Source organism: Vicugna pacos, chromosome 2, assembly GCF_048564905.1.
Source record: "Vicugna pacos chromosome 2, VicPac4, whole genome shotgun sequence".
In the NCBI taxonomy this organism is placed as follows: domain Eukaryota; kingdom Metazoa; phylum Chordata; class Mammalia; order Artiodactyla; family Camelidae; genus Vicugna; species Vicugna pacos.
In genome coordinates this window covers 19,761,675-19,833,763 of record NC_132988.1, presented here as the reverse complement: position 1 = coordinate 19,833,763, position 72,089 = coordinate 19,761,675, and the positions used below count along the sequence as shown (strand labels likewise).

At 36.1% G+C, this 72,089-nt stretch overlaps 1 protein-coding gene across 1 annotated transcript; it reads left to right on the top strand.

Moving 5' to 3' along the window:
* Nucleotides 1–22,295: 22,295 nt before the first annotated feature.
* Nucleotides 22,296–53,377, top strand: USP38 (ubiquitin specific peptidase 38). Its single transcript, XM_006209915.4, has 10 exons — nt 22,296–23,570; nt 25,154–25,289; nt 31,469–31,598; nt 33,744–33,845; nt 37,951–38,109; nt 39,280–39,473; nt 41,992–42,085; nt 44,716–44,822; nt 46,206–47,565; nt 52,150–53,377. The coding sequence occupies exons 1-10, from the start codon at nt 22,889–22,891 to the stop codon at nt 52,309–52,311; spliced, it is 3,126 nt and encodes a 1,041-aa protein (XP_006209977.1). The 5' UTR covers nt 22,296–22,888; the 3' UTR covers nt 52,312–53,377.
* The last annotated feature ends 18,712 nt before the right edge of the window (nt 53,378–72,089 follow it).

The following is a 72,089-nucleotide window of genomic DNA, read 5'->3' as shown; positions in this document are numbered from 1 at the left end:
TTTCATGACAGCTCTTTAACCCCAAATTTGACAGTCTGTCTGGGCTGCATGTCAGTCTCATGTTTTCACATTTCAGATGCCAAGTCCTTCTTGTAAGCCCAATAATCTAGTACTCCAGCGTAAGCAAATGGTAGGCTTCTCCTTAAATGCAGTTTACTTTCTGTAGACTTAAGCCCCTTTCAGAAAGATTGCTGCAGAGAACCATCCAAGACCAATAAGATGAACTGGTCTGAAAGTTGGCTTTTGCCAAATTTGTTTTTAGCAAATTGGTCACTCATGGAACCAACTCTATCTAAGTCAACTGTTTTTCAGTGAAATTACCTAAAGTCCATGCTTTGGAATGGGGAACTTGGCCTTGTCAAACAGGTGAGAGGTGGCTTTATGGAGAAAAAAAATAACTAAACTAAGGTCAGTAGGATAAATTAAAAAAAAAAAAAGCAAAAGGGAAAAGCATATGTAAAAACTATTTGGAAGGAGGAAGCACTGAAATTACAAGAGTTTGCAAAATGGCCAGTGTGGCTGAACTACAGAGAACACGGGGGGAGCACAGTGTGAATTGAGGCTAGAAATATAGTTGGGAGCTAAGCCATGTTGTGCCTCATAGACCATAACAGAGAATTCTGTTCTTTTTTTAAGAATGAGGATCCTTAATATATTTAAGTACAGGAATGACATGATCAGATTTGCAACTTGAAAGATCATTTTGCAAGTGGTATGGAGACCATATTTTAAGAGGGTACTTGTATAGGTTACTTTCTTATCTGGAAATGTATTATTGCAGTAGTTCAGAAGACAGAAGATTGTACTTAAGACTAGGGAATACAGAAAAGTGAAGCAAATTGAATTACTTACCAAGTTATGTAGGAGGTAGAAACAACAGAATCTGTTATGGGGTGTTGAATATGGGGGTGAAGAAAAGGAAAGTAGGCAAGTGTCTTGGACAACTCCTAGACATCTGGTTTGCTAGATGGTGGTGCCATTCCTGAGAAAGGGAAACTGGAAAACCAGGTTTGTATAATACTCTCTCTCAATGTGTTGCTAAATATTTTGTGTATTTTATGTATCTATCAGAATATCTTCTTTTAAATTTTAAGTTATTGAGAATATTAAATGTGAGTTTGATTGAGCTTGGTTTAAATGTGAGTTTGGTTGTATGCAATTTAGTGCCTCATGTGTGGGTATTCCATAAGCCATCATCTTTTTGATCCAGGCTCCATCATCACTAGCTGGTTGACTTTATGCAACTAATTTAGCCTCTCTGTGCCCCAATGTCTTTAATTTTTAAGTGGAAATAATAACAGTGCCTGACTGGGAAGAAACTTGCTAACAGTATCCTGCAATCCATTCTCTCCCTTCACAAAAGTAAGGCTTCTAGAAAAGAAGGAAGTTGACCTAGCTAAGTCTCCTTATGAACATATTAATGACAAACCTCCTGGCAAACTTAGAGCATAGTTAAGTATGCCAAATCATCATTTCACCCAACAGTGCTAGTGAGATCTCTGATTCTTGTCTGATTTGTTAACCCAATCCTTTGTGTTAAGATTACTACCTCAGAGGACACTGGTGAGGATTAAACGAGCCAATGCTTATGAAAATGCAGTGCCAAGCTCATAACAAGCATTCATTAAGTTCACTATTATCAATATATTATAATAATGCCAAGAAATAGTAAGAGCTATCACTTACAGAGTGAATATGATGTGACAGGCACTTAAGGTAAGTGTCTTCCATGGATTATCTCATTTAATCATCTGAAAGCCCTATGTTCTATGTTAATTACCATTATATAAGAAGCTTGAAGACTGGAGATTACTTTTCCCAAAGTCATATAGCTAGTAAATCATGGCACTAGGTTTTAAACCCAGGCAGTCTAACTCTCCAGCTGAGCTCTTGTTCCTATCTGTAAATAACACTGCCTTGCTACACTACTCTGTTTCTGAAAGTCCATTGGAATGTCCATCCAGGTGCTATTTTAGTACAATGAAGGTATAATTTATTAACTAGCACCAAAATGGCCTTAAAATGTTAATGCAGTTTCTAAATATATGTGACTTCCACCCAGGGAGTTACTAATGTCAGGAGAAGTAAAAATAAAGAAAACTATTATTTTTACTCCATGTCCCAAAATGTAATGACCCTTTGATATTCCACTGAGCATAACCCCTCTGTGCTGCCCCCAAAAGAGGCACAGGCTGGTCAATTGTGAAACAATAAAATATGACTGGAGGTTTATGAAAATTAGCAAGAGGTTTGATGAGTTTCTTTTTCTCTCTCTGCTCAGATTATGCAAGCTATTTTATCTCCTTATTGCTAAGTTACAAACAATGGGGATAAGCAAAGAAAGAGATATAAGGTAACTCTATCAACTTCAGTAATAGCAATAATTAGCATACGTGACTAAAGTATTATTTGGAGGATAAAAGAGTATTGACTTGATTTGAAATTAAATGGCATAGGCATTCCACAGCCTTTATTACACAAATGATAGTTATAAACTATGGGCACTCCATTTAGTCTTATCCATTTTATTCATTAAGGACATTCATTTTTTATATATTTTTAGGTGGATATTAAATCATATTTTCATGGATTTTTACAACCCACACAATACTGAGAATAAAATAATTAAACAACAATGTTCCTGGCACAGATGCAGAAAAGTGGAAGATTATCTAATAATGTTACCCAGGAAGCATTATGGTGGCCATGTTTCTGCCCATTGTGATTTTGTTTTCAGTCTTGATATCAAACAGGGAGCAATTTTTCCTGCCAAAGGGAGTAGACCATAGCCTTGTAGAAAATAGGGCAAGGCAAAGAGAACAAGGTTCACTGCAGTCTTACAAGGAAAAGACCGTATTTAAAGTAAGCTCTAGAAACTGCCCACGCATATATAAATTTCTGCAAACAGTATTAAGAGCTTTGGAAGTCACCATTCCATGGCAGATTTGCATGGAACCCTCCAAAGGAAGATCAGGAAGACTTGGAAGAATATAAATCTAGATCGCACCAGAACAAAGAAGAATGTTTATTAAAAAGGAAATGGAAATTGACATCAGGGCTCCATTTGTGAAAACTCCATATTTAACTTTATATACCTATATGTAAGTCAACTGTACATGAAAATGTGTATTTGTTGTTTTTAGAAATCCTAATATGAAGCATTTTTTTCTCTAAGTACTCTTAGAAAGAGATACCAGAACTAAAGGGACTCATTGGGAGAGGAGATCTGCACACTTTCGCAGGGTGTGCCAAGAACACAAAGTCCTGACCATTGTCTGCCCAGGCCATTTCTCAAAGTTGTGTTTGCAGAGGGCAACCTTGAGAAATAAGGTAATTCACGCATCCCAAATAAAGAGCAGGCTTGCTTACTGCTTGCTATAAAAACAGTGGATTCCCAAGTTCAGTTATAATATAACCAATAGCATGTGCAGGCTCCCAACTAGGACCTCTGGTCACTCCCATGTGAATGAGGGCCAATGCAAACATACTGATGCTCATGCACTGATGTAACAAGCTAACTTATTAACTTGCAAGCATGGCAAAATCAAATCCCAGAACTGCCAAACCCTACTTGACCCTACAATAAAGGTTCCTGGACCCAGAACAGATGGAGTAAATAAAATCTTTCATAATGTGTCTGAAGACTTTTTTTAATAGGTTTTATTTTTTAGAGTAGTTCTAGGTTTAGAGAAAAATTTCCCAGGTTTAAAGGATTTTCATATTCCTTCATTCCCAATTTTATCCTATTACTAACAACTTGTATTAGTGTGGTACATTTATTACAACTGATGAAACAATATTGATACATTAGCATTTACTCTGTGTCCTACATCCTGTGGGTTTAATAAATGCTTGTCGTGTGTCCATCATTACATATAGTTTCACTGCCATAAAAATTCCCTGTGCTCTACCTATTCATCCCCTCTTCCTCCTAATCCCTGAAAACCACCAATATAAATATATACATATGTATACACATACACACATATATATTTTATAAATACTTTATATATATTTATATAACATTTATTATATATGTATGTATTTTTTTTAACTCTCTCCTTAATTTTGCCTTTTCCAGACTGTCATACAGTGGGGATCATGAAATATGTAGCCTTTTCAGATTGGCTTCTTTTACTTAGCAATATGCATTTAAGGTTTCTCCATGTCTTTCCGCGGCTTGATGGCTCATTTCTTTTTAACTTAATGTTGCTGTTAGGGTGAGTACGGTAAAACTCTAGTCTCATAGCAACTTCCCAGTATACAATACAATAATGTTAACTATGGTCACCATGGAGTACCTTAGATTCCCAGAATTTATTAATCTTCTAACTTAAAATTTGTAGTTTGACCAACATCTCCCCATTTCCCAGATCCCTTGGGCCCTGGCAACTGCCATTCTACTCTGTTCCCATGAGTCTGATGTTTTTAGAATCCATATGTGAGATCATAAAGCATTTGTCTTTGTCTGGCTTATTTTACTTAGCAAAATGCCTTCAAGGCCCATCCATGCTGTCACAAATGGCAGGATTTCCTTCTTTTATATGGATAAATAATGTTTCATTCTATAAATATACTTCATTTTCTCTATCCATTCATCTGTTAGTGGACATTTAGGTTATTTCCATCCTTGACTGTTGTGAAGAATGCTATGGTGAACATGGGACTGCAGATGTCTCTTTGACATAGTGATTTTCTTTCCTTTCAATATATACCTATATGTAGGATTGCTGAATCCCAGTTGTATTTTTAATTTTTTGAGAAACCTCTATACTTTTCCCATAGTGGCTATACGAATTTACCTTCCCATCAGCAGTGCACCAAGACTTCCTGTTCTACACATCCTTGCCAGCTTTTATCTTTTGTCTTTTTGAAAATAGTCATCCTAACAGATGAGATGATATCTCATTGTGGTTTTAATTTTCATTTCCCTGATGGTTAGTGATGTAGAGTTCCTTTCATGTACTTGTTGACCATTTTTATGTCTTCTTTGGAAAAATTGTGTATTCAACTTCTCTGCCCATTTTTAAATTGGATTATTTGTTTTTTCACTGTTGAGTTCTTTACATATTTTGGATATTAACCACTTATCAAATACATGGTTTGGAAATATTTTCACCCATTCCACAGCCTGCCTTTTCATTTTATTGTTTCTTCTGCTGTGCAGAAAATTTTCAGTTTGTTATAGTAATGCTTGTTGATTTTTGCTTTTGTTACTTCAGTTTGGGGGTTCACATCTAAAAAATCATTGCCAAAACCTATGTCAAGGAGCTTTTTCTTTTTTTTTTTTTTTTAAGTTTTACAATTTCAGGTCTTATGCTGAAGTCCTTAATTTCATTTTGAGATACTTTAGTGAGCAATGTAAGATGTGGGTCTGGTTTCATTCTTTTATGTGTGAATATCGTTTTCCCAACATCATTTACTGAAAAACCTATTCTTTCCCCATTGAGTATTCTTGGCTCCCTTGTCATATGTGAGCTGGCCATATATGCACAAGTTTATTTCTGGACTCTTGATTCTGTTCTATTGGTCTATGTGTCCATTTTATGTCAGTACTATACTGTTTTTATTACTATAATTTTGTAATATAATTTAAAGTCAGCAAGTGTGATGCTTCTAGCTTTCTAAGATTGCTTTCATTATCTGAGGTCTTTGTGATTCCATTAAAAATTTAGAATGGTTTCTTCTATTTCTCTGAAAAATGCCATTGGAATTTTGATAGAGATTGCATTGGATCTATAGATGGTTTGTATAATATGGCCATTTAGATAATATTAACTCTTCAGATCCATGAGCATGGGATCTCTTTCCATTTATTTGTGTCTTCAATTTCTTTGATCGATGTCTTATAGTTTTTGGTGTATAGATCTTTCACTTTCCTGGTTAAATTTATTCCTAAGTATTTTGTTTTTGATGCTATTATAAATAGCACTGTTTTCCTTTCTAAGACAGCTCATTGTTAGTGTACAGAATCAGAACTCATTTTTGTATGTGGATTTTGTGTTCTGAAACTTTACTGAATTCATTTATTAGTTCTAACAGTTTTTTGGTGGGGTCTTTAGAATTTTCTATATACAAGATCATGTAACCAGCAAAACAGATAATTTTACTTCTTCCTTCTCAATATGGACGTCTTTTCTTTCTTTTTCTTCTCGAATTGCTCTGGCTAGGACTTCTGGCACTATGTTGAATAGGAATGGTGACAGTAGGCATCTTTGTTTTGTTCCTAATTTTAGAGAAATTTTTCAGTCTTTTCACCATTGAGTATGATGTTAGCCATGAGTTTGTCATGTATGGCCTTTATTAGGCTGAGCTTTGTTCCTTCTATACTCAATTTATTAAGAATTTTTATCATGAAAAAATAAATTATGTCAAATACTCTTTCTGCATCTATTGAGATGATCATATGAATTTTCTCTCAATCTATTAGTGTGATGTACATTTACTAATTTGTGTATATTGAGCCATACTTTCATCCCAGGGATAAAAGCCATCTGATCACAGGGTATGATCCTTTTAATGTACTGTTGAACTTGGTTTACTAGTATTTTGTTGGGAATTTTTGAATCTATATTCACTAGAGATATTGGCCTGTAGTTTTGTTTTCTTGGCTTTGGCATCAGCCTTGTAATGATAGCCTCAAAAAATGAGTTTGGGAGAGTTTGGATTGGCATTTGCTCTTTAAATGTTTGGTAGAATTCACTGGTGAAGCCATCTGGTCCTGGGCTTTGATTGGGAAGTATTTGATTACTGATTCAAGCTCCTTACTTGTCTGTTCAAATTTTCTATTTCTTCATGATTCAGACTTAGTAGGTTGTAGTACTTCTGTCATTTTGCTATTTTTTCTGTATCTCTTATATATTTTTTTTTGCTCATTTCCTGTATTACTGTGTTCTTTTGTGTTTAGTTTTTTTCTTTTTTTTTTTTTTTGGTTGTAAAATGCTTAAATTCCTTTCTCATTTCCTTTTGTGTTATTCTGTACCTAGGCTTACCATAGGGATTATATTTAACATCCTGAAGTTATAACATTCTAATTTGAATTTTTACTAATTTCAGTAACATGTAAAACTCTTCTCCTTTTCAGATCCATCCTCACTTTGGGTTGTTGGTGACACATAATTACTTCTTCATACAACATACTTCTTCCCAAACATAAATTAATAATTATTTTAAATGCATGAGTCTTTGAAATTATGCAGAAAACAGTATGCAGAATTACAAACCAAAGTTACAATAATACTAGCTTTTAGACTAATAATCTTTTAATGTATTAATCTTTTAAATCATGTAAAAAACAAAAAGGGGATTTACAAACTGTTGTTACAATAATACTAAGTTTTATAACTGCTCCTGTATTTACCTTCACTGAGATCATTATTTCTTCATATGGCTTTGAGTTACTGTCTAGCATCCTTTTATTTCACCCTGCAGGACTCCCTTGAGCCTTTCTTGCAGGGCAGGTCCGGTAGTAATAAACCCCCTCAGTGTTTGTTTTTATTTATCTGAGAATGTCTTAATTTATCCTTCACTTTTTCTTGTTTTTATTTTTTAATGGAGGTACTGGGGATTGAACCTAAGACCTTGTGCAAGCTAAGCATGCACTCTACCACTGAGATATACCCACACCCTTCTCCTTCACTTCTGATGAACATTTTTGCCAGATACAAGATTCTTGGTTGACAGGTATATTTTTCTTTTAGCACTCTGGATGTATCAGTCCACTGCCTTCTGTTCCTCAAAGTTTCTGATGAAAAATAATCTTATTGTGGATCCTTGTATGTGACAAGTTGCTTCTCTCTTGCTGCTTTCAAGATTCTCTCACTGTCTTTGGCTTTTGAAAGTTTGATTATAATATGTCTCAGTGTAGGTGTCTTGAGTTCACCTTACTTTGAGTTCACTGAGATTCCTGGATGTTTATATTCATTTCTTTCATCAAATTTGGGATGTTTTCAGATATTATTTCTTCAAATATTCCCTCTGCTGCTTTCTCTTCTCTCCAACTGGGATTCCTACAATGCATGTTGACCCAACTGATTATGTCCTACAGGTCCCTTAGGTTCTGCTCACTTTTCTTTAATCTTTATCCTTCTGTTCCTCAGTCTCGATAATTTATATTGTCCTGTCTTCAAGTTGACTGACTATTCTGCCTACTCAATTCTGCCTTTGAATCCCTCTAGCGAATTTTTCATCTCAGTAATTGTACTTTTCAGGTCCAGAATTTTTCTTTACGTTTTCTATATTTTCATTGATTTTGTACATATGTTATTTTCTTGACTTTCTCCACATCTTAGTTATTTAAGCATCTTTAAGGCAGTTTTTTTAAGTCTTTAATAGATTTGCCACCAGATGTTTTACAGGGACAGTTTCTGTTGATTTATTTGTTCCTTTGAATGAGCCATATTTTCCTGTTTCTTTGTATGCCTTGTTTTTTTTTTTTATTGCTGTTGTTATTGTTGAAAACTAGATATTTTAATCTAATAATGTGGTAACTGAAAATCCAATTCTCCCCATTCCTCAGGGTTTGCTCTTTTGTTCTTGTTGTTTTTGTTCATTGTCTTTGTTTTCTTGATTGTTGTAGGTTGTCTCTGTGCCAAGAATCAATCTGAGGTATAAATTTAAGGTCTTCCCAAGTCTTTTCAGAGACTGTCCCTGAGTATGCATAGTCATTTTCTAATTTTCCCTATATATGCTATTGTATTTGAATGCCCTAGTCTTTAATGTTTCGCTTACAAAAGGGTAAAAAGAGGGAAATGAGGGGGAGGGTATAGCTCAAGTGGTAGAACACATGCTTAGCATACACATGGTCCTGGGTTCAATCCCTAGTATCTCCTCTAAAAATAAGTAAATAATTAAACCTAACTTCTCCCCCCCAAAAATTTTTTTTTAAAAAAAGAGGTAAATAGAGGGGAGAGGAAACGGGCATCGGTCCTTTAAATCCTCTGGAAGTCACTTTAGCTGAAGGGGGTGTAGCTTACAACAATGGGAAGAGGTGTAACAACAATGACGACCCACCTCTTTTTCTGCACTTCTGCAATCAGACCTCAATATTTAAAGGACACAGTCTTTTATTAACCCACTTTGGTTCCCACAAGCTATGTGCAAGGTTCTCCAGGAACGTGTACACCACTGCCTGCCATATGGCTAGGGTGGGGAACAGGTAGTTGTTAATATGCTAAGAGCTTGAATTGACCAAAATTAACCACAATTTACCATCCAATATTTCCCCTGGAAATTGCAATGCTTCAATAGACTCCAGAGTTCCAAAATAGTTACATCAGACAAATTCTGCCAGGGCAATTTTTGTCTAGTTGGAAGGACAGATTCTTGGTACTTCCTACTTTAGTATCTTCCCGGAATCCTCTATAGTGTTTTCATTATATAATATTTAATACTTTTATAGATTTTTCCCCACAAAAATGACTCAAATATATAAATTATATTAAAAACATAACATTTTTGTATTTCATTTAAATTGTATTACTATATATCTTTTGTACATTTATTTCTCTAAGTCTTGAAAGTACACATTTAGGTACAAATAACTATCTTGTTCTATATAATGATGCTGTTTTCATATATCAACAGATGGCCCTTGGTAATAATGCTTTGTTGATTGTGTTAATGATATATTTTAATCATAACAGTTCCATTAAACAAACATAATCCCATGAGACAGATACTTTTGCCATGTAATAAAAACATAGTTATTTGGCTATTTCATTGTGGCACAGTGGTATTTTAAAGTGATGTGAGCAATTTAAGGTTTTTTTTTAAAAACTGGTTTTCATAAGGTTATATTGCTTTTCTCTCTAGATTTGGTATGGTAGGGTTGGCCTTGATTAGTTCCTGGGACAGCCAAGTATTTCAGTAGATGCAAAGCTGAAAAATAGTCACTGAAATAATGAGAGTGATTTTCTGGGTAGAAAATTATAAAACAGAAAGATACAAAAGGAAGTACCCAAGAGGAGGTATTTCTCCCAACAAGAATAATGATACCCAGTTTTTTCCTGGTAAATGTTATCAATAGTTGTAAAATCTGAATAAAAGGTGAATATAGGAAAATAATTTTGATGTTCAGTTACTAAAATTAGATTATACTTGTGGTCATTATAAATAATAAATAAAACCTTTTTGTAATAATTTAAAAGTGTATATGCCAAAGTGAACCATACGGTTAAGGCTAGTTTCACTGGTAATCCTCACTGATGCTCACTAAGGCAAGATTTCTGAGCTATGAAAGTCAAATGAACATTCTTTTACATATAATTTAAATAGCATAGGACATCTTTTTTTAAAAAAGTGTTATTAAAATACTGTGAGTTACTAATGGGCAAATAGATCAGATGACTGAGGAAAGTAACATATCTATCTTTTGAGGGAAAGCAATTGATGGATGATATACAGAAATAATTGATGAAGCAAAATATCACAAAGAAGTGAGAAAGGATGGACAGTATGAGCATCAAAATTAAAAAGGAGAAAGTATTTTATGCTCTGAGATTAGAAGGAAGATGGGAAATATGTGCTAAAATACAAAAAAAAAATTTTCCATTGAAGAGGGAAATTAAGGGAGTTGATGTGATAGTCCTCAATATTTCCAGTGGAGTTAGAATGAAACACACTACCAAAAAAGGCAAGGATAGGAAGCTTGGGTTCTTGGGGGATATGAAATATTTAGAGATGAATAGAAAACTTGCTTAACAGCAATGAGGGCGCCACTGAGGGTGGATAACAAGATTTAGTAGTATTATCAATCAGTCTGGTTTCCTGACTTACTCTTAATAATATTTTAGCAATGGGGGAACTGGAGTACGAGAACTGAATTATAGGGTTGACTCAGCATTTGAATCCAACTATAAAAATTTAATTGAATTAAGTAATATCTGTGGCCTGTGACTACTGATCAGTTGAAATTCTTTCCTTTCTGTAAGAAAGATCTTTTATTAATTTTATAAAAATCTATATAGAGTTAAAGCTATTGTGGTACACATCATTGGTAAGAAACCTTGGAGTAGAAGAGATGAATCATTTAAATAACTAGAATTTGTGTCTGCTATAAGCTAAATTAGATAGATTGGTTAATTCATCCTTGTGATCCATCATTGCCAAACGATTTAACCAGAATTATAATATGGGATCTAATTATGAGATACATTAAGACAGAAACAATTTTGGTTAGATAAATACAGTAGCACTAACTTTACCCTATAAATGCCATTAAAAGGGAACAGGCTTTCTTTAGCTTTGGGACACTATACTTGTGGATTACATTCAAAGTCATTAAAAGCTAAGAAAAAAAATGCCTTGTTATCTTTCCATTTCAAACAAACCAATAAAGAGCCAAAAAACAATTTCTAGCTTTTCCACCAATCCAACCTTCTCTTTTCATGGGCCTCTTTGTAATATAGAAACTCTGTAAATAGTATTTACATCTATATTATGAAGAATAAGAAATATATTCCATAATCTTTTAGCTGTTTTCTTCAATGCTTTTACTAGACATTCTCTTCTCAATAACCTTACTACAACTCCTCAGTTTTCTGAACTTTCTAACATCCAGATATGGACAGTTGAGAAGGTATGTACCCTCCATTCTCTTCATCCCCTAAAGACTTTCACTGTAATTACAAATGACAGTCTAAACTACAAACTTTACCTTTTCAGATAGAAAGAAAAATAAATAAAGAAAGAAGGAAGGAAGATACGAAGGGAGGGAAGGAGGGGCCTGGTTTGAAGTGTCAAATGATATGAACCATAGTTCAATAAAATCCTACAATGCTATTTTCTCTCAGCCTGTTAAAAAAACAAAAATTCAACCAAATAAATCTGAAGATCTAATTGGCTTTATTAGGCAAGTCATGAATCAGGTGGCAACCCATCTAACAACTAGAAGGGTTATACAAAATGAAGTTTTTATAGGAAGAAGGGTGGGGCAAGGGAGCTATTAGCAAAAGAAAGAAAAGGATTATTTTTAGGACATGATGACCTCTTTCGTGGGGGGAAGGGAACTGCAAGGGATTTATCATGCAGATTGCCTCTTCTTCCTCTGAAGCTTGGAGAAGACCCAAGTGGCAGATTACCTCGTTGGTGCTGACCAGAAAATTCCAGACTGGTTGATTAAGGTTACATTTCTGGTGAAAGGCTGAAACTGCTATTAGGTTAGATATTAAATCTAAGTTTGGTGTCATGGACTTTAACACAAGTGATGCCATTTTACACCTGTGATTTTTCTCTTTAACGTCACCAACCTGATCATAAAGGGGCAAGAAGCATTTTTGTGTGCCATCATATATAAAACACTTGATGTACACTAGATAATTTAATCCATAGAACATCCTTGTCAACAAAGGTGATGTCCTCATTTTGCAGATGGGGAAGCTGAGGTCTGTGTGTGTAACATACCCAAGGTCATAACATAAAAGAGGGGTATAGTGAACCTACTTAGGTCTGTTTTGAAAAACAGTAATATTCCTTCTTCACTAATTTGCAACTGAAAATAAAAAGTATGCAACATATCAAAAAACAGAAAGAATTTTTGACCTGCTTTGTCACCAATGCTTTGGTTCTTTGTTTGCCAACACGTCTACTTTTTAGAGCTAAAAGGGATACTTTAAATAAACACTCCGGATTGCTCTTCACATGAAGGTGCTTTAAGCACCATCTTGCTAAAATACAAATAATGAAAGCTGACTTAAGCACCATCTTGCTAAAATACAAATAATTTCTTCTACACTGAAGCCTATAACAAACTATCACATCTTGTTTCATCTAAGAAATAAAGATCCCTGGTAATATATCTTTGAGAAAGAGTATGTACAAAGCCTCAGAAGAAAGGTTAAAAAAAATTATTTGAAACATTTAATAACCTATATGTTGGGAATGTCCACATCATCTTAAGAAAACCCTTCAATAGATGTATCTATAGATATAGAAAAGGGAGCTAACATGCATAATCCCTAAAGATTTACAATACCACTAAGAACTTATTTCCTGTCAAATCTTCCTTTAAAAACATTGATATATGCCAAATGAGCATATCCCCAAAACGATTCTTATTAAAACCAAGATTCATGATTTAATAATTATTGAGTGCTAAGTACTGGGAGATACCGTACTGGGTGCTAAGTAAGGAACAGGAAGAAAGATAAGCATGATCTCTGTCCTCAGAGAACTTAACCTCCTAGGGTAGAAGAAAGAGATTCAAAAATTACAGAAAAAAATAATCATCATTGTGATACATGCTAGAGAGGAATACATGGTGCTCTGAGGATATTTTGTAGAATACTTGATCTATTTTGTGAAGTTAGGTAAGACTTCCTCTAAGATGGGATATTTAAATTGAGATCTGAAAGAATGAGTTAATGATACTTGAGAAAAGGGACCATTTCAGGGAAAATCTACTATGATTAAACACTCCCACATCCACACACACACACACATGTATAGCTAGCACAATATTAAAGAGCTGATCTAAATAACTATGGAGGTTTTTTGCAACCAGAAATAATTATTTTATTTCTATAAAACATTTCAAAACTAATAATTTCCAGAAAATTTTTAAGAAAGGAAATGCAACTTAAGCCAAGTATTGGGCTCTGTACCTTGCATATTTCATTTTATTTACCATTACAACAAAACTCTAAGGTAGCTGTTTGCAGACCCTGGTTTTATTTTCTCTGTAATTTGCCATGCCGCAGTGTGTCTTGCACACTAATTGTCATCGCAGAAACTTAAAAAAGAACTTAAACAGTAAACGATAACACTTTCAGTCCTGCTTTCCATCTAAATCTTCAAAACCTATGTGCAAATACCACATGATTTTCCATTCCAGTACTTTCCTCATTTAGCAAACTTGAGTTTTTGGACTATGCGAACACCCTAATCACAAAACAAGTGAAACTGTAACCAGGCCATAGTCACCTGCTTTCTTGCTGTCCACCTCATTCCTACTCACATCATCCTATGATTACACAGCCCTCTCTGAAACTATCAAAGCCTTGGTTGCCCCTGACCAGAAATTTTTTCACCTCTCAAAATTCAAAAGTAGCCATGATAGTTCTGAGTTCCTGTTATAAGTAAGTGAAGAAGAGACACACAGATCTAGACTTAGGGAGAAGATGAGTGAGTTGATGAAACCAAGAATTAGACCAAAATTAATATTCCCACCCACTGTTTTCTCCTGTATCATATGTTGATTATTTTAGTCAGAATAGGGAGAACTGTTTTAATTTTTTATGTGCCTATAAATATTTATGTCTTATGTCCATTTTTTTAAGTTTAGAGTTCCTCTACCATTTCTTTATTTTGAATTCACATTCAGCCAGTTATGACTGCCTTGAACTTTTGGAATTTTTTAAAAAATCAAATTTCAAGTTTCAAATTTTGTTTGACTGTAACAATAGATAAAATGTCTATAAATCAATACGATGCTACTGCTATTCAAACTTTTCTCAGGAAAGAAGGCAGAACTTACTGCCTAGCTTTTGAGAAGGATCCTCTTAAGGTAATGAAAGTCTCTGAGACAGCAGCTATAATTGCTGTATAATGTAAATTGAAAGTAATGAATAATATACCTTGATTATCTCCAAGGTCTTCAGATTCGTTCATAACCCTGCACCCTTTACAAGGCAGACATTTTGCCAAAAGGTATTTCACTCATGAGTAATCTAAGCCCAGCCTTGTCCTTGAATAGGCACTGAGGCTGCACATTTGTTTCATTACAGTCTCCATTCTAAACTTAAAGCTTTCATCAAAGACTTTCATCAAGATGAATCGCATTATCCCCTTTATGCCTGTTGATTTTAGTTGCCACAAAAAGCCAAAGTCAACTCTCATCTTCAGGATTCTAATTCCTATAAGGCTCGGAACATCTCCTTTTCTGACCCATTTCTCATCCCTGTCTGACACCTGATGTCTTTCCACTGGGCCCTCTGAGACTCAGTCATTAGCAAATTCGCTCTCTCTAAATATTTCTTTCACTTCTTGCTTTAAAACCTGATCAACTCTGCAGCCCTCTTCTCTCCAGTCCAAACTCCCAAACTCCACCACTACTAGGCCTGGAGTTGGAGAAGACAACTTTTCTGCTCCTTGGTGCTCCTTCCAGACCACTCTTCCTCCCTCCTCCATAAACAGGCCCATTTAAATTTTATGACATCAAAATACAGGACCAACTCCCTTTCCCTGCTGCAGCACCCAAACAATCCCCAGGCCACTCTGCCTCCACCCTACTCCTCAGAGACTTTAGTTCCTAACTCCCTGACACGGTCTCAAACCCTATTCCTATCATAATTGTCAGTTGACTTCAATGTCCACATAGACGATCTATTCAATACACTGTCACTCAGTGCCTTGACCTCCTCTCCTCCACACTACTCCAGCTACTTACTTGAATAGCAATACCTCAATCCTGTCTTTCCCAGTAACTACAGTTGGCCCTTCTTATCTATGAGTTCTGTATCCTCTAATACAATGAGTCATGGATAGAAAATATTCCAAAAAAAATTCTGTAAAATTTCATAAAGAAAAACTTGAATTTGCTGCACACTGGCAACAATTTACATAGCATCTACAGCTGACCCTTGAACAACATGGATCTGAATTGTGCAGGTCCACTTACATGTGGGTTTTTTTCCACTAAATACTATAGTATGACACAATCCCTCGTTGGTTGGACCTGTGGATGTGAAACTGAGAATACAGAGCGCTGAGTGTAAAGTTATACATGGATTTTCTACCACACAAAGGGTCAATGCCCCTAACCACCACAATGTTCAAGGGTCAACTGTACATTTTATTAGGTGTTATAATTAATCTGGAGACAAGGTATATAGGAGGATATGTGTAGGACATATGAAAATCCTATGTTATTTTATAGAGAGGACTTGAACATCCATAGATTTTGGTACCCATGGGGCGTCTTGAAACCAATCTTCTGCAGATACTAAAGGATGACTGTATTGCCTCTCGGTCTTCTCAATTTGAGGCATCTCACTTTCTGACCACTATCTCCTATTTTTCCAGCTCACCACCTCTACTTGGAACCTGGAAATTTCCAACAATCCTCTGACCCCACCAGAACCACATTTCATTGATCCTAACATCTTTTTCATGCTTCTCACCCCCATATCGTAACTTCTATCCTTACCCAGCTTAATTGCATGGTCAGTCACAACCACTCCTTTGCATACACTCAACTCTCCTGCCCTTCTCTTAACTCCTGCGCTTGGCTAAACCACAACCCTGGTAATGTCCAACTCTGCCTATTCCATACTTGCACTTGTGCATGTGAACATGGAGGAAACAAACAAATTGACTGGTCTCATTTACATTCATGATCTCCAACTTCAGTGGGCCCTTAATGCTGCCTGGAATCATGCTATATTTCCAGTCTCCTAAACAACTGTTACATAGCTTCATCTCTCTCCTAAAATCTCCGATTCTTCTTGCAGTCTCACTTTTAACTGATGACCTTGCTTTCTATGTTACTGAATAAAACAGAAGCAATCAGATGAGAACTTATGTAAACTCCCACAACCACATTCACCCACCTACCTACAGCTGCTGTCTCTCCTGTTACTGAGTGAACTTGTTCATGCTCCTAGCAAAGGGCAACCCCTCCATTTGTGTACTAGGTCTTTTCTCATCTACTCAAGGGCATTGGCTCAGAAATTCTTCCTTCTCTCTCAGGTATCAATAATTTCTCCTTTTCCTAGATTTGTTTCCATTCACCAACAAACATGCTTAAAAAAAAAAAAAACTTTTGCTTGATCCTGCTTCGCATTATAGCTACCACTCCATAATTTCCCCTTCTTGTTGGCAAATCTCCTTGAAAGAGTTGTTTATTCTTGCTGTCATCAATTTATTTCCCATTTTCTCGAGTCAACTATAGGCTTTAACATTCACCACATCACTCTATCCAACCACTTATCTTTATGTTGTTAAAACCAGTACTCAGTTTTCAGTCCTCATCTTATTAGACCATTTAACAATATATAATGTATTTAATTGTTTTCTTCATGTGGCTTCCAAGATACCACACTCTCTTGGTTTTCTTCCTACCACACTAATAGCTTCTTCATAGCTCCTTTTGTTGTTTCCTCCTAGTTTTCCAAATATCTTAATGTTGGAGTTCCCAACTTACAGCTATTTCTCTTCTCCTATCAAAATTAATTCCCTCAGTGATATCAGTCACCCTGCAGTGGGCAAACTAGAAATGCCAGACCTGCCTTGGTTTAATGTAGAGGAAAGGTTTCACAGGCTTAGGGAGATTGAAAAGGTACGGTGAATTTGTCATTTTAGACCTACTTTATCCATACTGGGAAGGTCCAGAAAACATACCTTTCACCACTACTGGGGGAAATAAATTTATGAGGGTAGCCCCTACATCTTTGAAGAACTCTGTGATCACTCTTCTCTACAGACCTTACAGCGGGGACTACAGTCACTAAATTGAAAAACCTAAATGCAATGGGAGTAACTGATCTCCAGGTGGCAGGAGTCAAAGTAGTAGCCCTTAACTGCTAAAGGCAAGGGGGGGTGGGGTGGTACAGTTACCATAATGGACAGCAGAGAAGTAGCAATCAGAATAGTCTGACTTAGACAGAGAAAGACAAGTATCATATGATATCACTTATATGTGAATCTAAAAAAAGATGCAAATTTTACTTACAAACCAGAAATAGACTCACAGACATAGAAAACAAACTATGGTTACCAAATGAGAAAGGCTGGGAGAAGGATAAATTAGGAGTTCGGGATTAACAGATACACACTACTATATATAAAACAAATAAACAACAAGGACCTACTACATAGCACAGGGAACTATATTCAATTTCTTGTAATAAGCTATTGTGGAAAAGAATCTGAAAATATTTGTGTATATATGTATGTATGTATAACTGAATTATTGACTGAATTAACTGAATTGCTTTGCTGTATACCTGAAACTAACATTGTAAATCAACTATGCTTCAATAAAAAAATAAAATTAAAGGGGGAAAAAAAAGAATAGTCTGACTTGCATAGACCTGGCTAACTGATCATGGTGTTGCTAGAAATGAAATGATCTGTACAAACAGAAAAGTCCTAGGTCAAGTGAACAAAAGTCTAACCTGAATCATAAAAAAAAAAGTCACGGCACCTCATTCAGTTCCCAGACTAGAGCCAGCTGATAGACCCAGAACCATCTGAATGAACTGCCAAAAATTTATACTGCTAATTTTTCTCCCAGCCTTCCCCAAAGTGACCTACAACCTTTTGCAAAGGTAACTGTGATTGGTAAAAAGGAAATAATTAGAGCTTTGAGGGACTACTGGACCCTAACTCAGAACTGACACTAATTCCAGGAGATCCAAAACACCACTGTGATCTACCAGTCAGAGTAGGAACTTACGGAGGTCAAGTAATCAATGGAATTTTAGCTAAAGTCTGTCTCATAGTGAATGGGCCCAGTGGGTCCCCTAACCCACTCTGTGGTTATTTCCCCAATCCCAGAATTAATTATTGGAACAAATATACTCAACAACTAGCAGAATCTCCACACTGATTCCCTGACCTAAGGAGTGAGGGCTATTCAAGTGAGAAAGACCAAGTGGAATCCAGTAGAACTGCCTCCACCTAGGAAAACAGGAAACCAAAAGCAATACCATATTTCTGGAAAGACTGCAGAGATTAGTGCCATAATCACGGACCTGAAAGATGCAGGAGCAGTGATTCCCACCGCATCCCTATTCAACTCACCTATCTAAACTGTGCAGAAGACAGGTGGATCTTAGAGAATGACAGTGGGTTATTATGAGTTTAACCAGGTGGAGACTCCAATTGCAGTGCTCTACCAGAGGTGGTTTCATTGCTTAAGCAAATTAACACAACCCCTGGTACCTGGTACACAGCTACTGCTCTGGCAAATGTTTTGTTTTGTTTTGTTTTCCTTTATACCTATTAGTAGAGACCACTAGAAGCAGTTTGTTTGCAGTTAGCAAGGCCAGCAGCAATACACCTTGACTCTCCTGCTTCAGGGGACTAGTTAAGTCTCCAGTCCTAAGTTAGGGGTCATAATTTAATTCACAGGTATCTTGACTGCCTTTCTCTTCTACAAGATCTCACACTGCTCCATTACATTGATAACATTACGCTGAGTGGACCTGGTGAGCAAAAGATGGACCTAGAGGAGGAACTACTCTAGACTTAATAGTAAGACATTTCCATGCCAGAGTGAGGAATTCTCTCTACAATCAGTAGACAGAGGAAGAGAAGATTGTAGCCTGGTATACAGATGATTTTGGACAATATGCAAGCTCCACCCAAAAGTGGATGGCTACAGCACTACAGCCCCTCGTTTTGGGACATTCCTGAAGGACAAAGGTAAAGGAAATCCTCCCAATGGGCAGACTTCGAGCGGTGAACCTGCTTGGTTCTTGGTCTGTAGCCAATCAGTTTTTCCCCAGCCACCCAGGTCATTCACTACCCAGTGGGCTCATGGACAAAATGGCCATGGTAACAGGGATAGAGATTTTGCATGAGCTCAACAACATAGATTTCCACTCACCAAGTCCAACCCGGCTTGGCCCCTGCTGGGTGCCAAACTGCCAACAACAGAGACCAACACTGAGTCCCTGATGTGGCACCATTCCCCGGGTGGTAACCAGCCACATGGTAACAGGTTGATTAAAATGGGTTGCTTCCATCATGGAAGGGGAAATGTTTTATTCTTACTTGAATACACATTGACTGTATATAAATTTGCCTTCCCTGCACACAACACTTCTGCCAAAACTACCATGCATAGTTACAGAATACCTTATCCACCAACACAGTATTCTACACAGCTACTGCTTCTGATCAAGGAATTCACTTCACAGCAAATGAGGTAACAGACCCACACTCATGGAATTCACTTGGTCTTACCATGTTTCCCACCATCCTGAAGCAGATGGCTTGACAGAATGGTGGAATAGGTTTTTGAAGTTTCAATTACAATGAGTATCCAATATATGCTGCTGCCTCTCTCATACCCAGAATTCACAGGTCCAGAAACCAAGGGGTAGAAATGGGAGTGGCACCACTCACTATTTCTGTTAGTGACCTATTAGCAAAACATTTGCTCCCTGTTCCTATGACATTATGCCCTGCTGGCTTAGGTCTTAGTTCCAAAGGGAAGAATGCTTCCACCAGGAAACAAACCAATGAGTTCACGGAACTGGGAGTTAAGAATGCCATCAGGCCACTTTGGACTCCTCATATCTATGGTCAAATATACAAAGAAGGGAGTTACTGTGCTGGCTGAAGTGATTGATCCTAACTATCATGGGGAAATTGAACTGCAACTCTACAATGAAAGTAAGGAAGGTATCCTGTCTGGAATACCAGAGTTTCCTTAGGGCATCTCTTACTATTACCACGTTCTGTGATTAAAGTCAATTGAAATCGACAACAATCCAACCCAGGCAGGACTACTAGTGGCCCAGACTCTTCAGGAATGAAGGTTTGAGTCACCCCATCAGGCAAAGAACCACAACCAGCTGAAGTATTTGCTGAAGGCAAAGGGAATGCAGAATAGATAGTGGGAAAAGGTTGTTATAAATACCAACTATAACCACATGACCAGTTTCAGAAGCTGGACTGTAATTGTCAAAAACATTTCCTCCTTATTTCCTTATGAATTTTTGTGTAATATATTTGCTTATTATATACAACAAAAATACATGCTTATATACTGATACATATATATATAACAAATATTTTGTTTTCTTTCCTCTCTTGTTCCTTTATCATATAACATATGATGTAACCTATAGTGTTTAAGTATTGTTAATTTTACATCTTAGTATTTAAGTTACAGGATATCAGCACATTCACAAGCCTACCATTCATTCCTCTTAATGCTTTACTTTCTACATTATTTTTGTCTTCCAATGTGGCAACATTCCCAGCAAAGTCAAACTTTCTCTGCAGTTTTACCTTCCATCTATTGGAAAAGGAAAAGTTTCAAAGCTATTCCTGTGTTCTGCCATGACTGTCTTTTAGATCTATCAGTTACCTGATTTCTGTTTCATCTTCAATCTCTTCCTACAAAGTAACTCAGTCTCAAGTTTCCTCTATCCAGCTCCTATCTTCTTTAAACTGCTGCTATTTTTAAGATTATCCTAATGGATGTGTTAAGTATATTGGTGTAGCCATTTTGGAAATTGATAAAAATCAAAATACTAGCAGAGTAAACAACTTACAATCTTGTTCGTTTTTTCTATTGGACCCTTAACATGAGTCATTTCTTTGAAGTTTGTCTGTATAAGCCACTAATGTCTGATTTCACAGTTATATTAGTCAAGCCTTGACGGGACTATAATTAGGCAGTTTTACAATTTAAAGGCCTCTGATTAAAGGCTAAACTCTGTGAATCACTGGAAGTTAACTTGAAAGAGTGCAAGCATGATGATTGCACCTGTTCTTCTTTATTGTAAAGCCATCTTCAGTGTCTGCATACACGGAAATAATTGTGAAAATTTCACCTGGTTTTCTATTTTCAAAGCACTCTTTAATATGACACAGGCATATATATATAGAGAGAGAGAGAGAGAGACATAGATATATATCTATATCTATGTATAATATTTCATTCTTTTTCACCTGTCATTTTCCTTACTCTCCTCCCATCTTTTGGGACAACTTAAATGTTTCAATATGTCACATAATTTCACTAAAATGGTATTTGCTACAGGCTTCCTGAAACAAACTCCTACTGATACCAGTCGTCTCTAAAAGTATACCGCCGCCAGTACACTCTACTTTAATAACCGCAACGTAGGAAAAAGGCACTCACATTTAGGAACCCTAGCTCATTTCTTGAAAAATGAGCCAAGACCTTAAACGATTTCTCTTCAATCCGAATTCTGAGTTCTTTTCCTTACTTTCTCCCTAAATGCTATTCTGCTCGCCTTTCCAAAACATTCCCATTCACAAGTTTTACAATAAATAAAACTTTCTCGGCCTTTCATAAGTACCCTGACTCGGACAGAACCGACAGAGATCGGAAGGTGGGAATCTAGAGTCACAGCCACCTGCACCGCGTCCGCTTCGGGCCACTCCTCCTGGAAAGCCACCTGTGACTCGACACACGATCCCCCCATGACGCGGCCGTCGCCGCGCGACTCGGAGGAGACAGCCGCGCATGCGCAGCAGCGAAGGGGCGGGGCAGGGAGCGGGGTCCGAGGGCACCGGGAAGGGAGTTGGCGAGTGGTGGTGGAGGAAGAGGGGAGGAAGAAAAGGAGGGCGGCGGGGCGGCGGGGCGGCGGGGCGGCGGGGCGGCGGGGCGGGCCTTTCAGGGGATCCGGCATCTTTCACTTCCGGTTCGGTGGACCTTCTGAATCCGGGTCAAGGGTGTTCGCCTTCACTTCTCCCGGGTTAATTCGGCACGCTGGGTGACAGCGGCTCCTGACTCAACTCAGGACCGGTTTCATCCCACGACCTGCCGGAGCCCGGACGCCCACACCTGCCGCGGGTCGCGGAGGCGCGCTTCCTCACCGACTGGCTCTCAGCCCCGGGCCTTGAGTGCCCGCCGCCGCCGGGGGGCCTCGCTAGCCCTTCCGCGCCGATGCTGAGAGAGACCGCGGGCCCCGGGCGGCGGCGGCGGAGTGTGGGCCTCTTGCTCCTTAGGCCCGCCGCAGGCGGTGCCGGTTCTTACGCGCCCGAGGCTTGCTAACTCCTGCCTGGGCTTGGATGGGCCCTCCTGCCCGATAAATGTGGCTACTGAGGCGGCGGTGGCGGTGGTCGGTCCTGCTACTGCTGCCGCGTTCGAAGTTCACCTCCGCCCCGGGGTTCTCCTGCCCCACGCCCGGGCTGTGGCCGCCCGCTCTTAACCCCTTGGCCCTGGCCTTGCAGCTTGGCGACCATGGACAAGATCCTGGAGGGCCTGGTGAGTTCTTCGCACCCGCTGCCGCTAAAGCGGGTAATTGTGCGGAAGGTGGTGGAGTCGGCGGAGAATTGGCTGGACGAGGCGCAGTGCGAGGCCATGTTTGACCTGACGACCCGGCTCATCCTGGAGGGCCAGGACCCCTTTCAGCGGCAGGTGGGGCACCAAGTGCTGGAGGCCTACGCACGGTACCACCGGCCGGAGTTCGAGTCCTTCTTCAACAAGACGTTCGTGTTGGGCCTCCTGCAGCAAGGCTACCACTCGCTAGACAGGAAGGACGTAGCCATCCTGGACTACATTCACAATGGCCTGAGGCTGATCATGAGCTGCCCGTCGGTGCTGGACCTCTTCAGCCTACTGCAGGTGGAGGTGCTGCGGATGGTGTGTGAGCGGCCGGAGCCGCAGCTGTGCGCCCGACTGAGCGACCTCCTGACCGACTTCGTGCAGTGCATCCCCAAAGGGAAACTGTCCATCACCTTCTGTCAACAGCTGGTTCGAACGATAGGCCACTTCCAGTGCGTCTCCACCCAGGAGAAAGAGCTGCGGGAGTATGTCTCGCAGGTGACAAAAGTGAGTAACTTGCTGCAGAACATCTGGAAGGCCGAGCCCTCCACCCTGCTGCCTTCCCTGCAAGAAGTTTTTGCAAGCATTTCTTCCACAGGTAAGGGTCATTATATTACGAGAAAATCTCCCTTGGAAATTTCAATATTCCGCTCTCATGTGTACACCATGTTTGCTTCCCTGTCCTGAAAACGTCTTAATGGGAGATCAAATCTTAACACCCTCATCCAAATTCCCGTCCACTACCCTACTCAGGCTGGCATTTGGACCTTAGAAAACAGGCAGTGTTTTTTATTTTAAGTGTTGAGAACGTTGAGGTCTAAGACCTTTGGCAGTAAACAAGTTGCTTAATTATCTAGCCTCTTGCTCAAGTTAGGGAATGCTTTGAAGATGACAGCTACTATATAAACTTCTATTCATTGGTGACTAATGGCAGCATAATGTTTACCATATTATTATTGTGCTGTGACTCTATCATCTTGTTGAAATGAGTTTTTCCTTAGTGTTTGAATTTCCCCATTTTTTAATTGATGGACTGTGCAGTTTTATTACTCGATTTTCCTAGTTAACTACATATTTCTTGAATATTGATATTTTCTCTGCAGTAAAGTTAGAGTGGATACAGGTGGAATGAGTGAAGGGAAAGAGTATGAAGACTTAAACAGGTGTTTTTGCATGCCAGGTGTATATACAGCCCACGGACTGTGTCCTTAGAAGTCAGGAATGGATCAAGTGGTACTTGGGAAAATGCTTTCTCACCCAGGAATTTTACGTGTGCTTTTACATTCCTTGTTGGGATACGGAGTGTTCAGCTCTGTTAAGTTGTGAAACAGTAGATCCAAAACTGTATTCACTCCCTCTCTGCTTGGTACAGCCATTCTCTGGCTGTTGTTCGAAATTGAACTTGTGAAGAAGGTGTACTCCTTTTTTCTTGAGAACCAGGAATAAGAGTAGAGTTTTAACAGGCTCCATGCTTTCTGATGAATTAAATACATTTATGAAAGAATTACCAACTATATATTGGCAGTGTCTGAGTTGGGGTTTTTTTTTTAATTGTAATTGTTCTTGTATTGTTTGTGTGGCTAGACCTACTAGATTTCCCCAGAAATTTTTCAGCTATGGTTGTAAAGGTACTCACCTTGGATTTGCTTAATTTTTATGTAGTTTAAGCAAAGTCCCCCTAAAATTCACCTTAATTTCTATTTCTTTAAGAGATTTTAAAAAATTTTCCTTAAAGCAATGTAATGACTACTGTAATTTAGTAGTTGTAAGTTACTCTGGAGGATCTAAAATGGGAATTTAAGTTATACCTTACATTTTTTTTCTGACTGCTGCTTTACAAATGAATATTTTGCCGCAACAACAATATTAAAGAATGCAAGAAAATAAAGTAATTTATGGACTAAATATGGGGATAGCCAAGAACAGATTTTATATTGCAGTAGTTCTGCTTATAGGATGAGCGATCATTGCCACTGACTCTTTCTCTCTCATTTCTGCAATTTAACATTGCTCATACGCTAGAGTCCATAAGGTGGAACCTAACAACTGCTTCCTGATTAACACTTTTGCTGCAGTTACATTTTGGGGTGGGAGGGGAGGGGGTGTAAACTGTTGTTCTCTCTAAATACTTCACTTGAACCTTCTTGCCATATTCCTTTTTCTTTTTAATTAAAAAAATAGATGCATCATTTGAACCTTCTGTAGCATTGGCAAGTCTTGTGCAGCACATTCCTCTTCAGATGATTACAGTTCTCATCAGGAGCCTTACTACGGATCCAAATGTAAAAGATGCAAGTATGACCCAAGCTCTTTGCAGGTACTTCTTCATAACACCAAAGATGGTAATTGCAGATTTGGGAGGAGGAGATATTTTGTTGTATTTTGTAGGTAATGAAAAACTTAGTGTTTAAAACTGAAATCATGCAATCAAATATATAAAGATTCTCCAAACTAATTGGAATGAATACCTTATTATAGGCTTGACAGGCATCCCAATAATTCACAAATCTATTTTCAATTAAGCTTTTTTAAATTCCAGAAACAAAACATATATGCACTTACTGTACAGTCAAGAGTTGGTTAAATTACCAATATATTTCACTAATTTCTTTGCCCAGTATTGTTTCCTACAGCCTATTTCCTCCCTAAAAAGGGATCTGTTTTTTTCTGGCTAAGTGTATACTTTTACTTAGTACATACTTTTACTTTCTCTTTCAACTAGGATCTCTGGGTAATACTCTCTTAGCCTTTGTTTGAAATGCATTTTTTCTTGCTTATTCTCAAATAGATGATTTGTCAATATACAGAATTCTAATTTGATAGTTAGTTTCTCTTAGCATTTTGTAAATAGTACTGCATTGTCTTCTGACATCTATTGTTGCTGCCTTGGAGTCTGCAGTCAATCCGAGTATCATTCGTTTGTGAGTTGTTAGGCTCCTCTGGTAATGTTTATGCTTTTCTCTTTATCCTTGATGTTTTGCAGTTTTATTCTTCTATTTCTAGGTGTAAACTTAAAGTTATTTGCATTTGTCAGAACTGTTGTGCTTTTATTAATTCAATCATTCATTCAGCTATTCATATCACATTTATTGGGCACGTACCATGAATGCTAAGCAATGTTTAAAAACCTTGAACGAATGGTCAAAATATCTGTCTTCATGGACTTGCCTTCAAGTTGGGGAGGTATACAGTACCTGATAACATATTTCCTCAATTCCAAGATGCATCCTGATTTCTGAGATGTTAAAATGTGGACAAGCACATCATTGGTGTTGTAGTTTAAACGGCAGGACTTTTCTTGGCTTAGTGGTATGTAAACTATACTTTCTAAAATTGATTTTGTTTTAGATTTGATTAAATATGATAAGTAAAATAATTTAGTATGTTGAATAGTGGTCCGTGTTTTGGGAAAAAAAAGTAGACAGGAAGGGGATAAAATGTGGGGGAATGGTTTGCAATTTTAAGTAAGATGGATGAGGAAAGCCTCACTGAGAAGGTGACCGTGAAGTAAGACATGAAGGAAATGAGGATGCAAAGCTGTGGAGATCTAAGGGGAAGAACATCAATACTGTCTTACAGTTCACTAATTTTTCCTTCAAAGGTACCCATTTATAGAGATTATCCCAGAATTTGAGTTTCTTTAGTTCAATAACTATTTTTCTAATGAAGCTTTTCCTGTCTACCTTTTCTTTTTTCATATCTGTTCTTGTTTTGTAATTTTTTCGTATTTTTTTCCTGTGTGTATATGTGTGTATGTATGGATAGCACATTTAAATAAAGTATAAGGATTTGGAACAAGATGGTTTTTGTGAGCCTTTTATAAATTACAGTCATAAGGTAACATTTATGTTGGGTTCTCAGAAAGCTACATGTATATAATCTCACTCTCTGTTAACATAAACTTTGGGAATTTTGATTTTCTCCACCTTCTCCCCCTTTTTGTCCAGTATTTAAAAAAGCCTTTGTCTTCTAGCTTTTCTTGTTTCTTCCTTGTTGTCTTATACTTAAGTCAATTTGTCTGTAACTTTTAAACTTTTACTTCCAGTTTCTTACTGCTTATTTTCTCTTTAAATTCCATAGATTTGTGAAAGTGCTTTCTATACAGGAGAAAAGTCTATGTACACATTGTTCCTGCCATGTGGCCTCGATCCCCACTGCTTTCAGCTTATGGTGATCTCCTTGCCATTTTGGTGGTCTATACATTATTCTCATCTTCTTGATATCTTTGTATTCATAGTTCTTGAAATTCCAAAAGTCCTGTAATACAGTGCTGTTAGGGTTTTCTTCCTATTATCTGTTCTTTTTATTTTCCTTTTCCCTGTATCAATCTTTATCTACATGTGATGATTTGCAAGTCTTTATGTAAAGTTCTCATTGTTCATTTGCTTTTAAGAAACACTCTTACTTCATCCATCTCTCCATAATCAGACTCCTGTGTCCTGTTAGCAGCACTCCTTTGTCAGTATGACTGTAGTAGCACTGAAGTCTCCCTTTGAGATGAATATATCATAAACTATGTTGTCCTCTAAGTAAAACAGAAAGATTCAGAGAATTAGATTTCACAGCTGAAAGTGAAATTAGAAGTCGGTTGGTCCATCACCTTCATTGCCTGGGTAATAATAGCTCACATTTTTCATTACATGCCAAAAGTCATTGCAGCAGAGACTTCTAGTTGGCCTTTTTGCCAGCAGTGACTTGTCTCTCTTCTCTAGGTCATCCTGGCTGCTCATTTCTCCCTTCTGATCGAGAAACTACAATGACTTCCAGCACTTACTAAGTCAGGTGCAAATTCCACTTCTTGGCATCCGGCACTCTTAGTCTTAATTTTTGAACCTTTCAAAATAATCATAGTATCCAACTTAGGAATTTATTTTATTTTTAAGATATATTTGGAAATTAATTTTTACCTATTTGTTTCTATGGGAAGTTGTGATCCAGTTTTTGTATTGCATTTCCAGTTTATCCTACATGATCGTGTTTTAGCTCATAATGTACCTGGAGTAACTATTCTCACATTGCAAGTGTAAATGAGAAGGATGCTTACTTTTACCACACTCCCACCTTATACTCCCCCATACACTATACTTCCCCACACATAGCACTTACCATGCTTTACTGTCATTCTCTGTAATCCAAAGAAATGCAAATACAGGTATTGTACCAGAACCAGATAAGTAACATTAAAGTATGAAATAGGCCAGGTGTGACGGAAATAATACGAAATGGGGTGCACAGGCACTTTCTAAAAGAGAAAGCTGATCCTCGGTGAAAGCTATCTTATCATAGGGAAATTTGAGTTCAGTGTTGCTGATCTGACTTTTCAAAAGAAGCCTGAAATCAGTTTTTATGTGAATTTTTTAAATTTTCAAAACATTGCAACACGTCAAACTGAAGGTTGGATCTAGCCCTTAAGATGCCATCTAACAGTGAAAATTAGTTTTATTCTCTACAAATTAAGATTAAATTTATTTTGTGGCCTTTCATAATATTGCCAATTTTGATTTAAGGTTTTCAAGTTGTATGTATTTTTTTTAGCTATAAAGAGAAATGGCTTCTTTTTGCTGTTTGTGTGTGTGTGTGTGTGTGTATGTGTGTGTGTGTGTTTGGAGGGGGATGATTTGGTTTGTTTGTTTCAATGGAGGTATTGGGGATTGAACCCATGACCTCATACACGCTAAGCACGCACTCAACCACTGAGCTATATACCCTCCCACCTTGAGAAATGGTTTCATTTATTCAACAAATTTGAGCTCCATTTCAGTGCCAATCGAAGAATAAAGATTTTAAGAAAACAAGACTGCTGTCTTAAGCTCACAATTTAATGGAAGAAACAAGATTTATTACAACTACATTTAATTTCTTACTATTTAAAGAACATTTAGAACTATCAGCATATCAGGGTTATGTGTCCTTAAAATTCACAATGTAACCAATACATGGTGGATAAGATTACCATAGTTAATCATAAATATAACTCATTCTACAGCGCTTATGCCTGAGAGGTTTTGGGCATATGCAAGTCCAATCAAAGTGAAGCAAAACTGGAATGTAACTCAAGTGTAGCCAAAAGTATTACGTTATACACCAGCAGAGCTTAGTTCAGATACCAGTACTGCTGTTTATTGTGTGACTGTTGATAAATTTCCTAACTTTTCTTATCAATCTGAGGACAGAAACCCTGTATTACTAATATTCTTAGCACTTAACACAGTACCTGTTATATAATAGACACTCAAATATTTTTGAACAAGTGGCTTCTATTCCTGTTACTTTTTTTTTTTTTTGGCTGAGGGGAGGGAGGTAATTAGGTTTATTTATTTTAGAGGATGTACTGGCGATTGAACCCAGAACCTTGTGCATGCTAGGCATGGGCTCTACCACTTGAGCTATTCCCTCCCCCTCATGTTACTTCTGACTTAAAGTATCTTTAGATTGGTCAGAAGATTGAGTATATGTGGGGTAAGGTAAAGAATAAAGGCTTATGAGAGGGGAAGCCAGAAATGGGGAGGAGGAAAAGGCTTTTTGGGTGATGGGGGAAAATTAAAAAGCCATGGCCAAGTGGAATTTTCTGCTCTGCCCCCTCACTCTTTACTAATGCTCCCCTTAGACCTGAGCCAGAGGGAGTCCTGTCCTTGGGCCCTGTGCGCTAGGAAGCCCAGTCTGCTGCTGCTCTGGAACTTTGCTCCCTACGGGCCAGAGTCCAGAGAGCCAAAGAGGTGTGTTCACATACACTCCTCCTGTAAACCACATCTTTTTTCCTGTGAATATTTACACTAAAAAAATGTATAGTATGTACTCACATGTTACAAACAAACAAAAAAACAGTTTTAAAAAGATTTATGGATTTTTTTTCTTTTTTAATTTAAGATTATCTCAGCTCTTTCTGTATTAGATCCCCATGGAGTTATTCATATTGATCTATCTCATTCTTTAAAACTCTACGTCATGTTCCATAATAACAGTACCATAGTATATTTAGCCATTTCCTTATGGGGGACATTTAGATAATTTGTAATTTTTTTCTGTATAATACGCAGTGCTACAGTGAATATACCCTTTGTACACAAATTCAATTATCTCTACTTTCTACTCCATGTATGTAGTGTGGCCACAGACTTATGAAAACCAGACTAACAACAGATGGAAGATGTGGAACAGTTGTCAGGGACTACTGTAATGACTTATAACCATCACTATTGGAAGAAGATGGCCAGAAAGACAAGCAGGGAAAGACAATGTGTGTAAGGAACAGAGGGAACACACTGATAACCTGCAGTTAAAATGTGTTTGGACTTTGGAACCACTCTTAGTATCTAATGGAACATTTTAATCTTAAGAGCAAAAACCTTAATAAAGATAACCCTCCAGTGCTACTGTAGATTGTTTATAACATATCAATAGGAAAGTCAGTCCTTTTAACATGTTAGTTGCTCTTTTGGTCATGTGTTTATGTACTCAGTATTTATATTTGATGTTTCATATGATCAAGGCATTATCTCTTGGTGGAAGAGAGACATTCATTGTGAGTATTTCCAGTGGCATATATTAATGCGTTTAACCTATACATCGGCCCTGTAAAATAAGCATGTTTATCTGTAATCTACAGATAATGAACTGAGATGCAAAGAAGTTAAATAACTTATATAAGTATTTAGGATCCCCCAGCTATTAAATGGTGAATTGAGATTTTTAAACCAGATCGCTCTGACTTTAAAAACTTGAGTTCTTTTTACAAGTTTTTTAAATTATATATTTGCCAAAATTGGATTTCTGGATCAAAGAATAAGAACATTTGGCCCAATTGCTCTCCAGAAGAGTTGTACCAGTCTTCTTCATTGTGGTTGAGGTCTAACCTTTGGGACAGTCTCCATCACACCCCATATTATTTTATCTTTATTTCTATTAAACTGGGTTGGTACTCAAAAAGAAACACACTCATTAATACAAAATGAGGCCGTTTTGATATTTACACATTCAGTGCCCTTTTATCTATTTAAAATTTCTTTTGTCTTTGTGTAGTAGGATTTTGAAAGAGATGAAGAGACCTGTTCCACAATTCAAAATACAGTCTTTTTAAACAGCGCATTTCATATTTAGACTGCAGTTACTAGCAAGGAGAAATTGTGGTTCATATCCATATGTCTTAGTTAAGATAGTTGTATTTAAACTGTTCTTATTAGAGTAAATTTGCCTAATAAATTCTTGATACCATATATAGCATAAATGTTAAACTTTGTGTTTATGCAAAATGATAGCTTATCTGAGAAATTTTTATGCAAATATACTGTATAAGAAACTGTCAGCTTACAAGATTAGAAACTCTGAGTATAAGCACCTATTATTCTCATTTCTACATCTTCAATAGTGCTTTTCACAAGCAAGCTCAGTAAATATTGAGTCACAAAGTGAGTATCTACTGTAATTCTTTTTATTCCTAATTAAATAATGTTGAAGATGTTTTCAATGCTGATGGTTTCGTTTTCCTTCAATTTTCAGAATGATTGACTGGCTGTCTTGGCCATTGGCTCAGCACGTAGACACATGGGTGATTGCACTCCTGAAAGGACTGGCAGCTGTCCAGAAGTTTACTATTTTGATAGATGTTACTTTACTGAAAATAGAACTGGTAAGTGGGAATATATAAATCTATTAGAATGTGTAGGTTAATATAGTCAATCTTTTTATCTTTTTCTTTCAATTGTCCCCTTTAAAGCTTCTAATTTTGAATATGTTCTTGTTTTTGTTCTTTTGAATAATAATTCTGAATGAGCTTTAGAAATTTAGAACGCTGCTTAAGATTAGGTAATTAATTTTGCTGTTTTCAAATATTTAATATGAAAACACATTCCTCCCGTTATCTCTTGAATCTCAGCGAATCAAGCTTTTACCACCATTATTCTGTCAAAACTGTCTTTGACACCAATGCTTTCCAGTGTTGCATAACTCGGGAGCTATTTCTCAGGCCTCCTCTCATTTAACCTTTCAGTCATTTGACATAGTTGATCACTCCCTACTGAAACACTTACCTCACTTAGTTTCCAGGACATTATACTTTCGTAGTTTTTGTCCTAGTTCACTGGATTCTCAGGCTTCTGTAGTGGGTCTTCCTACCTTTAGAGTGCCCTCTGGTTCATTTTCTTCTCAGTCTACTCACAGCCATCCATGGCTTTAAATAACATCTCTAAGATAATGACTGCAAAGTTTATATTTCTCGTCCATTATTATTCCATGGACTCCATATTCATGTATACAACTTTCTATACTTTTAACATTTTTTTATTGAGTTATAGTCATTTTACAATGTTGTGTCAAATTCCAGTGTAGAGCACAATTTTTCAGTTATACATGAACATACTTACATTCATTGTCACATTTTTTTCGCTGTGAACTACCACAAGATCTAGTATATATTTCCCTGTGCTATACAGTATAATCTTGTTTATCTATTCTACATTTTGAAATCCCAGTCTGTCCCTTCTCACCCCTCACCCCCTTGGCAACCACAAGTTTGTATTCTATATCTATGAGTCTGTTTCTGTTTTGTATTTATTTTATTTTATTTTTTTAGATTCCACATATGAGCGATCTCATATGATATTTTTCTTTCTCTTTCTGGCTTACTTCACTTAGAATGACATTCTCCAGGAGCATCCATGTTGCTGCAAATGGCGTTATGTTGTCAGTTTTTATGGCTGAATAGTATTCCTACAACTTTCTGTACTTAGCTTTCAAATTCAACTTATCCATAATCTTAACCCCTGATTTTTCTCTCCAGGACCTGGTCTTCCCCATCATAAATGGATATTCCATCCTTCCTCTTGCTCAGGCCAAAAACCTTGAAGTTTCTTTTCATTCTCTCCCAGCCCATATCTTACACATCTTATTGACTCCACCTTTAAAATATATCCCAAATCTTACCACTTTTAACCAGCTACATCACTACCGCCCTGGTCTAAAGTCATCGTCATCCCTTGCTGTATTGATTGCTGTAGCCTTCCTGCTCTTGGTCCCCTCAGGTGTCCCTCGAGGTCCTGTATGATCTGGCCCACTGCTACTTCTCTCTTCCAGTCTCCCACTATGATTGCCTCAGTCTCTGCGCTTTACTTACCCTGCCCTTGTTGTTATCTCTCTAGTCCACCAGGCTGGAGGCCTCGGCTTCTGCAGTGCTGGGCCTTTTCCTGCTTATCAGCCATCTGTCAGACTTACTCTCATTCCTTTCAGTTTTTTAATAGCCAAATACCACCTTTTTCATGAGGCAGTTTTTAGATTCCCTGTATGAAATAGCAGGCCTTTTTGCCAGTCAGCATTCCCTATGCAACATGCCCTGCTTTCACAGCAGCTCTCTCCCATGTTACTTTTTATTATCTCTACCCACCCTCTAGACTGTAAGCCCTGTAAGATCAGAGATTTCTTTTTTTTAATCTACTGTTGCCTGCCCAGAACAGTGCTGAGCAATAGTGGTGCTCGATAAATATTTGAATGAATTGACTGAATAATGGGCTGTGGAGCTTATTACCTTGTAAACATGATTTGACAGTTTCTTATTTGATCAGGAGGTTTTAAGAGTTGGTTAAGTCACTATATTCCCTTGATCTCTGTCATTATTTCCCAACTGTCTCCCTCTCCCAGAGTTTAATAATATTTGTTATGATAGAACTTTCCAGGAAGGGGGATATTCACATAAATAATTTTTGGCCCTAGGAAAATAACCACCAGTTGGGTAAATGATTCCCTGCTGACTCTTAAAGTGGGTGTCTTGTCTTTCCTGAAGGTTTTCAATCGTCTTTGGTTTCCTCTTGTGAGACCCGGTGCTCTTGCAGTTCTTTCTCACATGCTGCTGAGCTTTCAGCATTCGCCAGAGGCGTTCCATTTGGTAAGTTGTGACACAAATTTTCTATGCTGAAAAACCTTGTCTTAAAATTTCAGTTTACTATTGAGTCACATTTGTTGATTGTGAAAAGACTGTAGGTTAGTCCTAAATATGACTGTTCTCACGTAGCTTTATAGTTGCTGTCAAAATTGAGATTTTGAGATTTCCTTCCAAAGAATATGTTTTCAGAATGTTCTAGGTCTCACCAGAATTGCTCCACTTACAATCAGAATCAGCAATGGAAAGTTGAAAGCCACTCTTCTTAATGAGAGACGTCCCATGTCAGTGTCACAGATGGCATCTGTTGCACATGTGAATAGTGTAGAAATAAAATGGTTGAAAACCACTGACTACTTTAGAACTTCAAAAACATCACTCTTTGTTTTGTTGCCCCAGAATTAGGGCTTTTCTTTCTCTCTCAACCTGTATCCTACAAATCCTGTTGATTCCACCTTTAAAATATATCTAGAATCCTGCCACTTTTAACCATCTACATCACAGGTTTTGATTTGATTTGATATTGATTATTTGATTATCAGATTATTAGGTGAGAAATGACAGAGTGTTATTTTAGGAACTGTCCATTTGTCTATCTAGGGTGTCACAGGAATGCAGTGCTTTATGTGGTTACCCACTTTCTCCAAGGTCTGATCCTCAGTTCTACAGAACAAGAAATTCATTATCAACATACCCACAGAGTTAAAATTTTAGGAATATTGGCCCACCACAAACAAATTCAAAGGAGATTGATGAAGTGCAGAATTCCAAATATTGATTGTTAGCTAGACATATCACTAGCCTCAGAATATTATTCTCACATAGGCTGCTAAGTGCCTTATTTCCACTGAAGGAAGTCTGCAGGCTCAATAGAAGTAAACCTTAATTACATTATATAGTATCACTTAGCATGAGTGATTTCTGCATTTAATTGCCCTAGTTGGTGAGCTTGAACATTAATTAGTAACCTTATATCTGTTACACAAACAAAACTCAAACTTGAGCTAATATAGTATGTATACTAACAAAATCTTTCAAGGAAAAAAAAATCAACTCTTTGTCCCTGTGATGAGGCATGATGATGTGTAGGCTATTTGAGAAAAGGTTTATTTTCAGAATTTCTGGGAAGGAACTCATCCATTCTAACTTTTATTGCTCTCCACACTGAGGACATTCCTTAGTCTCTCTGATTAGTCACTTATGCTATACTCTAAACCTGTTTCTTTGCTCAGTTTTTACAAGATGGAAGATATCTCCTTACCTTGCATTGCTTTTTTTTTCCCCCCTGGAAAAAAAGTAATTGAAATAGCAAATGGTTGACTTGGAAATATTTGGCTACTGAAATAAGCAAATATCAATCATTTATTTAAGGAAGAGTTAGATCTAAAATTGAAAATTGTGATCTGGCTTAGTAAAGTCTAAAAACATAGACCTAATTGCTGTCTACATACTGTGTATAGCCTGACCTGCTACTCAACTAAAATTAACTTGGGCATCCAGTAGTGGGTCATGTGGTAGTTAAATCACCTGTAGCTCTAAATAACTCAGTGAAGGACTTGGGTTTAGGAGCTGCTAAGTATGAGCAATAGTCTGGAATCACCAGCATCATTATTCATTATATTATATATGTAAGAATATTTTAGAGCAAACCAAAATTTGTAATATAGCATGTGTTATTATGGATCAAGTTTCTTTTCATATGCTTTTTATAAGTGGAAAAAAATTTTAAACTGAAGAAAAAATATCAAAGCTTTTAATTAAATAAATCATACACATTTTTGCAAATTGTAACTTAAGTTTAATGAATATCACAATAATGTCTGTAAATATTTAGATTTGTTCCTTCAGAAAAAATTCCACTTTCAGGCATTTAGAAGGTAATAGCCTGCTTGGATGTCTATCAGTGTGCTTATGAAGAACGTAGTCTTATTTCTGCATCAGTGGTAATTTTGACCATTTAAGATGTAGTTATAGACAACTACATGTATTATCTGATCGTAGAGACCCAGTCTACACTAGGAAAGCTTTTAGAAGATTTGGAATTATAAATGAAATAATCATTTAAAAAATTCTTTCCTCTTCCATCTCTGTTTCTCCCATCACCTCTGAGGAAACAATAATTTTGGATTTCTGATTATTTTAGCAACAGAGTATCTGATAGATATGGCTTTATGAAGAAGAATTATAATTCAGGCTTGCTTTGAAATGTAGAGATGAGAGCTACAGAGTGAACCTTCAGGAACTTGTAGTTTTATGGTCAGATTAATACCTTTGATGGGGTAAATTAAAGAAAGTGGTGCAAAAGCTAGAATGTGATATAAGACCTCAAAGCATAAGAGTAAAACCAGACACAGTAGATCGAGAATGGCCATGTTAATTTAAGAATATGATTTTCTTTTTATAGGAAGGAACGGAATTGACTGGGATAGTACTTTAATTGTTGTTGTTGCTGTTTGATAATAAGACCATAGAGCTATCACTTTACTTTTATCACAAGTTAGCAACCAGAAAAAAAAGTTCTACACTGCCTTTTATTTGGTTTATTTGGGTACTTTGAGAATAGTCTGAAGAAGGGCAAGGGTGAAAACAGGGAGACCAGTTGGGAGGTTTTGCATGAATTGATGCAAGAGATGATTGTCAGCTGAAATAAAAATTACAAGCAGTATATATATATGGTATGATTACATTTGTACAAAAAATAACATGTGGTATATAATGTGACATATGAAGTGTGACATATAGCAAGCAATGTCTTTCAGTGGACAACGAGACAGAGACTTTCACTTATTTCAAGTTTGTATTGTTAGGTTTTTTGTTTTTGTTTTTATTTTACAATAACCATATAATTCATTTACAACAAAATTAAACTTTTACAGAAAGATTATTTAACAATACAGGAAGTTAGGCCAATATGTCATGAAATTATCCATAATCTCACTACACTATAGTTTTTATGTTTTCCATTATGATGTTTTTCCCCTAGGTATTTTAACAGGACTGTATTTATATTTGTCATCTATGTGCAGTTTTTGTATCCTTCTTTTAAAATTTAACATTACATATTTTCCCATGTTGCTACACACAAAGTTCTACAAATATAAAATAATAAGATGCTTTATACATGTGAAATATAAATATGAAGTATCAGATTATAATTAATAATTAGTTGAAACAAGTATAGCAGTGTACCAATGGAATGAGCCATTTCTGCAAAATAGAGTTTGTTTTGTTAATAACCTCAAATAAGATTGGCTCTATATTGACTTTTTAGTCTAATTTTATAATGAAAGGACATTGTTATACTTATTATTGGTTTTAATAGTTTTCTACATATTTATGAGCCGTGAGCATTTCATTTAGCCTCATTTTGCTTTCATTTTTAACCCAAATTCCCTAAAAATAATAGAAGTTTCTGATTCACTTTATTTTTAGAACCATCTTTTTTTTTTTTGGAAGTGTAGAATGGGGGTCATTAGTAAGGATAACCATGATAAGACACCGTCCCTAAAATAGAGGTAGTCCCTTAGCTAAAAATAGAGGTAGTGCTGTAGCCTGAGCTGTAATTTTAGTTATGTGTGTGAGTTATTTTGAAGATTTTCTTGAAGTAGACGTTAATGTGCAAAGTATGTATGACTCTTTAAAGTGAAAAATCTAAAATTCACACTAGATGGAGCTCTTGAGCTAATTCTAGGTTTAGCTTTTAAAAGTTTGTCCCTTTTGAACAACGTGGTAAATATAACAGCCCTAGCATCATTAGAACGGCAGTAGTAACGAAGGCTCCTATTTTCTGCTTTAGTTAGTTTGAACCTAGCTTTAGATGGAGTGTAAGGATGAGGAGAGGGGTCCTAGGTAGAATTACATTTGACTTAAAAACTAGATGTACCTTGATATTCTAGAAATTTTTAACTTCATAACTTTTTAGAAAAAGGCAATGACTGAACACACCAAAAAGCACTTGCTGATCATGTAACATTTGCATTCCATTTGTAGGCTAAAAAAAAAGCACTATTTTTTAAAAATATGTTTATAAAGAATCTTATTTATATATTCTTTTCCAGAACTTGTTGCCATTTTTGTAAACTGAGAAATGTTTGTCTTTTTTTCTGTTCAGATTGTTCCTCATGTGGTTAACTTGGTTCACTCCTTCAAAAGTGATGGTCTGCCCTCCAGTACAGCCTTCCTAGTGCAGTTAACAGAATTGATACACTGTATGATGTATCACTATTCTGGATTTCCAGATCTCTATGAACCTATCCTGGAAGCAGTAAAGGTACGATGACAGTTGCACCGGGGTCTGCGGAGCTGCAGCCCGTGATGTGATAGATGAACACCGTGAAACATTCCTATGACCAGCTCTTCAATTGACTGTTTAATGGAAATATGTTTTTTGTTTGAAAAATGCAATTGGAATCAGGGTTCATTAATTTTTAGGGAGTAATCTCATTCTTACTTTCTGTAACTAATTTAAATTAATAACCATATTTCTTCAGTTCTACAAAGCCAATAATTATAAGGCATATCTTTAAATTTGTAACAGTTTAAAAAATGCTACATTAAGTGAATACATACATCAGAGTTGTTTCCCAATATCAGAAGTGTTAAAATATGTAAGATACATCTTAGAATTAAGGAAAGGCAGTTTAATAAAATATTTGACTTCTCTGTTTTTTCATTTTTGCTATGGATTATTCATGAGTGTCCATATTTTGTAGAATCTTTACTTGAATTATTTGCAAACTTACTGTTTTTCAGCTTTGTATAGATATTGGATCTAAATCATTTACACTTAAAATTTTATCTCATATGTCACGAAGCGGGGAAGAAACTGTATCTTGTAATAATTTTCTGTATGGTTAAACATGAGATTGAGTTTTATTTTTTAAAGTCAGAGGTCATTGTGCATAGATAACTTTCATTTTTCATCCCCTTATTACTTTGAGCTTTTATTTCTAAGGCGTAAGAGCAGGTAAACAGTAGTAAATGAAAAGGGGATATTTCTTATCCTCATTACAAAATTTGAAAGCAAATTGTTTACCTTGTTCAATTGTGTGCTAATTTTAAGTCCTCATTCTGCTGCCTTTGAATAGCACTACATATCTCAGAGTTCTGATCTATTGATCTCAGAGTTCTATTTTGAAAACATTTTGATGGCAAATATGAAACATAAATAGTTCAAAGGAGACTTGAATTCCTGGTTCTTGAGTATTCCTCAGCTTGATAAACTCTACTGTTAAGAGATATTTAATGCATTCTAAGAGATAATTATTTTTGCCATGTAGTATGGTTCAGTTTTTGATAACTGGTCAAGTATTACCAGTGATTTCAAAACTGAGTGGGAGAAAATAAAAAGTTAAATATCAGTGGAAGAGTCTACTTTATGGTGTTAATAACAAAAAATAGTTTATATTTTTACACTATTTTTCCTCTTTATGATCTATAGGATTTTCCTAAGCCCAGTGAAGAGAAGATTAAATTGATTCTCAGTCAAAGTGCCTGGACTTCTCAATCCAATTCTTTGGCATCTTGTTTGTCTAGACTTTCTGGAAAATCTGAAACTGGGAAAACTGGTCTTATTAATCTAGGGAATACCTGTTATATGAACAGTGTTATACAGGCATTGTTTATGGCCACGGAGTAAGTTTAAATTTGAACTTTTTTTTTCATTTTAACTGTAGAAATTGATGTATGCTGATGAAAACTAAGATGCTTGAATTGCCTTCACGTTATTTCTTATATGTAACAGCAATATTAGTATTTTCATATAATTGTCTTATTCAGAAATAAAATTTCTTTTAGTGCTCAGGAACTTTTAACATGTTAACATATAAATTCTACTTTATATTTATATTATATATTGCATTTAGAATCTTTTGAATTACTCTGACAATACTTATTAATGTAACAGAAGGATTGTGTATTATTTATTTGACAGAGTTTAAGGGTTCTCAAGTACTAATTTATTATCCTGTTAAACAGTAGGGTTTTTTTTTAACCTATATATCTTTGGAGGTGGTCATGTTTAGTTTTTTTCTGCTTGTGGTTATTTTGCTGTTTATCAGATCAATAACTTCTTTGTTGCTGTTGGAAAAGTTTAAGCTCTGCTTTTCACCCCAAATTAATAGATACTGAACAGATGTGTAAACAGACATGTTTCTTTGCTTCTTACAGATTTACTTTCAAATTCACTTTCTTTTGCAGCCAAGCAAATAGAAAATCAGAGGTTGTTAGCTATGTGAATATAGTCTGTAAAGGTACAAAATAATGATGAACTTTTCCTGAAGGCAAAAACCCCATTGAATTTTTCTCTTCAGTACCAATAGAGTATTCATGAAATTTGACCAAAGATGTTTATTGAGTTCCAAGCCTTTGTAAGTTTTTATGCCTACCTAGAGGAATCATAACCTAAAAGATGAAGGGTTTAGTTTTATTTCCTGGCGTCAGAATATACTAGCAACACTAAGAGGTTTTTCTTTTGGCTTACTATTTTCTTTTGTCTTTTGATTTATTTGTATTTGAGATTTTTTGTTTGTTTTTCAAGCAAATGTACCTAGCATAAAGCTAAAGTGATCCGTGTTTTACCTCCCGAGATAGTCTAATGCAGCAGTCTCATTTTACAGATGCTCTAGAATAAGCAGAAACGAGCAGTTAGAACTGGCAAAAGCAATTCAAAGAGCACATCTTACTGTACAGTGACCAATAATAGTGTCTCAGGATAGGCAGACAGCATATTTTGTTTCTTTGGGAATAAGTAAATTCTTTGTGGTTAAAAAAAAAAATCTAGAAGTACATAAAATAAAAATCAGATATTCCTGTTCCCAAACATAATTTGTTAAGCTTTGCATGCATTATTCCAGACCTGTTTTTTGTATAGTGATAAGATTTATCTGGTACAAAAACTATTTTTTTAAATATATTTATAAAGAATCTTGTTTATATATTCTTTTCCAGCCACTTTTATCTTTTAATGATTTGTGTTGGAAATAGTCCCATGTTAGGGCAATGACAGAACTGTTACTCTGAGTAAACAGGTGTATCATAATTTATTTAACCATACTCCTATTGATGACTGTTGGGTTATTTTGCTCATAATTAACATCAGTCTGCCCAAATGCAGATATAGAGGACATTCTTTGAATAGGGTGTGGCAAATTGCTCTCCAGAAAGGCTGTAGCATTTGTACTTGCATACTAATTCATGAGGGTACCTATGACCCCATACCTTTGGCAGTACTTGGTATAACCAGTCTTTAAAATTTTTTCCAGTCTTGGGGGAAGTGTCTTTTTGTTTTAATTTGCATATTGCTGAACATTACAGTTTCTCCCTCTCTAGTTTTCTTTGTTCATTTGTGTTTCTTTTCTAAATAATCTATTTTTTGTGCACCTTTCTCTTGGGTCCTTTTCTTTTGCATACTGATTTATATATACTCTGGATGATAATCCCTTGTACCATGCTTTCTTCCAGTCAGTGCGATTCAGATTCGTAGAGGGCTTCATTTGCAATTTTTTATTTAATGCAGTCAAATCTGCTATTTATCATTAATAGTATCTGAATTTTTAGGAAACTTTCCTCCTCTAAATCCTCCCCCCCTCTTTTTTTTCTTTTAAATACTTTAGTAGCTTTGTATTTTACATTTAGCTCATTATTCCTCTGTGGCATTTGTGACAGTGTAAAATTTTATCCAATTCCATTTTTTTTCCAGATGGATACCCAATTGTTCCTATACTATCTTTTGAATAGTTTGTCCTTTTCCCATCTGGCACTAGTACCACACTCCTTCAATCACTTAACTTTAGAGTTTCAATTGCAGTATATTTTTTTATTTCATGCATATTTGAAAGAATTTAAAAGTTGTTTACTTAAGTTACCCATCAATAGCCTAATCTATTTCTATTTGCTAATCGGAAAGATAGAAATAATATGTGACAGCACATGGCCATTGCCAGGCCGCATAGGAAGTGTTCATTTACCTTTATTCTCGTTCCCCTTCTTCACTGCATTGTGGGCAGTGACTTTGCCAGGTAAAGGGCCTACAGGTGAGTGAAATTTTACCTTGAAGATAATAAGTCCTTGAGCTAACTTCTATTTAGCTTTTAAAAAATGCGTGTGTGTGTACACATGTATACAAAAGTCATTATATTTTATTCTCTTTCAGTTTCAGGAGACAAGTATTATCGTTAAATCTAAATGGGTGCAATTCATTAATGAAAAAGTTACAGCATCTTTTTGCCTTTTTGGCTCATACACAGGTGAGTGTTAGAGTGTATAGTATGTATATATTAACTGCATTGATAATCTTCTTTAAACTTCCCAGTATACCAAACTTGGTGAACCTTTTTAATTGATGAAATAATACATATTTCTCCCAGCATAACAGATCCACTTAGAAATCTCAAGAGATACTGCCTAAAATCAGGATATGCCCTAAGTTTTTATTTCTGCCTTCTGCTTTTCATTCTTGTAGATAAATATTTTGCTGACACATTATTCTAATTATTATAGCTAAAATTTGATTTTTATTCAATAAATAAGTTCCTCCATGAAGAAGTCTTTTAAAATGCATCTTTAATATTAAGTTTATAGATACTAATTGATAGATTTTTCACAGTAATAAACAGTTAAAAATGAACAATTAAAATAGTTTTGTGGCATCTTGGCTTCTTTTTTCTCCCGTTGCTAATATATGTATATACCATTTCATCATAACTAAACTTTTAAGCTCTAGATCTAAAAATTTTGTGTTGCTCTTTTATGTCCACATGTTAAACCAATGAAATGAGTTTATGCTAATGGCAAGAAAGTCACATATAGTAAATTCATCCAGCAGACATTTATTTAGAGACACAATATGCAATCTGATAAGCATTCAAAAAGGAATCCTTATGCTCAAAGAACTTTAAGTTTTCAGTAATACATATGAATAATATATACCATTTATAAGTATTAAATACTACTTTCTGATTTTATTTTGATTGTCTTAGTTCCACAGAGTCTAAAAGAGTAGGTAGTTGCAGCCAGAAGAGAAGATAGGTCCAGAGTTGGTGGAATTGAATTGATAGGAATGCTTTGTTTCCTATCTACAAGCTGAGAAATATCTCAAGTATACCTCCTTAAATGGAAAAAATCAAGACAGGATTGACCTATGAGATGATAATGATGGCCTATGAGATACTAAAGGATCATTTTATTATTCTCTATCTGGGGGAAATATGTTCACAAATTTAACATTTCAGGACCAAGGAAGACAAAATCTCTTCCCTCCAGCTCCCAAACATTGTTTTCTAATAAATGGACCTATTCACTTGCTGTATCACTATATATAGAGTTGGCCTTTGAAAAACACAGGTTTGAGCTGTGAGGGTCCATGGATTTTTTTTTTTTAATATTTTTACTGAAGTATAGTCAGTTTACAATGTTGTGTCAACATGGATTGTTTTCAGTAAAGATGTACTGTAGTACTACACAGTCCATGGTTGGTTGAATCCACAGATGCGGAACCACGGATATGGAGGGCTTGTTGTAAAGTTAGACACAAGTTTTTGACTAAGCAGAGGGCCAGTACACCTACCCGTAACCCCCGTGTTGTTCAGTGGTCAGCTGTATAATATATATGTATATCTGTGTGTATACATGTAGCTATAAATACATTATATATACTATATTATTTACTAAATCAGGGCTATTAGGGAAAAAACCTTAGGAGCTTCCATACTCTCAACAAAAGAAAAAGTTATTAAGAAGTGACCCTAATTAAAATTTTGTTACAGTCAAGACCTGGCCATAGCAAGCCAACAAGGATTGTTTTAGTACATAGATTTTCCCTATATAATTTTAAAGGTTTTTCTTTTTATAATTAACAAAGCTAACATTTTTTTAGCATTTAAATTTGGCTCCTGTGCTAAGTGGTTTACATATATTATCTCTTAATCCTCAGACTCAATCTATAAGGTAATACGATAGTATCCCCATTTTACAGGTGAAGAAACAGGGCTTACATTACCTGCTTTCAAGGTCATGCAAATAAGTGGCAAGATTGGAATATGAACCAAATGATTCTGGAACCCATGTTCAGCCAGTACACTAAACTCCTTTCCTTCAAAATGCCATAAACACTCCTATCTTGATAAAAATTTTCCTTAACTTAGAGCTCTGTTATGTACCACAAATACTCAAAATGTCAGGAGGATTCTAAGTTTTCAAGTTACGATCATAATTTTTCAGATGTCTTTTCAGTTCTTTTTTGTTTGTTTTTGCCATGTCAAAATCTAGGATTTGAACCTAGCTTGCTCCAAATCCATCACATCACTTCACTAAACTGCCTCTTTACGAAAAAAAATAAAATAAAATTAGCAAGATCCCTAACCCACAGTGTGTTCATATTCTATATATTTATGACATGTGTACCGAGCCAAGAAAATTTTCACCTAAAATAGGTATGCATATTCTGTGGAGTATGCCCCTTATTACTTTATCCAAAACATATATTCAGTCGCATGTCTTTTTCAGATTTTATGTTTTTAAAAATTGTGGAATCAAGCACATGACTGTCAGAGGGATAACGCCAGGGGCATTGTATTAAGTTAGAGATACCTGGGTTCTGATATCATCCCCTCTGCTGCTAATTTAGCTGTGTGACCTTGGGCAAGTCACATAGTTTCTCTGGATCTTAATTCTCATCTGCAAAATGAGAAGGTATGACTGAAAGTTACCTAAATTTATTTCTAGCTAATTTTATGTGTCCCTATGTTTGGCACTTTGTAGTAAAGGTTAAGCCGTGTAATTTTAGTAATCTTGATTAAGCATTATATGTTAAGATTTCAGTTATTTGGTTCATGGTGTGAGAATCACTCCCTTGTTTTGTCTCTACTGATACCAAAAGAGAGAAGCATATGCACCTCGGATATTCTTTGAGGCTTCCAGACCTCCATGGTTTACCCCCAGATCACAGCAAGACTGTTCTGAATACCTCAGGTTTCTACTAGACAGGTAAAAAGTATTTCTAAAGCTGTGATTTGAATTGTGTTCTTTCATAACAGATTATTTTTACAGAACATTGTTTTTACCTGTAAAAACATATTTCAGATGTTAATCTTTAAAATGCCTTGCATTTATTATATTTTTTAATTGTTCTCATTTTTAATTTGGTTTTTTTTAATCTTCTTACTTTAGACCAGCTGTTCTCAATGTGTGGGACAAGGACCCCTAGGGAGTTACCAAAACACTTTCCTGGGTCTTCCCATTTCCAGCTCATATCTGTGCATATTATGTAGTTGAGGCCAGGTTTTCTTCATATACTTCATCCAGAATGGTGTATGACAGTAGACTGAACGCAGAGCAGATAGGAAGATCCAGCTGCCTTCTATTAAGCTAGAGTCTTGAAATAATTGCAAAATGTGAAACAGTGCCATTCTTCTCACTAATTGTTTTGGTTTTAGAAAATATAACTTTTTCATTTTAAAAATGTTTATTTCTATTAACATGTGATTAGTTTATTATTGTTTTCAAATCTTTTATTTTACTATTTATATTCTCAATTTTTGAATACAGTAAATATTGATAGATATAACCACATAAATGAAACCGTACTTATTTTTTATAAAGGCGTCCTGAGACAAAAAATTTAATACCTGCTCCTTAGACCAGTTCCTAATTGAATGGATTTGGTAAATTTTACTGTCTTCTTACCACATAGTTAATAAGAAGAGCTACTATTTTCCTGTATTGCCTTCCTTCTGTTCTGTGAATGGCTAGTTGAGCTCGACATGTGCAACCCTCCTTCCATTCAGCAAGGATATGTTGAATGATTTCTTTCTGCCGGGATTTCTATGAAATGCCAGGCAGACAAAGATATATAAGACATTAATTGACATATAGAGTTGACTATAATAAGTGCTATAAAACAGCAGTATGAAGAAAGTGTAATGAGAATATAGGGTAGTAACAGTCCCTAACGTCTTGTCTGATCTACATTCTCAAACTGTTCAATATTCCTCTTGTTTAAAGGAAGAAAAACTTAAATATTTTATTTTTTCATTTGGTTTTATTTTTTTTTTAAATTGAAGTACAGTCAGTTACAATGTGTCAATTTCTGGTGTACATACAGCACAATGTCCCAGTCATGCATATACATACATAGATTCGTTTTCATATTTTTTATTAAAGGTTGTTAGAAGATATTGAACATAGTTCCCTGTGCTATACAGAAGAAACTTTTTAAATATATTTTTACATATAGTGGCTAACATTTTAAATTAAGCAAGATATTTGATAAAAATAATTCGGCTACTTATGTAAGCCACAAATGTTTTTAAACGGAAATGACATTTAAACTTAGGTGAAGAAGCTCTATAATGATATACTCTCCTGCAGGCTCCATGAAGAAGAAAAGATCTTGAAAGTTCAGTCCTCACACAAGCTGTCCGAAAGTATGGGGTACAATGAAACTTCTTTACAAGAAGTAGCCAGTAAGGCAGCTGTACTAACAGAGACCCCTTGCACAAGTGATGGTGAGAAGACATTAATCGAAAAAATGTTTGGAGGAAAACTACGAACTCACATATGTTGTCTGAACTGCAGGAGTACCTCACAAAAAGTGGAAGCCTTTACGGATCTTTCACTTGCCTTTTGTCCTTCCTCTTCTGTGGAAAACTTGTCTTTTCAAGATCCAGCATCATTACCCAGTACACAGGATGGTGGTCTAATGCAAGCCAGTGTACCTGGTCCTTCAAAAGAACCAGGAGTCTGTAATCCAGCAACAGCTGCCTTTGTCTGTGACTCAGCTGTGAGTGAAAGAATGGTGGACAGTTCCGATGAGTTTCGCTGTACTGAAGAGACTTCTGTCCCTAATGACTCTAGCAAGATTCTTGCTAATAAGGATGTACCTCAGAAACCAGGAGGTGAAATCACACCTTCAGTAACTGACTTACTAAATTATTTTTTGGCTCCAGAGATTCTTACTGGTGACAACCAATATTATTGTGAAAACTGTGCCTCTCTGCAGAATGCCGAGAAAACTATGCAAATTACGGAGGAACCTGAATACCTAATTCTTACTCTCCTAAGATTTTCATATGATCAGAAGTATCATGTGAGAAGAAAAATTCTAGACAATGTATCACTGCCACTGGTTTTGGAGTTGCCAGTTAAAAGAACTACTTCTTTCTCTTCATTGTCAGAAAGTTGGTCTCTAGATGTTGACTTCACTGATATTAGTGAGAATCTAGCTAAAAAATTAAAGCCTTCTGGGACTGAAGAAGCTTGCTGCCCAAAATTGGTGCCCTATCTATTAAGTTCCGTTGTCGTTCACTCTGGTGTATCCTCTGAAAGCGGGCATTACTACTCTTATGCCAGAAACATCACAGGTACGGAGTCCTCATACCAGATGTGCCACCAGCCCGAAACTCTGGCGTTAGCCTCCTCCCAGAGTCATTTACTAGGGAGAGATAGTCCCCGTGCAGTGATTGAACAAGATTTGGAAAATCAGGAAATATCAAAAGAATGGTTTTTATTTAATGACAGCAGAGTGACGTTTACTTCATTTCAGTCAGTCCAGAAAATCACGAGTAGATTTCCAAAGGACACAGCCTATGTGCTTTTGTATAAAAAACAGAACAGCACTAATGGTTTAAGTGGTAATAATTCAACCAGTGGACTCTGGGTAAATGGAGACCCACCTCTCCAGAAAGAACTAATGGATGCCATAACAAAAGACAATAAGCTGTATTTACAGGTAAGTTGAAAATAGAAGCTTCATCATTTGTGAAAAATATTTAAACACCCAGTTGACAGGTGGTTAAATGAGTGCCCTTAATTTTGAAATCCAACTTCTACATTTTCAAGGTGATAATTTTGAATTTTGAATCTGGGTTTATATGAAATAGGTTCAACCTATGGAACTAAATTTTCTTTCTAATGTTAGGAATTAGTTATGAAAAGTAGCAATTAGATGCAGTATAGAAGACTTTCTTTGTTTTTAATTACAAAAGATGAGATTATTGTAAAATCATTCCATACAGAAACACTGGAAGTTTAATAAAATGGAAGTATTTTCTTCTTCTCTTCAGTCCCATCTGCCAGGGGAAACAACTGCCAAATTTGGCATTTATTCCTTCTAGATATTTGTATAAATACTGTAAGAACTATTTCTTGACAGTCAGGTGGGTAACATAAAGGACACTAAAGATAGGATATTTTTATTCTTTAAGGATCTGATCAGTAAAACCAAGGCTATAAAAGAACAATTAATAATAAAAACCATGGGTAAAAGGTTTCATATGAACTAAACTTACTTATAAATGTAATTTTCACAGAGTTACTGATTTTTCTTACTTTAAAATTAATAAAGACCTTGCTGAAAGTATTTTTCTTTGAAACCTGCCAACTTGCTATCAACATAAAAGATAGGCAGTAAATTGAAGTTGAAGTTGCAGGTGTAGTAATTAGGTGTTGCAAATGATTTTAAGTTTCTAAAAATTTTGTGTTTGAAAGTCACAAAACTAAAAGATATAGAATAAGAGAAGAAATGGTACTGATTTTCAGAGGGAAGTTTATTCAAAAGTTTTCACATTTACTATACTGTAAAATAAGTAATGATACATGATACATTTTACAGGAAAAAATCAGAAACACAGAATATTTGTTAGAATTATCCACTAGCAAAGATTCTAACATCCAGTCAGAAGGTTTATGATCAAGGTAATAGACTATATTCAACCATGTCCTTCTTGCTAGATATCAAATGATATTGCACTTGATAAGAATCATCATGATTCTTGAAGACTGGAGAGTGAAGGTAAGAGGGTTAGATTGAAATAGAAATTTTCTAATATGTAAAATATAAAAATAAGACTCAGTACAATCTTGACTTTTGGAAACATGCAGAAACTCATCAAATTTCTGTGACTGGAATGCCAAAAGCTCTTACAACCATAACAACTACTTGTATTGCAGCCTAGCTCTAAATGATTTTCTCTGTCTTGCCATTTACCCAATTACATCCTGATTTTACAGTGTTTATGTGTGATAAGCCATTCTTTTCATTATTGTTTTAAGACCCTTCTCTCACTGTAAAGGAGAACTATTATATACCTTGTTAATTCAGTTTCTCAGTGTTGTGCAGTAGTTTTAAGTTGCATCTTAAGTCTCAGATTGGCCATTTGTTTAATGCGAAAAAGATAATGCTAAATTTTACTTTAAGGTATTTACTTGCCTATATTAAGACAGGCTGTTAAAGCTTCATTATCAAAGTGCCTTTTTAAAGCAAATTATACAGGGAGGGTGTAGCTCAATTGGTAGAGAGCACACTTAGCATGCATGAGATCATGGGTTCAATCCCCAGTACCTCCTCTAAAAATGAATAAGTAAAACTACCTCCCCTCAACAAAAAAAATTTTTAATTAAAAGATACAAAGTTTATTTAAGAAAAATAAAGCAAATTATAATAATACTCTTGATTAGAAATTTAAATATAGTTAGACTGTATTATTCACTTTTAAATACAACAATGTAATTGATGCAGTTTGAATTATGATGTAACACATAAAACAGTTGTAGAAAACTTAAATCTTAATAAAAGGAAGGGTGTGGAGTTAAGTCACAACTAGATTTACAGGAGTTAGAAACTCTTGCTCTTTCTAGTGTTGGCAGGATTGGTGGTTTTGAAATGCCTGGGCAAAAAATCCTGTCTGACAAACCATTTTCTACTTTGTCGTATGCTGACACATAGGAGACCAATGTAAATTGTGGATCTTGAAGTAAATTTTGAGAAAGGCTTGGCTTTTCATATGTTTCTCTCCCCTCAGTCCAACTTCCATTAGGAGTATCTCCGTTATTTTAGAGTCTGGACTGCAAAAATCATGCCTTTGGTTAGGATCCTGGGAGAGCTGTAAGTTGCACCACCATTGCACTGCGGAGATCATACCTAGCCCCGCCTGTCCCACACCAGCTGCAGGCAATTCTCCCCTTGCTTGTTGGGTTTCTTTGTTTCCTTGGAGGAGGTGGTAGTTTAATGTCTTAATATTTTGCTTTGTCATACATACAGAAGAGTATACATTATATCAGTGTAGTTTAAAGGGAAAAAATGGATTAATTTAATGTTAACAGATTTACTTGAATGAGAAATCTAAATATACTGAAAGGTTTTTGTCCCAAAGCAATAGTAACTCTTATTTCACTAGGTCAACTGTCTACTGCTGAAATAATTAACTTTCATACTTGATATAAAATTGGGATGTAAATTACATATGCTGTGAGACTCATAATTTGTGACATTTACATAATATTCTCATCTATATTAAAAGAAATAAAATGAAAAGCCTACTTTTATCCATTGTTTAAGCTTCTAAAAACAGAATTTCATACGTTTTTCTTGTTAGCCATGTATTTGTGTAAATAGATAAGAAAGCAGAAAGGAATATTACTTTCTTGGGATGCTCTGTCTTGAAATATAATATAGGTTTCAAGAGTCTCAGAAGCAATGGAGTTACTAACTCAATTTTTTTGTATTTTGTATCTCCTTCAACATAGCTTCTGGCAGGAAATCGCTTTTCAACAAAGTCCAGGCAAAATTCACCATAGCTTTTAGGAATAGAACGCCTTGAACTCCACCTACCATATTCATTAAGTTTAATTTCTTTCTTTAGGGAACATGTGCAAATCTTAAACCAGATATTATTTCTTAGATACAGAGTCATATTTTCATTGATTGTTTAGCTGGTTTAATAGGTTATAGAGCAGAGGATTTTTGTTTCTTATTTTTGTGTCTATTTCCGAAATAAATATGGTTTTTATTTTCTGTATGTTAAAGAAAAAATCTATAATTCTTACATTAACTTTACAGATTGAAGAATAAATTAACATATCTCCTGGAAAATATTGTGTGGTTAGCCACTATACAGAGAAGCCAGTTATAAATGTTGTAAATGATAGAGTAAATGGAAAAAATGTTTTTGAAAAATATCCTGCAAATTAAGTTTGAAAGCCTCTCTGAGGCCTGTCAGAGACTGGTTAATTAAGCCATTCTACTATGAGGATTTCTTATCTAAGGTCACAGTCAGCCATAGAAAAAATATGTGGTTCTTGATAATCTGTGTACTGGGAATCGCACAGCAGTCACTGTGTGCTACTGAGAAACAAGGTGTCCATAATATGACAGATACATGTCAGGGTAAGCCTGGGGGGTTTTCTCCATAGTGAAAAACTGGACATCTCATGAAAGAGGTAGAATAGTCAACTAAGAAATTTTAGCTAGAAATTATAAAATAATAGTACTATGGCCTGGAGGAGCAAAGTAGTGAGGCTTTTAGTTGAAAAACTGGAAATCGTACGGTTTTTGTTATTCATGCTGAGTGTACTGTGAAGGTTCTTTAAGATGATGACACCCAACCAGTTAAGGGTTGTGCTGTTACCTGGCTTGCAGGCCTTGCTCACAGTGATGACCTCTTCAGAAAGTTATAGACTCTTTCCCAGAAAAAGGGGTCTGCCAGAATATTCTCCCTGTTCTTACAAGGAGTTTGTGCCAGTTGTAGAATCTAGTTCTTCACCTTGTCAAATGAATTTGCAGTTGATTTATTTATGAGTAAATAAATATTCACATAGACTCCTTTTGTAGCTAAGTACCTAGTAGTGTTCCAATCTGAGGTCATTAATACTCACTGAGCACCTAATACTTGTCTGACACTGAGATGAATATGGTTCCTTATAAAAGTTCTAGTAATCTGGTAGGGAAAAGCATTAAGTAATACTGTAAGGAGACAGGCTCCATTGTGCTTAGCAGTGTTTCTGGTATCTTTTATTTACTGAGAAATATTCTGAGGAAAGGATAGAAAAAAATTCAGCCTTCTTTCATTATTTATGGTTTTTACTGTAATCGCCCACTCCCAAAATGGTCCCACTTGATGGGGAGTAGATAATCCACTGTCATGACCTTTGAATTCTCTGTTCTGTGTATTAGAAAAGAAATCCATTCCTGTATGTGTGGATGAGTGTTGCAAGAACTGTAATATTTCTGTAGAGAAATTTTAAGTATGGGGCTTCGGTTTCCTCTTCTATAAAGTGAGGTATTGAAACAACACAGCCTTTAGGATCTGTCATTCCGTAGAGTTATACCAGGATTTTGCTATCTTGTTTGCTCCATCTGTGGTTATGTACTTTACTTTAGTAAGATTTGGTAAGGATCAGTGTAATCAATATTTTTACAGTCACTGAGAGTTGAAGGATGCATATTGAGGCAATTTTAAAATATTTATATATAGGTGCTGTGTCCATCCATGTGTATTTAGAATTTTAATTTCATAAAAATTATTTTTAATTTTAGGAACAAGAGTTGAATGCTCGAGCCCGGGCCCTACAAGCTGCATCTGCCTCCTGTTCATTTCGGCCCAATGGATTTGACGACAATGATCCACCAGGAAGCTGCGGACCAACTGGTGGTGGGGGTGGAGGAGGATTTAATACTGTTGGCAGACTCGTATTTTGATGCTGAGAGAGTCCAAATGCACTGGTCACAAAACAGCCAATACTATGACTGTTAAAATGTCAGACTGTAACAAGTATCTTACCTATCTTTTATTTTTCTTTTCATTAGACCCTTATACTTTGAGAAAACACATTCAGTGCTTGTTTTTATTTTCTTGACAATACATTTATTAACAAAATGCATCATGGGAAAAAAATCTACCTCTTAAAATTCCATTTGCTTTTATGGTTAGACATGCTTGACCAAAAATTTTCAGAGGAAAATATATACCTGGTCCCTAATTAAGCTGCATTAAATTTAGTAGAGGTATTTAAATGGTCCTGTCCTTGGTTTTACTGAAAGAAAAAGAAAATTTCATTTATTATCCTTTATAAAAGAATTGGTATTAGAGTTGAAGGAAATATTGTTAAAAAGGAAAGAAAAAATCTTTTATTTAGATTACCTGTGTAGTTACCCCATTATTAAATTCAAGTCTTTGAAAATACTAGAGATGATACAGTCTCTCTTGAAGGCAATAACATAAAATTCATCCAGCTGTAGTACTTTTCAGGTTTGTGTAGTGCTGTCTTCAGCATCACTGTATCTGCATTTCAAGTACAAATGTTTTAAAAAAGGATTATTTATACATATGTGCTGAATTGATTTTAAGAAAGGTGCATGATCCTGTAGGAGCCACATTTTTACCTAAAAATTGCTAACTTTGTAGTATTTCTAATTGAGGATTTTAAAAATTCTATTTCAGGGAGTATATCTTCTGTGTGTTTTGAAGGAGGTGAGTTCTGTATGTGCCTTGCAGTACTGTAATTCAAAAATAGGAATCTTTGGCTGCGGAAAAGTTTTTTTTAAATGAAAAATGTTAGGAAGTAATTTTTTTGTGCTAACATTAAAATTATAACTTTTTGAAAGGTATTAGATTTTCCTGAAGTAAAATCTGATGGTTCTAAATCAATAAGTGTGATAGTTTGTTTTTAACTCTTAGAAGAATTCAGAGGAAATGAACCTAGTCATGTAAAAAAACTTTGATTTTTGTTACTTAATCCTCAGAATATTAAAAATTGATCACATATTTTTAGAGTCGTTCATCCAGGTTTTTCTGAGTTTGTTGTTGTTGTTGTTGTTGAGTCATATGTTTTGCACAATTGTTTGTTTCACAGTTTGAGATAAAATGTCAAAATGTCAGCCTGTACCGTCCCACATGTTCTTTTGCCAGGAAACTGGCAACCATTTGGGGCTCCTGGGTCTTGATTACACAGTATTCAGGAGTCAGCCCAGTTGTCCCCGTTCATAAAAGTTTTAACTTACCCATGGTTGCACATTGTTCTGAAGATTGGTCTCCTATTTATTTTGAAAACATTTTAAGGAAAGAATGGCCTTTGGTGATTTGGGGTTTATCTTTTTCCCAAGCTTTTAATGGCAGGAGTTAAAAACAACTCCTCATCCTCATTCCACCGCGTCCCACTCCTAACCTGTTTCTAGTCACGAGGAAGATTAGGAAACCTGACTGGATTCGTTTAAACTGGAAATTCTTTGCAGAATTGATTGAGCTTTCTCTTCCGTATAAATCACTGACCCAGAAGGACTTTTATCAACTTCCTTTCCTGTGGACTTCCTATTCTCATAGTGGGTGTCTGAGCTACCCAATGTGTTCAGTTGTCCACTGGCTAGATAATGACTTACAGTCAGGTTATATCAGTCTTAGCATTTACTAAAATTGGTAAAGTCATTAAATATTTGCTGGGTTGATATTGGGTTCAGCTGCTTCTATGGGAAACTTCCATAAAGACCATTAGACCTACCCAAAGTTTTATCTATGATCATTTAAGGATCATATGTCTCAAGGTAATACATACTGAATTTTTTCCAAAATGATAACAGAAAGATAAAGTTCTAGTTATATAATATTACACATTTCAATAACTTCATACCAGTACCAAAGACTTGAAATTAAAGATTTCCTTTTAAAATTAAAAACACAGTAAGATTATTTGCTGAATTTAAAGCATTTATACCTGTGGAAGACTTGGAACCAGAATAATCAGGAGCTTCAGTCAAAAATTCATCCACCTGAGCCTTTTCAATAAGCTGATACTTAGGATTGCTCTGATGATTTTCCTCCTCAGTAATTAGCATCCCTCTCACTTGACTGCAGCTTGGTTTAGTTGTCATATTAGGTATTCCCTTTCCCCATATTCCTAACCCTTGTCCTTTCCTCTGCCTCTTGCATATGTTGTGGGGTCTGACTGTGGAGGCTGGCTAGAGTACTACTACTATTTCTCTTCAGTTCAATCCAAGGCAATCAGTTAAGATGTAGCTGCTCATTTTGCTGAGAAGAGCACATTAGGTCTCACTACTAACAAAAATTAAAAACTAGGCATCTAAGCCTTTTCCTCTCAAAGATCTTTACTGGCACACTGAGAACAGTAGAGGTTTTTTCAGAGAGCTATACAAAGAAGAAAATACAAATGTGGTTGGTCGTGTAAGCCTGGGTAACCCATCCTCTAGGCAGGTGCCTGTGAAACTGTCTTGTGACACTTCCATAGCTCGAGTTGGAGAAAGGAGTGTAGCTCAGTCTCCCTTCAGGCATCTTCCCATCACCTCTCTTCCAGCTGAATAACCAGAGAAGTAGGGCAATGCTGGGGTAGAGATTCCTGACCTTTGTTTCCATACCTTAGGTTTCCAGAAGACTCCTGTGGATGTAGGAATAAAGATCTCTCGTAATGTGTAGAGGTATTCGGGGACTTTGTGACAGGTTCAGAAGGCCGATTTTTAAGTCACATTTGGAAAGAACAAAAATATTTCAAAAGTAAGTCTTAAGCTCAGATCTATAATGTTCTTTTTCATTTAGATCTGTTCTTTTTATGATGTTATTTACAAAAGTACTTGTCTTTTCATATACTACCTCTTTAAGTACTTTCTGCTGCCCTCTTATGAAAGAGGATTGAATGCTTAATGTGTGCCCAGCACAGTTTAATTAAACATAATTGGCATAATCTTTCTAGTACCCAGATCTTAATGGAAATGACCATTTTGATATTGTGTACTTAGTTCCAGTTCTTAATCCCTAGTGTATCTTTTCCTATTGTGTACTCCACACAATATACTCTATACCAAGAGAGCTAAAACAGAGGAAATAATGTTTTACATTTATATATGGTATTTTTCCTCATAAAGGTGTTGTACTTTGTATATCCTTTTACCCTCTGTTTTTTCCTAATAAGATTAGGTTTCTAAAACTAAATATTCTGGAAGTAAAGGATAAGTTCTTCTCAGCTTATGAAAACTTACTAGAAAATGTTAACTTATTAATAATTCAGTAATACAATCTACAAGAATAAGGTTAAACTTTGGATAATGTGATCCTGTAACAAACAGGTTTAAAGAGAAAGCAAGGAAATATGAATTTAAAGTTACCCCAAAGAAGCTTTAAAAATAAGTCTAAAATATAAGCTGTTCCATATACATATATATTCTTAGGCGTTTACCAAACTGTCATATCATCATAGAGCTAGCCTTATTTTGTTTTACTAAGTTAATTTTCTTATAGAGTCCTTTTTGGAAGTGAATGAAACTCAAAATGAATGAGGGATTTGAAAAAAACAAGGATTCAAAATAAACAGTGCTTGGAAAAAAGGCTGACTTAAAAAGCAACAGCAGCTTTTCCTGTATAAAAAGAAATTTTGCTAAAGAAATAATTTTTAAGAGATAAAGATTTTTATTCAACAAAACAAATCTCGGTTTTACAAATTCAAAGGGATTTGTTATGTAAAACTTTTAGCCTCAGTGTTACATAACCAGTGTGGATTTAACATTAAAAATAGAATCTAAGAAGTCAGCCAAGTGTGTAGCCAGCTCTCATCAGTGTCAGTTATGGCCTGCAGTTGTTTTTCTCTTAATAAATATGTTTTCAAGTTTTGCTTTGTGTGCTAGACAGTCACACACACACGTACGCACACACACACACACATTGATTTCAGAGAGATGAAAAGGTTAGCCTTCCCTGGCTAGACCAGCGGCTTCAACCGCTGGTTGAAGTGATTATGTTAGAATCACTTGGAAAAGTTTTGAAAAATAGTATCAGACTCCCCCCCTAGACCAGTTAAACTACATGGGGACTGAGCATCAATATTTTTTAAAGTTCTCACATGATTTTAATGTGCTGCCTCAGTTGAGAACTTCTGGGCTAGAAAAGGAGCTGTTTTCCCGAGGGCTTTTATCCAAGGATATTAATATGCTGGCTGGCTGTCATGTGCTGGACATGGATATTTATATGTCTTTTTAACTTATGTCAGTCCTGTGAGTTTATACCTTTCCCCTCCCTTACTCCTTTATGGATAAAGAAAGACTCTGTTTAAGGAATTTGCTCAAAATCATGCAGCTAAAAAATCAGAATTGAGATTTTAATCCAGGCCTTCAGAACTCCAAAGTCAATGCTCTAACAGAGGGACAGTAACAAGTAGGAGAAAAATATGAACAAAAGACTTAAGCAAATTACATGTTTAAAAAAGCTTGCAAAAAAATTTATGAAATAAAATTCTATAATCTGTCTCACTTATTCTTTTGCACTCCAAACATGATTCCAAAAAAATGAGATTTGCTTTGTAAAAACTTGTAGATGGTGATCTAAATGGTTAAGAAATGTGGTTCTTAGCAAGCTCATTTGCTGCACCAGTTTAATCACTGCTTACTTTACCAGCCTCATCTCTTCATTCTTCCCTTTCTGTCCTCCCAAGTTTTACTGGACCTCGCATAGTCCTTATTCAGACAACATCATGTACTTGCCGTCTCTAGGCTTCTACACATGCAAATCCCAGTATAGCATACCATTCCCCTCACCCCACTTCCCCCTTCCTGCTTTCATTTGACTAATTCCAGCTCACCTGGCAATATGCTTAAGTATATCTCATACTGGCCTCCCAAACTGACTAGTCTTCCCTTTTATCCTGGGTTGTGTCTTGTGCTCCTTAAAAAGACCATGGTTTAGTAATGGAGCTAAATCAGCCCTAGAGCAAAGGCTGATCCATTACCTACAGGGAAAACTAAAAGCGAGCCTTGAAATGATCAAAGTCATCTATAAGTAATTCAGCTGCATGCAGAACAAAGTCCAATACTCTAAAGGAATACAACAAACCCAACATTTAACAAATACACAATATTCAGGATCTGATCAAAAATTATCAGGCATTCAAAGAAAGAAAATATGACATACTTAGGAGAAAAAACAGTCAATAGAAACAAATTCAGTATAGCACAGGGAGCTATATTCGATACCTTGTAGTAGCTTATGGTGAAAATATGAAAAATAATATATGTATATTTATGTTTGAGTGAAGCATTGTGCCATATACCAGAAATTGACACATTATAAAATAACTATACTTCAATTTTTTAAAAGTAAAAAGAAAAAAATGCCGATTCAGAAATTATGGAAAGGAAGGAACTGACAAACTAGCAGCTTAAAAGAATATAAAGAAAAATATGGACAAAATGAAAAAAAAAAGGAAATTCCAAGAAATGGAAAGTCCAAGACAAAATGAATAAAGAAATGGATTTCCAAAGGAAATCATACCAAGGCACATGATAACTGAATTCATTAAAAACAGTGATAAAGAGAAACTGTTAAAAGCAACTGGAGAAACAGAGATTCACACACTATATACAGCCCTCAAGTCAAATCTATCTTGCCTCCTGTTTTTTCATAAATAAAGTTCTACTGGACACTGACACATCTATTTGCTTACCTATTGTCTATGGCATTTATTTCACTAGAATGGCGGAGTTGAGTAGTTGTGACAGACTATTTGGCCTGCAAAGCCAAAAATATTTACTAGAGTACTTCACTGAAAAAGTTTGTGATTTCTGATAAAGAAAAACAGAAGACAGCAGTCTTCTTATTAAAAAATATGCAAGCTAGAAGGCAATGGAATGACATCTACAAAGTGTAGGAAGGAAACGCTGCCTACGTAGTAAATATTTGCTATATTATACCAGCAAAGATGTCATTCAACGTGAAAGTGAAAAAGAAATTTTTAGACAAAAGCTGAGAATTTTTTCCTCGAATATTTGGACTACGTGGTATGTTAAAGAAAATTCTTCAGGCTGAAGGAACATGATCCCAGATGGAAACTTGGATCTACACAAAGAAATGAAGGGTGCTGGAAACAGATTTGACACCATTGATTCAATATCCAGGAAAGGAGGGACAGCTTTGGAAAGCTCGAGACTCACACTATGCCCAAGAGCAGCGATTTGGGCCTCCTGCCGCATCCCCCATGCGCCCAGCATACCATGCAGACAGACGAGACTCTCTTCCAGGAAAAGAAGCATACACGTGGACTAAAGCAGGGTTTGGCAAACACAGCCTAGGAGCCAGCCACCTGTTTGTGTAGAAAATCCAAAATAATTAAGAATGTTAAACTTAACATACAAACTTTTAAAATCAATAGGTGAGTTTAGCATGTTCCCTGAATATAAAGCCAGTATACAAAATTCAAATGTATATCTGGATTTCGGGAACAAGTATTAGAATATAAAATTGAGTGATTATATGTACCATCATATTTTCAAAATCAATTTTTTAAAAACGTAACATACACAAGACCTCCACACAGAATACTACAAAACATTATTTAAGAAAGTAAAGAAGACCTAAATAAATCGGTTTAGAAAGCTCAATATTATAAATATCTAATTTTCCTCACACTGGCCTATAGAATCAATGCATTCCCAATCTTGGATTTTTTGTTTATATTGAGAAGCTGATTATAAGATGGAAATGAAAAAATTCTAACAATAGCCAAGACTCTTGGAAATGAACAAGGTAGGATGCCTTTCTTTAGAGGATAACAAGGCTTATTATAAAACTAATTAGGATGGGGGGAGGGTATACAGCTCAAGTGGTAGAGCACACACGAGGTCCCAGGTTCAATCCCCAGCACCTCCTCCAAATGGAAATAACTAAATAAACCCAATTACAACCCCCTCATATAACAAACAAAACAAGCCAAAACTAATTAGAACAGAGTGGGTTATTATCTCTGTTCAGGAAAGAAAAGTGAATCCAGAAATAGACCCAAACTTATGCACACACGATTTATGACAAAAGTAAGATGACCATCCATCCTAGTTTGCATGAAACTGAGGCTGTTCCCATGATATAGTACTTTCAGAACTAAAACCAAGGAAATTGGAATGAGCTGGTCACAATAGACAAAGGTAACACTTTAGACTCGTGAGGATGGTCTTTTCAATAAATTATAAGGGGCAATTGGATAATCATATAAAATAAAAGAAATTCAGCTCTTACACTACATAGAAAAATATATTTCAGATGGACTGTAAATCTAAACTGAAAGGCAAATTAACGCTCTAAAAGATTACCTGGCAGAATATCTTCAAAACCTAGGAATATGGAAAGATTTCTTAAATAGGATCCAAAAAGCCCTTGTCATGAAGGAAAGCAGTGGTAAAATGGATTACATAAAATGAAAAACTTCTGTTCCTCAAAGACACCATTCAGAATGAAAAAATCATGGAGTGGAAGATATTTGCAACTCATAAGTGAATATATAAAGAACTGCTATAAATCAAAAATAAAAAAAAGATAGTCTGCAAGAAAATGAGGAAAAGAGAAGCAGGAACTTCATAAGAACAACTTTCTAATAAACATATAAAAAGATACGGATCTTCATTAATCATCAAAAATACAAATAAAACCACAGTGGTACACCGTTAAATGGCCGTAAGATGAATTAAGTTTAAAAAGATTGACAGTATCAAATCCTGATGAGGCTGCAGATTACAAAGTCTCATACACTACCTACAGGAGTGTGGATTGATAAAACTACTTTGGAAAAATGACAGTTATCTTTGAAAACTGGACCCATGCATATTCTACTATCCAGTAACTCACCACTAGGAATAGATCCTATAGAAACATATTCACAAAACATATTTTTAAAGGTTCAGTGTAGTATTATTAATAATGGCCTACAACTTAAAGTGTCTATGAAGAATAGACTAGATAAATTATGGTATATAATATGTTAAATTCCTATACAGCAGTGGAAATGAACTCCAGATACACATTACAAGAAGGATGAATTCCACAAACATAATTTAAGGAAAGCAAACCATTTACATAAAACAGGCAGTTTGTGGATGTAGGAAGTATGGATGCTACCTTTAGAGAAAGGGAGGGGGAAGTAATCAGAAAGGGTCATGAATGGGGACTTCTGCGGTACAGTTAATGTTCTATTTTTCACCTAGTTGTTCATTTACCAGTTGTGTTCACTTTATAACATATCAAACTGTATACTTACAATTTTATACTTTTCTGTATATCTTTTATACTTCAAAAAAATATTGAAAATCTTCATTATAACCGGCAGTTTTTTTTAAGAGTAGCCGAGCAGAGTGTAAGACCAGAGGCCAGAAAGCAGTTAAGAAGCTACTCCAGGAGCCCCAGGGATGGATGATGAGCTTATACTAAGAGAGTCGGAGAAAAGTGGAAAGACTAAAAATAAATTGTTTGCATATATCTAAATTGAGTACCTATTTTAAATTTTCAATTAAAATATTGGTTCTTCAGATGCACTAACCACATTTCAAGTGGTCAATGGCCCCATGTGGCTCACGGCTCCCATAATGAACAGCACAACTCTAAATAATAGTAGTGAACCATAGTGATGGTAAACTACATTTTGTAATTTTATGCCACCTTCCCATCCTAAGTACCCGACATCTGGGTACCCTTATAAAAAATTAAACACATCGGCAGCAACATGGATGGACCTAGAGATTATCACACTAGTGAAGTAAGTCAGACAAAGAAAGACGAATATCATATGATATCACTTACATATAGAATCTTAAAAAATGACACAAATGAACTTATTTACAAAACCAGAAACAGACTCAGAGACACAGAGAAAAAAATTATGGTTACCAAAGGGAAGGTGGGGAGGGATAAACTAGAAGTATGGGATTTGCAGATACAAACTACTATATATAAAACAGATAAACAGGGTCCTACTGTATAAAAAAAGGAACTATATTCAATATCTTGTAATAACCTATAATGAAAAAGAATATATATATATATGTATAACTGAATCACAATGCTGTATACCAGAAACTAACGCAACATTGTAAATCAACTATAATTCAATTAAAAAAATACATGTCTATTCTCTAATTATGGAATAAAAGAAAATATTTAAGAAAAAACTTCTGGGTGCCCATCTTCCTGGAAATTTCAGGCTCAATTCTACTCAGAGGATGGACCATATATGACTTCTGAAAGAGGAACTTATAACAATATTATTAACTTCCCCATTATTAAGGCAACAGAGCAACAGACTTATTTTAATGTTGTTCCTGTTGACCACTTATTAACCAGTCTGTTCATGGCTATCAGAAAGGAAATAACTCATAATGTTTATTTACCCTTTTAGAACATCTTGTCTTCTTAAGTTTATTTTTATTTCTGGGGTTTGGGGTTGTATGTCCTCAACTTCCTAGCACTTACCCAGTTTCTTTAAACAGGCAATAACAGAAGTGAATATTTTCCACGATGTCTGCCTTGTGGTATGTGATCTTGATACCAAAATCACAACATCCTAGTGGAGAGCACTGCTGCTGTTCAGTGTCTCCAGAATGATCTACACTTGGCTAATTCCAAGGCACGTGTTTATAAATAATACTCATGCTGCATTTTTTGACAGCTTATATTTCCAGAGAACTCCATCATTTTCAGGTATGAAGGACAGGCTTGAACTTAATTTGGTTCTGTCTGGAGCAGTTTGTTCTCAAACATGGTCCAGAGTTAATGAGGAAAATATTGAAATCTAGGTTCAAAACATGGAAAAGTAATTTGCTGTTGTAATTGATGGTACACTTCTGTATGTCCCTGCTGAATAATTTCTTGCCTTGGAAAATTTCCCCCCTCCCAGCTTTCGGTAACAACTGAAGCAATTGCATAATCAAATTAGCCAATGGTCAGAGACCAGTTTATTACTGTCGTCACCCATGGCTAAGATGAACACAGAACGAAAAGTAAAATAATAACAATGATAGAAATACAAAACTTGCCTCTCAACCTCCACTGCCCATGCCTAAATCCCAGCAAAACAGTATTAGAGAAAACATCCCAAACTAAACTAAGAATCTTGCTTTGGGAAGTGACTGCCCAGAATACTGTATTGTGTCTTCAGCCAGGACACCAGCTGCCAATATAAACAGGTTGGCAATTGTCTGGAACAGTTCTTGAATATTCCACAATCCCTTGTTGGAACATCATGGTTAGACACTTAAAAGTATACAAAGGGCTAAGTTTGTGTTAAATACTAGAGACAAAATAATAGATTGGCTGCCATCTGGCAAATACGTTATCTTCCCAGATCTACTATTGATTCAGAATAACTGCCTTAAATACTCCACATCTCTATTTTCTAGGTAATGCAGTGTCAGTTAAGAACACTCAGTACACTGGAGGTTTGGTTTTAAGGAAGAACAATGAGAATAACAGTGTTGTTTATAAAGAGGGGCTTCATTTTTAAAAAATGTATGATCATAGTTGGCAAGACAAGTGATAACCCTGAAGCTTTACATTAGTCAGTTATTTTATTCTTTCCATAGAAATTTGGGAGAGCTGCTAACAAGAAGTCACATGTCTATTCTCCTCAGACACAGTATTTCTGAGTGGAGAGTTTTTAATTTTCATACTTTAAATAAATTGACTAATGTGATTTCTTTTGCCATTAAAGTGTCCCCCAAAAAGGTACATTTAACACAATCTTTATTAAAGTGTTAAGTACATGAGGAAAGCCTATTGTTAATTCTGTATATTTGGGAATGTGGTTGTCTGCAACTAGACTGAATTCCCTCTGATAGAATGACTTTATCTTTCCCTCCCAATGTCCATTGTACCACCTGACGTTTCATAGGCACTAAATGCACATGGAACTGAATACAAGAGTGTGCTGGGCAGGGTCATTTTCCAAGAGCCCAGAATTATGAGTCTTGAAGAAGTTGATAGACATCATTGGTCAAAAAGTGTCTGGATGGTCTGCATTAGGACAAGTGGATGGAAGAACTTCATACTTTCAGGGAGGTGTACCCAACGAAGAACCTGGTCATAACTGGGCCAAGAACTGACATTCCACCCAAGATGAACTAATTTCCTTTCTAGAAATTTGGAATTAGGACTTATAGATAAGAATAGTTTTATACTAATGTATATGTTATATTATTTACTATGTTGTATTATATCATATATTATAGAATTTACAAGGCTACAGCACTTCGAATAACAGAATAAGATAATGTGTGAAGATTTCAATTTGGGTAGAATAGGCACTAGATTTTTTATTAAATGAGGAAAAAGTCTTTGGCCCACTTGAGCCTTAATCTATTTCATTATCAGGCAGAGTCAAAAGCCACAGGGCAAGATTAATTTTTTTAGCAATTTTAGTTACTTTTAAACTTACATGGATCCATTTTGGCATTTATTTCATTCTTGGGCTCTTTGGCCTTCAGAACGATGCATTTTTATGGCCTCTATTTAATTTGGTTAGCTGTTCTGCCCGTGACTCTTCCGAGAAGATTCACCTACTTTCTTTAGTAAGTGTAACCTGGTCTTCCTCTTAGAAAGAGACAGCATGGAGTTGGCTGGGCCTGAGGCCAGCTTTAGATCTGACTTGTGCCTGAGGATGGAATGACTGTTTCTTAGGGACTAGCTGAACTGCAGAGAAGAAAGAGAGTGGGGAGAGGAAAAGGAAATAAAGAGGGAAAAAGAGATGGGGTGGCAGGCCTGAGGGCTGCTTCTAGGTTTTTATGATTTTTACTTCACACCCTGAAGTATAATTTTATATAAAGTATTATTTAACATTTTTAATATATACCTTTTGATAATTGATCTAGCTATATGCATAATTGTTGGTTGATATAAATAGCTTATATTATGCATGTGGTATGAAACTAAACCTGCCAACTCTCAAACTCGAATGACTTAGTCTTTCTTTAAGCAGCTACCACTGCTGAGGTCCTCCCTCCGAAGGCTGTTGGGCAGTGGGCAAGCAATGCACATTCCCCACAGAAAGGTGTTAAGAAGAGAAGCTAGAACACAGGACCTGGGAGGGAATGGGCTTCCAAAGGGAGTGACGCCCTCCCACACTCCCACTCTCCTACCTCTCCTCCCATCTCTGATCTTTTCCATCCTGCAGCGGTTGATCTAACACACTGTCATTTAAGTCAAGATTCCTTTTTATCAAAAATCCCCATGGTTTGGTCTTCATTAAAACTCACGATTCTGAAACTGGGGAGACAAGAGGCAAAAGCAGGATTGCCTAGTTTTATTAATGTTTTTAAACGTCACTTTTAGGACACTGATGGAACCCAAAGCAAAATGTTCACTGAAATCCATCAGTGAATCATGCACATATTAGTTTAAATTCTTATTTACTCAGTCCTGTGATTATTCATCTGGAAAAAAATGAAATTGCTAGAGTTGTCAAAATCAAGAAACGATTTTTCAAAGCCAAAGAAGAAATAAACGTGAGGCAAAGATTTTTTTCAGAACTGTTTTTCTGTGCTGGCTGTGTAAATAATAGTCCAGAAGTTAAAAGGAGCCCAAAGAAGTCACAGATTAGGGAAAGTTAAGGATTACTCAATAATTATATTTCATTTACTACCATTGGTGATATATAATCATGTTTTCTGCAAATATATTTAGAATATCTCTGGAAGGAACACACAATAAACTGTTAGCTTTGATGTTTCCAGGGAGAAATCTGGGGAGAAATCTCCCCAGAAGGGAGACTTGTTTTTTACAGTATTTTGGGAGCATTTTAAAAATTTTGTATCATGTATATGTAATTGTATCTTTTCAGTTTTTCTTTTTATTATTTTTAAAAATTTTAATAAACATACTAAATTTTTAAATAACTTACAGAAAATTTTTTCAGGTTTTCTAAAGAAATAACTTTTTACCTAACCAGATAGTAAGTGCAAATAAATTCTGCCCATTGGTATAAAGTGTTTTTAATCAACAGTGTCTCTCCGTTCTATGACTTACTGGCTAGACCTTTTTAAAATATCAGTGTTTAGGGAGGTCTTAAGTGTGTTTACCACAGAAATAATTCTGTTCTATGAGCTTTATGCCATGGGAAGAAATAATAAGGTAGTTACTATAACAGCCTTTGCATGAATTGGCGAAACGAGAGAATCAAGCTGAACTGGAATTAGCAATAGAAGAAAAAAGAAGGAGATAAATGAGGGAAACAAGTGTTGAGGGCAGTTTTAAAATCAGCTGGCCCTTGAACCTCTGAATTTTGCTCTCTTCAAAGGCATCATTCTCTTATGGCCAAAAAGGGTACATTATCTATCTCTAGGGGTTTGAGTCTCATGGAATCAGAGTCCCAAGTCGAACTAAAGATCTCAAGTATGTGAAGACCTTCTTCACATAACTTGCTAATGTTCCATACAATGAAAATTTTCTCTTCCCCTGCTGCCCTGTACAAAACCTATCTTTAGACTGAAAAATTTATACCAAATTTCCATATACCTATCAGCCAATTTCCCTGCCCCTTGGGATTATTTGAAGGAATCTCAGGCATCATTTCATCTTTAAATATTTCCATTTATATCACTAAATTCTAAGAATTCTTTTTTTAAAATTTAACCATAGCAAAATGTTCACACCTAAAAAACTTTCAATCATTTCTTAACATCATGAAATTTCCAATCAGCATCCAGATTTCCCGAATTGTCTTAGAATGTTTCTTTTCTTTTTTTTTTACATCGCTTCTAATGTTTTATGTTCGAATGTTTATGTTTGAATCGGAATCCAAATATGGTCCATACAATGCAATTGATTTAGATATGCTTTCTCAGGCTTTTTAAATCTATGGGTTTCCCTCTCATTTCTCCCTTATTTTCCTTGCAAATTCTGTTGTCATTGTTGAATGAACCAACTTCCTTGTTCTGTAATTTCCCATTAAGAATATCCCTCTAGGGGCTACAATCAAATTCCTGTTTTAAAGGCGCTTAGAATAGTTACCGTATGATGATGCTTCTAACTTGAAAACGGTGTCTTGGTGTAGTTTCCATTTTCATTTCTTCTATGGTGAGTGAGGTTAAGCTTCTGTTCATGTGCGTGGTGTCTCATATATTACGGAAGGTTTTGTTCACATCTTTTGCCTTTCTTTTTATTAGGTTCCTTATAAACCGATAAGTCTACATTAGAGACATAGACCTTTGTGATTTGAGTTGTGATTATTTTTTTCCCATTTTAATCTTTCATCCATATTTTTATGTTACTCATGGTGTTTTCATCATGCAGATGTTGATTTTTTTTTCATGCAGCCAAATGTAACAATTTTTTTTAAGGCTTGTAGATTTTATGTCTCAGTTAATAAGGTCTAGTAAAGAAGAAAATTAATTGTGCCCTGAAAATGTTCAGTAAGTCATGAGGAAAAGAAATATTTAAAAGACTGAGAAACACTGGGAAAGGATATAAAGTTCAGAAAGTCCCACCTTCAAAGCGTGGTCATAATAAATGTCTAAGGGAAGGGCCTTGCCTGTATTTGTGCCAGTTCTGGGCATGGATAGAAACTGTCAAGAAACTGAAGGCTAGTTTTTTTTTCTAATTGAAGTATAACACATACAGTAGATTGGATGAAGTGAACTAGTCTTAAGTATACACTTCAGTAAATTCTCACATACCTTTATTTCCTGCGTAACTACCACCCAGATCAAGATACTCTGAATGCCAAGTTCTTGATCACCTGACAAATGGAGGAAGAAGAGATGCTCAGTCTTGAGGGTTAGAGAAATGCATCCTTAGTGCAACAGAGTGGGAGGAGTAAACGGAATGAAAAGGGATGGGTAAGGATCACACAAGGACTGTTGGGATTAGCCCACCTCCGTCTGATCACAGGGCCTGAGGGTCCTCCCTGAAGTCTCACTTTGTTAGAATGTATTCATATAGAGCAAAAGAAAACAAGGGTATGGTGCAACCCCAAAACAGGAGAGGGGGCTAAATAAAGGTTAACTCTATGGAAATGGATTAAGGTGTGGCTTCTGCATCAGAGGTAATGAAGGGTGAAGATAAACATTCAGGAGAACTGACTTACAGTAGTAAGCCAGCACTGACTCTTTCCTCCTTTGATCTCTTTATCATCCCCTCTTCCCAGGTGGCCCAACCAAAATCTGCAGAGGGATGAGGAAGGGCAAAGTAGGATTAAAAATAAACCAAAGTGAAGACAAGGCACAGACCAATGCTCATTCACCTCCCATTGCTATTGCTATTCTTCCCTTATAATGAAAAGTAAAGTTCTCGAGTCCACCCTACACACAGTACAGGTTCAACTCCCTAGAGGCAACTGTTAAGGGGAGGTCTCCCTATTCCTGATGTTTCCTTCCACATGTGTCTATCCAGGCCTCTCTCCACCCCATTCATTTATAGAATGGCTTAATCTGAGTGGAAATTTGAAAAAGATAAACTGTGTTTGTCTGGCTTGACTCCTTCCTTTCTCTCCCCTGGGGGCTGGAGTTTCACGGGGGAAGGTGTTCCCTGCTGCTTTGCTAGGTGTGGCCTCTTCCCACAATGTGCGAAGGGCTGCCCTGGTCCAGCACTTTTACAATTGCTTGGAAAAAGTTCCTCTTCCCCGAGTGCATTAAACAAGCTTTTCAGCTCTCGGAACAAGGCATGTCCTCCAAGTTAGCCTTTGCCACTAATAAAGTAACCTTGACATCTCCCATCAGCCTTACTCCTGACCTATTACCTGACTTGTTCGGAAACTGAATGGAAAAGAGATCCCCCATTGACTGGTACTCCAATATCACCTGCTTATGACTGAGATTTTAGTTCAAAACATTATACCACAGATAAGTGATGTCATATGATATTTGTCTTTCTCTGACTTACTTCACTTAGTATGATCATCTCAAGGTCCATCCATGTTGCTGAAAATGGCATTATTTCATTCTTTTTCATGGCTGAGTAGTAGTCCATTGTGTATGTATATACCACTTATCTGTGGAACTAAAAAAAATTACAGATGAACTTATTTACAAAACAGGAAGACTTGACTCACAGACATAAAAACAAACTCATGGTTCCAAAAGGGGAAGGTAGAGGGAGGGATAAATTAGGAGTTCAGTATTAGCAGATACACACTACTACATATAGATAAATAAGTCCTACTGTATAGCACATGGAATTATATCCAATATCTTGTAATAACCTATAATGAAAAATAATATGTATATATATGACTGAATCACTATGCTGTACACCAGAAATGAACACAACATTGTAAATCAACTAGACCTCAATAAAAAAAATTAAAAATAAAAACAATACACCTACACTTCTATATCTTGATGTGTCTGTTTTTTCAAGTAGCTTTTGATCTTATTTCATAAATAATGAGGGATCTAGCTCATAACTAGCTCCTTTTCCTCCAAGAACATTTTAACCTTTATTATTTTAGCTCTACTACTGGTAATTTTTGTAACTTTAAGGAACTGTGTCTTCTATTTCTTAATCCATCTACTACTAGTACTGTTCCATACTCTGATTTATACAATGAGGAATGAGCTCCCTCCACTTTGCTCCAACTCTCCTCCTCCACCACCTTTCAGCTTATCAGCTCTACCTTTCATTTTTAAATTTAAATTAAAGTTTATAATATTTTTACTTTATGTAATTTGAATATACATGTATATATATAATTATTATAATTAAATGTTCTATACTTTGTCTAAAGGTTGAATCATGAAAAATTGAAAAACAACTATGAATATTTAAAATATGATTAAGGAAATGGTATTCTCAGCAGAACAAATGGTAAGATTGGACTCACAAAGACTCAAACATAATCACATGTCGATAAGCTGTGCTGCTTGAAGGAACCTTCTCCAATGTCAAGGGCAAATAGATATTCTTTTCTCACATTCCATCAATTGCTCAATATCACGCCACATTTTTCCTTTGCTTCATTTTTAGACAATCAGTTTTAAACAGATGTTTTCCCTCACTGTACTGGTCAGCTTGGGCTTCCATAACCAAGCACCACGGACTGAGCGGCTTAAACAATAGACACATTTTCTCATGGTTCTGGAAGTTGGAAATCCAAGATCAAGGTGTCAGCAGGGTTGTTTCTGGTAAGATCCTTCTTCCTGGCTTGTAGATAGCCACCTTCTCACTGTGTCCTCACATGGCCTTTCTTCTGTGCATGGATGGAGAGAGAAAGATCATTATTTAGATCTTTCTCTTCTTGTGAGGACACCAGTCCTACAGGATTAGGGTCCCACATTTCTGACCTCATTTAACCTTAATTACCTCCTTAAAGACCCTATTGCCAAATACAATCACACTGGGGGTTAGTATTTCAACAAATGAATTTTGGAGTTTGGGGCGGGGTTTGGTTTTTTAAATTTTATTTATTTTTTAAAAAAAATTTTTGGAGGGGAGGTAATTCGGTTTTTTACTTATTTATTTTTAATGGAGGTACTGGGGATTGAACCCAGAACCTTGTGCATGCTAGGCATACACTCTACCACTGAGCTATATCTTCCCCCTAACAAATGAATTTTGGAAGGACACAATTCAGTCCGCAATACCCATGTTTGTTCAAAATCTATTTAGTAAATACTAGAACAAGTACTCCGCTATGCTCACAAAGAGAGAAAAGTATCATTTACCCAGTGTCTAGGATGACCTAAAACTAAACCATGGGCTTGTCTGCTCTAAAAAATATGCATAAAATTATAAAATTCCCAGGCCAGATTACTCTTTGTCCTCAGAGAAAACACGGATTCTTGTCCAAGGCCTAGAGGTCCCAACTGGATGATCTAGAATGGGGTGGTTGTTCCTGAAGGCACTGAGGACTCTGCTCTTGCCCCAGCTTTCTCTATCACTCCCACGTCCTAGCAAAGGTGAGTGATAGACACTCTTACCCACATCAAGGAATGAAGAAGGGATGGCCCAGGTGAGCACTCGCTTCATAAAACCATGGAGTGAAAGGCATCTTACTGCCTTGTAGTAAGATGCTTGTCCAGAGTTCCTCATTTCATAGTTGAGAAAACTGAAACCCAGAAAATGTGGGTGATGTTATATGTCCACATTACACAGCCAGGTATATTTTGGAACCCAAGACTTCTGGCACTTCATTCTGTGTCCTGTCCATGAAACCATGATATTTTTCAATTCCTCTCAAGGGGCAGATGGACCCTGGAATTCAGGGAAGATGCCTGCTTGTTCTGGATGAATATCCATTCAGCCCTGAGTAAGAACCGTAAACTGGGTCTCTGTTCCCAAGTTTGATATCTAATTACGGTCAAGAGCTGAACTGGAGACAGCTGAGCTGCCAGGTATTCAGATGGTCAATTAAGACAACAAGTCAAACTCAGAGGAACAATTAAGCCTCTATGCACTTACTGCAATGGTACAATCAGAAGGCAAAACTGGGGGAAAAAAAAAAAAAAAAGCACTGGCTCCCTCAGTGTTCCATTTTCTCTCCCAGAGCAGCTCCAGAGGAAGGTCAGGTGGATTAGCAGAGACTGGGGGGTTGTCTCACTGCCAGAGGAGCCCTGGGTTGGGGGGTGGAGAGACGGCGAAGAGTGGAAAACTACTGAACACTGAGTCAGCACAGAAAAGTGACTTCGGGAAGGGGACGTGGGTACAGCTCGGGGGCAGAGCGCCTGCTTAGCATGTATGAGGTAATGGGTTCAATCCCTAGTACCTCCATTAAAAAAAAAAAAAGTGGGTGGGGGGGAAAGATAAGTGACTGGAAGGCCTGTTGATAAGGAGGCCTCCGAACAGAGGCATTTGGACAAGGAATGTCGTTAAGTGTTAGCCTGCCCGGCCTGTGGGTAAGTGCGTCTGACTGTTACTCCCTCCAGACTGCCCACCAAGTGCGGGGAGGGCAGCTTTCCCCCAAGGGCCTTCCGGATGAAACCTTTGCAATTGCCCACGGTCAGCCTTGAAAGGTCACACATAGGATTTGCGCCTGGAGCCCGACTCCTCACGCGTGCTTTTCTATGTTCAAATACAGAGCAGGGCAAATTGCAAGACCTCAGTAAATATATGCTTATATTTCTTCTTTTGTTTTGGTTATTATAAAGATCTGAATATAAATTAATAGTGCATTTTTTTTCCTCTTTATTTTTTTTAAACTGAAGTGTAGTCAGTTTACAAAGTGTCGATTTCTGGTGCACAGCATAATGTTTCAGTCATACATATACAATAGTGCATTTTTTTTTCTGCCTGTATATACGGCTTTTTAACTTAAATTCCTTATCTTGTTATCACATTCATTGTATATGGTTTTAACTATAATCTCCTTGGTAGAAATAATCCTGGTAGAAATAAAGAAGATAGTTTCATAAAGATATTAAAGCTATGTCAACCGGTAGGCAAAGAGTTGTGGCTTCTCCCTGCTGAGATTTCATCCTAAGAAAAGATACTCCAGATAGTATTTACGAACCCGCTTCTCTCTTCCTGCTGCCAGACCCCACTAGCTTCCCTGACCTCATACATTCCCTAAACTAGGACAGAAGGCTCTGGAAAAAAAGAAATGGAAAAGAGAAGAAATTGACAGCCTGTTTCCACCCATCTGGTAGAACTTCTAAAAACTTTCAAAAGCCAATTTCGCTCTGCCAATGTGTATTTTAAAAGGTTGGATATTGGATGTGGAAGGAAACTGAGCTGCAGAGCAAGACTGAAGTGTTGTGTGAAATTTCAGTAATGATGCCCATTAACTGAAAAAATATTT

Coding starts and splice junctions, on each gene's coding strand:
- USP38 (XM_006209915.4), top strand. CDS start 22,889: ATGGACAAGATCCTGGAGGGCCTGGTGAGTTCTTCGCACCCGCTGCCG. Junction 25,290..31,468: donor ATGACCCAAGCTCTTTGCAG/GTACTTCTTCAT, acceptor TTCAATTTTCAG/AATGATTGACTGGCTGTCTT. Junction 47,566..52,149: donor ACAATAAGCTGTATTTACAG/GTAAGTTGAAAA, acceptor TTTTAATTTTAG/GAACAAGAGTTGAATGCTCG.